Raw genomic sequence first — 72,089 nt, forward strand, 5'->3', positions numbered from 1 at the left:
CCATGTGCCAGAGGAGCACTGGTTGCCCATACATCATCCCCTCTATCAAGTGACCCCAACAACCACTGGATCTTCCTCCCAAGTCACTGCACTTGTCCTCCAATGCTGCCCACCCACATTTAATGGACAACTAAACTCTACTTGGCTCTATACCTAGATCACAACAGAGGGGAGTTACAGCACAGAAAACCATGAGGTCAGTACTAAGGGGCAGACTAAATGGGTTGGGTGTGGGTGAAGAGAATCATAGGAGGAAAAGAAGAAGGAGGAGGAGGAGGAGGAGGAGGAGGAGGAGGAGGAGGAGGAGGAGGAGAAAAGGCAGGATACTGAGTTTGCGTTGTGTACACTATTTAGGGCTCCAGAACCAAGACCTGATCCACAGGAAGCCAGGAGGATAAAGACTGGTCAATCTGGGTGAAAGCGCAGCTGTCAGATTAGACTTACAAAGAGGGGCAGACAAGGAAGGAAACCTACCAGAGAAGAGGTGAGCATGGAACGAGGAGTGGAGTCCAGTAGGAGGAATCTGGACTCCTCTGCATGATGCAAACATCTTTGGTGAGTGTGTAGTGTGTATTGAGCTTCAGAATGGAGCAACTAGACATCCAGGTTACCTGCACCAGCTCTGCACCTGAGGTCAGAGGTCAGAATCTCAGATCTTACACTGGCAGCACACAGGGGCACAACAGCTGGACTCACAGCAGCAGGGCTTGCAGCAGCTGGACTGACAGCAGCAGGGTTTGCAGCAGCTGGACTGACAGCAGCAGGGCTTGCAGCAGCTGGACTCACAGCAGCAGGGCTTGCAGCAGCTGGACTCACAGCAGCAGGGTTTGCAGCAGCTGGACTCACAGCAGCAGGGCTTGCAGCAGCTGGACTGACAGCAGCAGGGCTTGCAGCAGCTGGACTCACAGCAGCAGGGCTTGCAGCAGCTGGACTGACAGCAGCAGGGTTCACAGCCCCCAAAGGAACCACAGCCTCCCTTGCAGCCCCCACAGCTGGAGCAGGAACAGGCAGGCACACAGCAGCACACAGGCTTGCGGCAGCTGGAGCCACAGCTTCCACAGCTGGACCCACAGCCTCCTGAACAGCCACAGCAGCTCATGGTTCTGGTGTTTGGTTGAGGATGGAGTAGGTTAGAGGAGCAAATAGAGAGGAGGTGTGCAGGTGTGGAGCCTCCTGAGCCTGGGCCCTTTATATCCCTGTCCAGGGTCAAGTGTGAGGTTGCACGTGGTCACTTCCTGGTTCCTGTCTGTGTCATAGTCTCTTCTGCATGGTGTTACCTATTACCTCTGCTGTCCGTGTGCCTTTCCCAAACAGACAGCCATGTCCCCCAAAAGAATGTTGCTCCTCAGTAAACATAAACAAGAGCCCAGGAGGTGTCCCCTTTCTTTGGGGCTGTGGCAAAGCACAGAGAACAGGAATGAATGACTCAGGTACATTGGAATTGCAGGTTTCCTTGAGCACAGCTTCTGTATTGTTCTTCCCAAGGCCACTTTTTAACATTTTCTGTAGAGACACGGTTTCTCTACATAGGTAGCTCAGGCTGGCCATGCTCCCAATATGTAGCTCAGGCTGACCTGGAACTACAGCTCTCCTCTCACCTCAGCCCCTCTAGAGCTGATATTACAGGTGTGCTCCACATGCCTGGCCCAGCATTGCCTTTTAATGCCATGTTTCTTGCTGAAGCAGAACCAGAGCACTGTGGTCCTGGCCTTTAGAAATCCAACCTAGGGACTGATTCTTCAGATCTGGGGCCTGGGCTCAGCTCTGATGTCTGCTGGGCTCCTGTCTTCTCAAGACATCATGGAAAGCTTTGACTGTAGACTGAAACACTATCAAAGTCTTGACCCCAGAGCTCAGTTCCACTCCACATAGTGAGTATTTCTATCTATAAAAGACACAGTCTAGTCCTTTCAGACTATTGCCCAGTGGTAGACAGATGTAGGGAGTATAAAAGCTGTCCAACGACACTTTAATGCAATTTTGTGTAAATATGTCTAGACTGCCTAGGGTCTGAGAAGGGGGAAGAGGCTCCATGCTATTCCCCTTGAAGCCACACGGTGGCACTGTGAGAGGCCTGCTGTCCTGCTCCCTCACATTCTCCAGAGGTTCCTCCAGCTCCTGTTTGAGAAGGAGCAGCTGCATCCAGATGCAGGTGCAAAGATGCCAAAGAAAACTCTGGGCAGCCGAAGCACATCCAGGAGCACCCAGTCCATCCAGGTCCTCATCCAGTCCCTGGAGCCCTGCTTCATTTTCTACTCAGATCCAAGTGCTTGAATAATTTACCAAATTCTGTCACAGATCCTCTAACTATACTTGGCCAGGCTCTCTCTGGGGGCAGAGGGGATCTCACTCCCACAGGCCCTTCTTCTTCAGACTCCATTTATTGTCTTTAGGATTTTAGCTCTAACAGTAAAGGGGCAAATTATAAGCCATCCCCACTGAACCGTTAACATGGAACAACACACCAGGAATCTCCTATTTTGATAGTTACCATCCCTAAATGGGTTTTGAGCCCTGTTCTCCAGTGTGCTTACATGATGTAGCCATACTTCTAAGTGTCCATTACTTATTGTGAATATACAAATTTGATCTTTTTAGACTTAAAATACTAGTGTATTTTAGCACCATCCTGGTTTTTGTTGGGGTGTGGGGGCATTTCCTGCAGATTAAACTCCTTCAGAAAGGAGTTTAAAGACCTCGAAAGACAACAGACTACATCTAGGCATGGTGGTGCAAACCTGAGGCAGGAGAATTGCCACAAGTTCCAAGCATGGCTATAGAGCAAGACCCTGGCAAAAAGTTTAAACATACACTTACGACTGTTTAAAAAACAATTTGATAAAAGCAGAAACAACTTTTATTAGTGGATTTGAAAACTTGAAGTAAAAGACATATTTCTGGGAAAGTATGAATTGCCAAATTCATAGGAAGTAATTTTGAAAAGCTGGAGAAAACAATAAAAACTTGAAAGGCAATGATGATCCTCAGATTTAATCCATAGACCCATAAGTGCAGCATTTGTGGGATGGGAGAAAGGCTCGATTTTGTCTCTTTACAGCTCAAAGGAAGGGGTCTGAGCATCAGATACTTGTCAGTGTTTAATTGGGAGCATTATTTCCTGGGAGATGTGGCAGTCTGTTGGGAAAAGGCACAAGGATATAGAGATAATAAGTAAGACCATGCAGAAGAGAGTCCTAGACTATGACACAGACAGGAACCAGGAAGTGACCACGTGCAACCTCACACCTGACCCTGGAAGGGATATAAAGGGCCCAAGCTCAGGAGGCTCCACATCTGCACACTTCCTCTCTATCTGTGCCTCTAACCTACTCCATCCTCAACCAAACACCAGAACCATGAGCTGCTGTGGCTGTTCAGGAGGCTGTGGCTCCAGCTGTGGTGGCTGTGGCTCCAGCTGCTGTAAGCCTGTGTGCTGCTGCAAGCCTGTGTGCTGCTGTGTGCCTGCCTGTTCCTGCTCCAGCTGTGGGGGCTGCAAGCCCTGCTGCTCTTCAGGCTGCGGGTCTTCTTGTTGCCAGTCCAGCTGCTGCAAGCCCTGCTGTTGCCAGTCCAGCTGTTGCAAGCCCTGCTGCAGTCAATCCAGCTGCTGCAAGCCCTGTTGCTCTTCAGGCTGTGGGTCTTCTTGTTGTCAGTCCAGCTGTTGCAAGCCCTGCTGCTGTCAGTCCAGCTGCTGCACACCCTGCTGCTGTCAGTCCAGCTGCTGCAAACCCTGCTGCTGTCAGTCCATCTGTTGCAAACCCTGCTGCTGTCAGTCCAGCTGCTGCAAGCCCTGCTGCTGTCAGTCCAGCTGCTGCAAGCCCTGCTGCTGTCAGTCCAGCTGTTGCAAACCCTGCTGCTGTCAGTCCAGCTGTTGCACACCCTGCTGCTGTCAGTCCAGCTGCTGCAAGCCCTGCTGCTGTCAGTCCAGCTGTTGCAAACCCTGCTGCTGTCAGTCCAGCTGCTGCACACCCTGCTGCTGTCAGTCTAGCTGCTGCAAGCCCTGCTGCTGTGAGTCCAGCTGCTGTAAGCCCTGCTGCTCTTCAGGCTGTGGGTCTTCCTGCTGTTAGTCCTGCTGCTGAAGCCATCATGCTGTGTCCCCATGTGCTGCCAGTGCAAGATCTCACGCTCTCAACTTGACATTGTCTTTCTGAAGGAGCTTCCTCAGCTGTGTCCTTCAGTTTATCACCAGGTCTCAGACTATAATGCATGTTCCCTTAGTACCCCTGTTTCCCACAGGACCAAACCAATAGTGGCTTCCAGTTCCCAAGAAGAGGTCATCTTCTCATCAACCTTCTCCTAACAAATTCGGTTCTGGAGTCATACTACCTACAGTGTCCTCACTATAGCCCGCCCACTTAGCCATCTGAGCTCATGAGACCTTTCCTGACATGTCTTTTTATCTTAGCAGGAGCCATCCCTTGGTGTTGCCACAATAAGGTGAGTATAAAGACTTTCTTGGACAAGTATGTGGAGAAACAGCAACCCGTGCTTTCTCTCAAAATGAATAACACAAAACAATAAAAAATATCACATGGACCAACTGTAACCACGTCTCATTCATTCTTTCACTGGCTCATCAATCCATGGTTTCTACTTTGTCTTGTTTTGTGTGGGATTCCACCAGCCTGATGGTGGTGCTGAAGGCAGTTAGGATCTCTCCCGCCTCCCATCTCCTTCTACCTCTCTCCTCTCCCTTTCTTGGGACCCTGCTCCATTCATGCCTTACTAGATTTGGTAGGAGAGACACCAGACTGCTAGGCCAAAAGAGGCTCTGAAGCTGTGACAGCTCCTGGCCAGGTCAGACCCACTCCTCTGACAACTCCCTTTGGAAGGCTCTGACTTTCTCAGTGGACATTTAAGTGGCCTGAGGATCTCTGAGAGCACCCACATGCCTAGCCTCACCAAGCCCTTCTCTCTGGATATTTTCATCTGGCTTCCAGCAGGTGGTATTCTTTCCGAACATGGAGCTGTCTGTTAAGGAGACCTAACTATCATGTCCTTCAGCAGAGGAGGGCTGTACACCCAGCCTTCCCTCTAAAAGCTCTCCAAAGCCCCCTGAGCTATGAGAAGTGGAGATATTAATTCATGAGCAGCCTGTGTCCTATGTAAAGGAGAGCACCAAAAGTAAAGGTCTGGTCCTGCTGTTCAGGACCTGTGTAGGGTGGCAGTGAAAATGTTGTCGCTCGAGGACAGCAAACACATGACCAGGTTGATAAAGGGAACTAGGAACTGGGGATGCATGGCTGGAGAGAGCAAAGCTCTACTTCTTGAATTAGGCACTTCAGTATGAAACCTAGATGTGTTTTCTTTAATTTAATTGATTATTATTTAACAATATAGACATGTGCACACATGCATACACACATACACACATTTCAGGAGAAGGTTTTCTCCTTTCTCTTGGATTCTGGGACTCACACTCGGGTTATCAGGCTTACACTGAAAACACTTTTACCCATGAGGACATCTTGACAGTCTTCCTTCTGTCTTTAAAATATAGTCTCTAAGCTGGACATGGAAACTCACACCTATAATCCTAGCACTCAGGAGGCTGAGCCAGAAGGATTCTCAAGTGTCATAGTTTGCTTCAGCTGTCAACTTGACACCAACCTAGAGTCACTTGGGAAGAAGGAACCTTCACTAAAGAATTGCCCAGATCAGATTGGCCTGTGGGAATGTCTTGGGGCATTTTCTTGATTAATGATTGATGTGGAAATGCCCAGGCCACTGTGGGCACTGCCCCCCTGGGAAGACGGTCTTGCATTGTATGAAAAAGCAAATAGAACAAGCCATGGGGAACAACCCAGTAAGCAGTTCTCCTCCATGGCCTCTGCTTCAGCTCCTTTTCCAAACTCCTGCTCTGACTTTCCTTCCTTTCCTCCCAAAGTCGCTTTTGGTCATGGTTTTCATCACAGCAGAAAGCCGAATAAGACACACTGTTGTGTGACCTCCCGGAGATCAGGGGGCGCTGGTCTGGATGGCATAATTGAGTCAATCTTGGTTAATCCAGAAACCTCATTACAGGAATTGTGGCCTTAGTTTATTGGCTGGGTGGTGAGTGAGGTGGGAGGTTTTAGTCTCTTACCTCTGGGGTGAAATTGGGAAAACACCCTGTCCCCTTCATGCTGGCTGCTGTAGCAGCAGTTAGTGAAGGACTGGGATACATGAACTTACGCAGAAAAAAAGATGTAGAAAATGAATGGAAATTTATAAAATCTACAGAGTCTCCTAAATTATATTTAAGATAAAATGAACACAATTTACTTTATTTTATTTTAATGTGTGTAACTAAATGGTTTCTATTGTTATGATGAAACACCATGACCAAAGCAACTTGGAGAGGAAGGGATTTATGGGGCTTACACTTCCATATCACTGTTCATCACTGAAGGACAGGAACTCAAGCAGGGCAGGAACTTGGAGGCAGGAGCTGATGCGGAGGCTGTGGAGGGTGCTGCTTACTAGATTGCTTCCCATGTTTAGTTAGGCTTGTTTCTTCTACCTGCCCAGTGTCGGCACCACCCACAATGGACTGGGCCTTCTCCCAACATTAAAAGAAAATGCTATACAGGCTTGCTCACAACCGCACCATATGGAGGCATTCTCTTAAATGATGTTTCCTCCTCTCAGATGACATTAGCTTGTGTTAAGTTGACATAAAACTAGCCAACACAATGTGTGAGCACATGTGTGGAGACCAGAGAACAACTTCAGGTCTCACTATCGGGAACTTTGTTCACCTCCTTTGAAGCAGTGTCTCTCACGAGCCTGTGGCTTGCTGACTGACTAGGGTGGCTGGCCAGTGATCCCCAGGGACTCTGCTATCGCTGTCTTCCTTGAACTGAGACTCTACCTGGCATTTCACATGGGTTCTGGGGATGAAATGAGGGTCTTTGTACTTGCAAAGTGCATGACAAGTGCTTTACAAAAGGAGCTGTCCTGCCTGTTCTGAAGGAACCCATTTTAAATGTTGTCTTCCATGCTGTAAAAGGCTGAGCAACACACACACACACACACACACACACACACACACACACACACACACACCACAGAATACAATAGATGCTTCTTCCTAGATGGTAGGGTGGGACCTGCTGAGGAACCAGTAGTTCAGGAATGAGCACTCCCTATATTTGATAGCAGTTCTTGTAGGTATCTGTCTTGCTGATGGGAAGTAGTTCTTCCTTGGAAGAGGAGGAGCCTATAGACCAGAAAACCTTGAAGCCTACAGTCCAAGATCAGGCCAACCAACACCACAATTGGCAAGGAAAAGCCTGCTGCTACTGTGGGTCCATTGAAAATAGAATGAACCAAGATTCTGCTTGAAAGGGTTATTATGGGTGGAGGGAGAGAAAGGAAGGGTGCTGGTTAGTTACCTGGGAAGAGTCTCAATGAGGGATTCTCTACATTGAGTTGACTTGTGTGGGATTGTCTTGATTAAGTTCATTGATGTGGGCAGCACCATTCCCTAGGCAGAGTCCTGAATTGTATGAGCGTTGAGAAATGGAGCTGAACACAAGCAAGCAAGTAAACATACATGCATTCACTGCTCTAAGCTCTTGACTGCACAGATGTTTTAACTAGCTGTCTAAAGTTTCTTACAATGAGTGTCCATAATTGTAAGCTGAAATAAACCTTGTTTTCCTATAACTGTCCTTTTGCCAGGGTATTTTATTGCAGCAACAGAAGGAAATTAAAACAGGAAGAAAGAAAAGAAAACCAAAATCCTTTCGCTGCATTGCGGTCATGGTTCTGTGGCTGCAGCTGTCTCAGGTACATATCCTTTGCTAGTATTCCATACAAACTGAAGCAGCTCTAGCTCAAGGGGAAGCTGCACATCCCACAAAACACAGAGGAGCCATGACACTATGAAAGTGACCAAAGAACAGTGGCTGAACACTGCCAAAGCCAGAGACAGTGAACTCCAGCACTTAGAACAGGAAACAGGTCCTGGTTGACAAGTGTAGGGGCTCTAGAGTGGGTTGAGTATAGACAATGGTGGATGTGATAAAAGTGGGCTCCACCACCTTTTTTTTTTTTTTTGGTATGGGAATCCTTCTCTGCAGAATGATTGACTCTCTGGTAGTGAGAGGAGGATCTCCATACCAAAACTTTCATTGACATCATGGAATCCTCTGTGTTTTGTGGTTTGTGTGTGTGTGTGTGTATGTGTGTGTGTGTGTGTGTGTGTGTGTGTGTATCTGTGAGTACACCCTTGTGCATATCTGTAAAGATAATTGTTGTTGGTTAGTGGATGAGCCAGAGAGCTGCATTATTCCAGACATGTGTGTTAATTTTTTCAAGTCTGCATGATATCCTGATTGGGAACTTGAATAATCCAAACTGAGGGAGAATCCCAGGATGTCTGCTGTAAGGTCAGAGAAAAACTGTCCTGAAGTGAATGGATGATGATTGCTCGGGCCTGAAGAATTTTTCTTGAGTCCCAGGAGCCTCATCTCCTGGGCTCCTTCTAGACTATCTGTCTGGAGACATGTTTGGAAGGATAGACCATGTGACAATGACTAGCAGGCACTAACTAAGGCCTTATCATAGTTAGGGTTTACTATTGCTGTGAAGAGATGCCTTAACCACGGCAACTCTTTTTTTTTGTTTGTTTTGGTTTTTGTTTTTTGAGACAGCATTTCTCTGTGTAGCTTGGGAGCCTGTCCTGGTTCAGTTTCAGAGGTTCAGTCCATTATGATCATGAAGGGGAGCATGGTGATGTGCAGACAGAGGTGGTGTTTGCTATGTCCTGCAGGCAAAAGGAAGTTGATTGACTGTCACACTCAGTGAAGTTTGAGAAAAACACATCTCAAGGCCCACCCATACAGTGACATACTTCCTCCAACAAGACCACACCTACTCCAACAAAGCCACACCTCCTAATAGTGCCACACCTTTGAGGGCCATTTTCTTTCAAACCACCACAGGCCTGTGAGAGTGAAGTCCAGACAGAAAGCTGAGGTTACAGGGGAAGAAAGAAGGATGCACAGGTGAACCTGGTGCAGGAGACCAGTCAGTGGGGCCACCAATAGCCCCCTGAGTGCTTTGGAATGAGCCCCTTCCAGGCCTGTTCCATCATGGTAATAATGGGTGGCCCCATTCCCCCAGTACTCAGACCAACCTCCTTAGTATCACTGCCCACTTCCAATCAGAGGCAACCCCAATTAATTAATTATAAACTTCAACCCAATCCAGCAATCAGAAACTCTTCTGAGCTGCCCACTCCTTTCTTAGAGATTTAATGGTTCATTTTTGGGTAGCTGTGGGTTCATGTATAGTATCTACAGAGCATAAAGAGGACCCAAGGTACCTGTCCCAGCTTTCACATGGCACTGTGGTGGTATTGTGTTTCCCAAAATATTGTGTACCTTGGCCGGGCAGTGGTGGCGCACGCCTTTAATCCCAGCACTCGGGAGGCAGAGCCAGGCGGATCTGTGAGTTCGAGGCCAGCCTGGGCTACCAAGTGAGTTCCAGGAAAGGCGCAAAGCTACACAGAGAAACTCTGTCTTGAAAAACCAAAAAAAAAAAAAATATTGTGTATCTTAATAAACTTATCTGGGGTCAGAGAACAGAAAGCCACAAGATACTTAGGCTAAAAAATGTTAGCACACGCCTTTAATCCTAGCATTCCAGAGACAGAAATCTCTCTGGATCTCTGTGAGTTCAAGGCCACATCGGAAAGGCCAGGCATGGTGACACATGCCTTTAATCCCAGAAAGCCAGCCTTTAATCCCAGGGAGTGATGGCAAGAACAGAAAGATATATAAGGTGTGGCGACCAGAAACTAGAAGCATTTGGCTGGTTAAGCATTTTGGCTGGTTAAGCATTTGGCCTGGTTAAGCATTCAGGCTTTTTAGCAGCAATTCAGCTAAGACCCATTCTGGATGAGGACTCAGAGGCCTCTGGTCTGAGGAGACAAGACCAGCTGAGGATCCGGTAAGGTGAGATATCTGTGGCTTGTTCTGTCTCTCTGATCTACCAGCATTGACCCCAATAACTGGCCTCGGGTTTGATTTTTATTATAAGAACTCTTTAAGACTCATGCTACATGGCACTGTCCTAAAAATATAATAGTGTCACCCCAGGATGCTGGTACTAATACAGTAGAGACACGGTGGATACAATTAAAATACATTATACACATGTATAAAACACTCTAAAATTAAATAAAAGTAAATATCATATTTAAAATGATCTAAATGAATAGCATTTTTCAAAAAAGAAAGAAAAGCCTGGAGAGATGGCTCAGCAGTTAAGAGCACTGAGTGCTCCTCCAGAAGACCCAGGGTTCATTTCTAAGCACCCCTAGGGCAGCTCACAATTATCTGTAATTCCAGTTCCAGTGGGATCTGACACCCTCTACTGGCCTCCTCAGGCACTGCATGCATGTAGTGCACATACATACATGCAGGCAAAACACCCACACACATAAAATAAATAAATAAATCTTTAAAAATAAGAAAGGAAAAGAAACTACCCTGACAGTTGACTGAAACATCCCATAGGCCTTGGTCTAGAGTGAATAAGGAGAGAGGGAGCATCCATCTCTCTGTTCCTGCTGCCATGCCTGCCTGACCATGGTGGACTGTACTCTCAAACTGTGAGCCACATAGCATTCATACACATAAGATAAATAAACCTCAAAAATTAATAAAAGATAAGTACAGATTGCCAGGAATTACACTAAGAAAATCAACATCCTTATTATAAGAGAAATGAAAAATCCAAACTATACTGGGTTCTACCTCATCCCAGTCAAAACAGTTCCCATTAAAACCAAATAACACAGCAAGTGGTGGCCACACCTCTAATCCCAGCACTCAGGAGACAGAGGCAGGTGGAGCTCTGGGAGTCTGAGGCCAGCCTGGGCTACAGAGCAATTTCCAGGATGAAAAGGGCTACGCAGAGAAACCCTGTCTTGAAAAAACAAACACAAAATAAATAAAAAAGAAAGAAATAGAGAGGAAGAAAGAAAGATAAAAGCAAGCAAGAAAGAAAGAAGAGTGAAAAAAATTAAGTAGAAAGGAAGAGAAACATGTAAGTAAAATGGCCTGGCCATGCACCTGCTCAGGAGACCACAGTGGAGACAGTACTCAGAAGCCACCTCAGGTGGAAGCCATTTTTACACTTCTCTTATATTCTTTAGTTTCTCACAGTATACAGTCTGTAAAACAACCAGTGCTTCGTCATGCTGGACATTGCTACACTGAGGTCCTGAAGAAGATGGTTCCGAAGCCACGCCTTCCTGTTCTCCAGGCCCTGAGGCGGCAGGGTTTTCTCAGCAGTTAATCTTTCTTGGTGCTGCTGTGGTCTCTGCTACAAATGGACACAGAGGTGTGGGCATCCTTGGGAAAGTCAAAGGCCGAGTGCAGCACCATTTCTCTGTTTTACACACACACACACACACACACACACACACACACCACATACCACACACATACACACCACACACATACACACCACCACACATACACACTGCACACCCTCACCCATCACACACACAATACATACACACCACACACCCACATGACACATCCACACACCCTCACCATACCACACACACACACACACACCACACCGCACACACCTACACATCACACACATAGTACACACACACCACACACATACCACACACCACATACACCACACACAACACACACATACACACTACACACATACACACCACACATACACACTGCACACCCTCACTACATCACACACACCACATACACACCACACACCCACACCACACATCCACACACCCTCACCACACCACACACACACCACACCGCACACACCTACACACCACACACATACCACACACCACATACACAACACACACCACGCACATAAACACCACACACATACACACCACATACACACTGCACACCCTCACCACATCACACCCACACCACACATTCACACACCCTTACCACACCTCACACACACACACACCACGCCACACACACCTACACACCACACACATAGTACACACACACCACACTCACACCACACACCACATACACCGCACATACCATACACATACACACCACACCACATACACACCACACACCCACACCACACATCCACACAACCTCACCACACCACACACACACCACACACACAGTACACACACACACCACACACACATACACTACACAAACACCACACCACACATACACACAACACACATACACCATACACACACACATACACCACACACACCATACACCCACACAGATATCACAAACACACTGCACACATACACACTACACAAACACCACACACACACACACAAACACCACACACACACACAGACACCACACACACTGCACACATACACATACACACTACACAAACACCACACACACACACACACACACACACACACACACACACACACACACAGATGAGGAAGTCAGAGATTGACCTCAGGTGTCATTCCTCAGGTGCCATCCAACCTGTTCTTCCTGACAGGATTTCTCACTAGAAGTGGGGATCACCAATTAGGCTGGACTGACTGGCCAGTGAGCCTCAGAGACCTCCTGTCTTTGCTTCCTCACTGCTGTGATAGACACGTGACACTGTACCCAGCTTTTCACATGGGTCCAGGGGATTGATGCTGAGATGAAAAGCCCTTACTGACCCAGACATCTCCACAGCCCCTGTTGTTGGGTTTGTTTGACTAGTATACCTTTGTTGTACAAAGCAATGGGGTTCGCATGACATTTTAATTAAAGATATCAGCCACTTGGACTACTGTTGGCCCCCACTACCCTCCCCTGACTCCCCTCACATTCATACGTGTCAGGTCCCATTCATCTCCTCAAACAGTGGGACTCCAGCCAGCTGGGCAGCCAGGCCTTGCCCTGCAGCCTATGGACACAGCTGCAGGCTCAGGCAGGGCTGCATTCTCTAGTGCATGCTGGGAGTCATTCCCTGCATTGTTTGCTACTGGAAAATTCAAGTTCTGTGTCTTCCCAGAGTGGGGGCTACATCTCCAGCGGAAAGATGGCCAGCTGCAAGGCTGCAGTTTAAACACCTCAAATCATGATGCCAGAGCACTCCCAAACCTGACAGAGTCTGTTACTGAACTCATGGCACCATTTGAACCAGGATTTTATGGGCAGATCTGTCCAGATTGCCAAAGCCAACACACTCTCCAGGACATGGTGTTGAGATCTGGCTATTCCCTGATCTAAGTTACTCTATGCCTTGCCCTGGGTGACTCCATTTCACAAAGTGAAATTTGGCTCCACTGTGAGTGCAAATATAGAGTCAGGATGATTCTACACTTCCCTGTGCAAGTAGACACCATCACCTGCCCAGCACCATCCAGGAAGCACAGACTGACAACCTATCTCTAAAAGTCACAAGGTGCCATGCCACAAACTTAGCAGAGCAGACTGGGACCACGTGAGCACAGGAGCATAGCAAGAATATTTTCAGGAAAGCTGGGGTCAGGGACAACAACAGGGTGCAATACTCTCATCTGGAATCCATAAAGAGGAAGACACCTAACATGTCGATGGCAGCAGCCCACCCACCTGTAATCTGACCACTCAGCATCAAGGAACCAAAAGAGAACTCCCAACTGTCTCAGGAGCTTCAGCTCAGCTTACCCCCACTGCTGACACAGTACTTAAATAGCCACCTCTCCATCCACCTATTTATCCATCGACCCACCCTCCTATCCATTTACCCATCCATCTATCCATCCATCTAACTATCCCACAATCCAACCATTCACCTATTCACCCATTATATGTCCATCTACCAATCCATCTATCTATCCATCCTTCCATCCATTCATCTATCTACTCATCCATCTAACTATCTCCCAATCCATCCATCCATCTATTCACCCATCTATCTGTCCAGCCAACTACCCTCCATCTCTCCATCCATCCATCCACCCATCCATCCATCCATTCACCCATCCATTAATCTGCCCATCTATTCACCCACCCATTCATCTATCCAACCATCCACCCTTCCAAATCTAGTTTTCCATCTAATCTCTGCAACTCTACTCCACTTTGAGGTTTGGTGTGTCCTCCCCAACAGAGTTTCTTATCTGATCACCTCCATCCCCCTGCTCCCCATCTCTATCAGTTCTCTGCTTCTGCTTTCAGTTAGGCCTCTCTGAACTCCTTGAATTCTGTGGTGGCCTTTTAGCTCTTTATTGCCATTTGAATATTGATATATAAAGCAATAATTACCCTGTGGAAGTATAATGTATGATCTGAGAGTTGATTCTGATATTAAACACCATATTTGCAGGTATGTGTGTAAGCCATGGTTCTTCTTGTAGATGGTGTAGTGTAATGGTGAATTTTGTGCTGAAAAATGATTTTATTTGTATGTTAATAAATAAAGTTGCCTGGGGGTCAGAGCTAATAGCAAGCCATAGCAGAAGCTGGGCGGTGGTGGTACACACATTTAATCCGATCACATGACAGGCACATCTCTGTGTGTTCAAGGATACAGCCAACATGGAGACACACACCTTTAATCTCAATACCAACCATAGAGACCTAGAGGTCTGTATAGACAGGCAGTGACGAGGAGGTCATGTGGTTGGGTTTACAACCAATAAGAAGGCAGAACAGAAACTCAATAAAAAGATAGACACACAAGAAGTAGGCCTCTTTCTGAGGGGAAAGTAAGAAGGTGGTTTTAAGTCTCAGCTCTTAGCTATTGCTCTGACTTCTTGGGCTTTTAACTCTGCATTTGGCTCTGTGTTTCTTATTTAATAAGACTGTTACATTTACATAGTGTTTGTGTGGATATCACTCAATCCTCTTGGTTTTGATTTTGTTTTGTTTTGCATTATTATTTTTTGAGACAAAGTCTTGCCATGTCTTAGTAGTTAAGAAAGGAATAACTTTGTCAACAGTAAGGTATTGTGGGAAATGGAAACCACTTGGCAGATTATAGCCAATGAAACCAATGTACCTTGTGTACTTATTGTATTTAATCCACAGCAACACAGTGGAGTCCATCTCTGTTTTGGAAATGCTCACAACAGACACCTCTGGGTGTCTTGCAAGCCACTGCCAAGGGACAGTTTCCAATTGACAAAGATCAATTCAGGTTTTGTGTGGAAACAGCAGGATGCTATCATGTTTTCCTCCCTTCTTTTTTTTCTTTTTTGTTGAATCATAAGAATGTGTGCTGTGTACCACTTAAAACCCACCCATGCATGAACCACAGTGTTAGAGGTTCAGAGAAAATCTGAGGCTTTGCTCCCACCCTGCTCTCACCAACCCAGATACCTCCCACCCCCTACTATAATTGCAGGTCTCTTTTGCAATGGCCACAAAAGGCAGCTGCTTGCTGCCTGTTAAGAAACAGGAGGAGGAAGATGGGGATTGAGGGGAGGGAACGGTAAGGAAGAGGAGAAGGGGAGGAGGAGGAGGAGGAGGAGGAGGAGAAAAAGAGGGCAGAGGAGGAGAAGGGGGAAGGAAAGGAGGAGGGGGAGGAGGAGGGGATGAGGAGGAAGAGAGAGATGAGGAGGGTGAAGAGGAGGGAAAGTAAGAGGAGGGGGATGAGGAAGAGAAGAGGGAGGAGTCGGAGGGGAAGGAAGAGGGGGAGGAAAAGGAGGGGGAGAAGGGGGAAAGAGAGGAGGAGGAAAGGGAAAGAGAGAAAAACAGCCTGAAAAACCCAGACACCATGTTATTTCCATTTCAAAAAATATTTTCCAAAGAGAAAAGACCTCACCAGTGTTAACTAGCATAGCCCATTTGTACTAAGATGCCTGAGACATGGTTCCCATGACGAGTGAGCATCACTAGACCATAACCAGAAATATTGCCTTCCCTCAGCATCCATAGGGAAATGGTCCCTAGAGTATCTGGAACTTCAGAACACTGAAATTCTGTTCTTTAGGCTGAGGAGATGGTACGTGTATGAATTTTTTTCTATCTTATTATTCTATTCTACTCTACTTTAGAAGTGGGGTCTTACCTGCAGCATCCGAGAGAGTGCCCCCTGCACCTCACCTGGGCAACAACAATAGAGCTGGCCCTGATGGTGTAGGTGTGGGAGAGCCAACCCTGAGGGCCATGAAAGCAGGAGAACTGACCCTGCCTGCCCCTTGCTCATGCTACAAGGGCTGAACTAGCCAGGGCAACACAGGAGAGCTCCCCCTGGTGGTGAAGACAAGGGAGAGCTGGCAGGCAGAGCAACCCTGCAACTACCCAGGCCTAGAACCAGGGTTATGAGTTGGCCTACCTCAACATCCACCCAATCTATGATCTGCTGGAGCATGTGAAGGAGCCGGTCCTGAAAACCCAAAGCTGCAGGATCTCCATGGCACAAGGCAACAACAGGATATCCAAGAGGAGACCCAGTGAGGGCCCAGCATTGATAGTGTAGCCCAGACCAGAGGCCTCGAACCAGACTAGTGACTCTTTGCAATGAACACTTGCAGGTAAAGATATATGGATAAAAGGGTTTACTGTGGTGATATTGTGTTCCCCAAAATATTGTGCTCACTAATAAACTTATCTGGGGTCAGAGAACAGAACAGCCACAATATTAAACATAGAGTTTAGGCAGTGGTAGCACACGCCTTTAATCCTATCACTTGGGAGGCAGAGATCTCTGTGAGTTTAAAGCCACACTGGAAACAGCCAGGCATGGTGACTCACACCTTTAATCCCAAGAAGTGAGCCTTTAATCCCAGGAAGTGACAGCAGGAAGCAGAAAGGTATTTAAGACATGAGAACAAGAAACTAGAGCCTGGTTAAGCTTTTAGGCTTTTGAGCAACAGTTCAGCTGAGATCTATTTGGATGAGGACTCAGAGGCTTCCTGTCTGAGGAAACAGGATCAGAAGAGGAATTGGCGAGGTGAGGAAGCTGTGGCTTGTTCTGCTTCTCTGACCTTTCAGCATTCACCCCAATACCTGGCTCCAGGTTTGTTTTTATTAATAAGACCTTCTAAGATTCCTGCTACACTTTACTGTGTGACTCACTGTGACACACTACAGCTTCCATGACAAGATTGATTTTTCCTTTTTTTTAATTCTTAAATTTTATTATATTTTGGGAGGGGGTTGAAAGGGCAGAGAGTGGATACGAAGGGATGAGGAAATGAGTGGGATACAGATGCTTGATGTGAAAGACACAAAGAATAAATGAAGAAAAAGTTTAAAAAAAGTAGTGGGGTCTTGCTTTGGGATTATAGGTGGTATGGATGCACTCCCACGCTCACTGTGAACATTAAACATGCTTGACCTTTCTGGAAACCTGGCAGTGTCGACACCATTGATCAGCTGCTATTCTATGTTGCCAAGGGCACAACTTCAAGTCCAAGTCATGGACACATAAGGGGAACAGGTGCAAGACACTCGACCTGGTCACCTATTCTGAAACCTACCCCTTACTGTAAAGAAAATTATAAAATGTGATTTAAGGTTCTCAGAATGGGAAGAAGAAATGCCTGGATAAGGTTCTACCAGACTGAGCAACCAATTCAAACTGCTGTGGCTGTGGAGAGTTGGGGTGCTGTAGAAGAGGGGGTCTTAGTCTCTTCATCAACCATTCATTGCAAACCTCCATTTCTGAACTAACAAACTTAACATCCTTAACCATGAGGTAAAACCCTTCAGAATACACAAATAGACCCCTATCTCCCCAAAGCTGAGGATGCCCCCAGGTAACACCTGAGGCCTACAGCAGAGGTGCCCTGCTTGGCTATAACTATCCTATCTGATGTTTCTACCACAGAATTTGGGAAGTGTTATGGTTTATGGTTTTCTTCAGAACATGCAATTTGTGGTAACATGAATCTTTGTCTTGGAACATGGTCATTTATACTTGGCTCCAGCATAAACTTGGGTTCATGTACTGGCAAAAATTATTATCAACACACACACACACACCAAATGCAACCACATAAACACAATCAAACATAGAAACACATACACAAAACACATTTCAGTATGACTTAAATGATTTGTTTGAACATTTCAAAGTAGAGTTTAAAGATCATCATTTTGATATGATTGATACATTTGTAATGCTTAACACTCCTAGTAGCATCTACAAAATGTAACAGTTTGAGTGGAGGACCTGGAGATGAGGCATCCAGAGATACAGCTGAATTTCAACCAGTATCTGAATGGAGGATAAGAAAATGGAGCTCCAAATGCCCACAGAGGACAAGGCTACACCAAGGTGGCATGTGTGAAAAGTATTCAGCTTCACAACAGAACAACTAGACAGCCAGAGTACCTGCATCAGCTCTGCACCTGAGGGCAGAGGTCAGAGTCTCAGATCTTACACTGGCAGCACACAGGGGCACAGCAGCTGGACTGACAGCAGCATGGCTTGCAGCAGCTGGACTGACAGCAGCAGGGATTGCAGCAGCTGGACTGACAACAGCAGGGCTTGCAGCAGCTGGACTGACAACAGCAGGGCTTGCAGCAGCTGGACTGACAGCAGCAGCAGGGCTTGCAGCAGCTGGACTGACAGCAGCAGCAGGGCTTACAGCAGCTGGACTGACAGCAGCAGGGCTTGCAGCAGCTGGACTGACAGCAGCAGGGCTTGCAGCAGCTGGACTGACAACAGCAGGGCTTGCAGCAGCTGGACTGACAGCAGCAGCAGGGCTTGCAGCAGCTGGACTGACAGCAGCAGGGCTTGCAGCAGCTGGACTGACAGCAGCAGCAGGGCTTGCAGCAGCTGGACTGACAGCAGCAGGGCTTACAGCCCCCACAGGTGCCACAGCCTCCCTTGCAACACCCACAGCTGGAACAGGAACAGGCTGGCACACAGCAGCACACAGGCTTGCAGCAGCTGGAGCCACAACCCCCACAGCTGGAGACACAACCCCCACAGCTGGAGCCACAGCCTCCACAACTGGAGCCACAGCCTCCTGAACAGCCACAGCAGCTCATGGTTCTGGTGTTTGGTTGAGGATGGAGGAGGTTAGAGGAGAAGACAGAGAGAGAAGTGTGTGGGTGTGGAGCCTCCTGAGGCTAGCACCTTTATATCCCTGCCCAGGTCAAGTGTGAGGTTGCACGTGGTCACTTCCTGGTTCCTGTCTGTGTCATAGTCTCTTCTGCATGGTGTTATCTATTACTTCTGCTTTCCTTGTGCCTTTCCCAAACAGTCAGCCATGTCGCCCAAAGAATGTTGCTCCTCAGTAAACATTAACAAGAGTCCAGTATGTGTTCCCTCTCTTTGGGGCTGAAGCAAAGCACAGAGAACAGGAATGAATGACTCAGGTACATTAGACTTAACTAGTTTACTTGAGCACAGCTTCTGTATTGTTCTTCCCAAGGTCACTTTTTAAATTCTTCTGTAAAGACAGAGTTTCTCTACATAGGTAGCTCAGGCAGGCCATGCACCCAATATGTAGCTCAGGCTGACCTGGAACTACAGCTCTCTTCTCTGCCTCAGCCCCTCTAGAGCTGGTTTTACAGGTGTGCTCCACATGCCTGGCCCAGCATTGCCTTCTAATGCCATGTTTCTTACTGAAGCAGAACCAGAGCACTGTGGTCCTGGCCTTTAGAAATCCAACCTAGGGACTGATTCTTCAGATCTGGGGCCTGGGCTCAGCTCTGATGTCTGCTGGGCTCCTGTCTGCTCAAGACATCATGGGAAGCTTTGAGTGTAGACTGAAACACCATCAAAAGTCTTGACCCCAGAGCTCAGTTCCACTCCACATAGTGAGTATTTCTATCTATAAAAGACACAGTCTAGTCCTTTCAGACTATTGCCCAGTGGTAGACAGGTGTAGGGAGTATAACAGCTGTCCAACGACACTTTAATGCAATTTGGTGTAAATATGTCTAGACTTTTGCCTAGGGTCTGAGAAGGGGGAAGATGCTCCATGCTATTCCCCTCGAAGCCACACGGTGGCACTGTGAGAGGCCTGCTGTCCTGCTCCCTCACACTCTCCAGAGGTTCCTCCAGCTTCTGGTCCTGTTTGAGAAGGAGCAGCTGCATCTGGATGCAGGTGCAAAGATGCCAAAGAAAACTCTGGGCAGCTGAAGCACATCCAGAAGCACCCAGTCCATCCAGGTCCTCATCCAGTCCCTGGAGCCCTGCTTCATTTTCTACTCAGATCCAAGTGCTTGAATAATTTACCAAATTCTGTCACAGATCCTCTAACTATACTTGGCCAGGCTCTCTCTGGGGGCACAGGGGATCTCACTCCCACAGGCCCTTCTTCTTCAGACTCCATTTATTGTCTTTAGGATTTTAGCTCTAACAGTAAAGGGCAAATTATAAGCCATCCCCACTGAACCATTAACATGGAACAACACACCAGGAATCTCCTGTTTTGATAGTTGCCATCCCTAAATGGGTTTTGAGCCCTGTTCTCCAGTGTGCTTAAATGATGTAGCCATACTTCTCTCTAAATGTCCATTACTTATTGTGAATATACAAATTTGATCTTTTTAGACTTAAAATACTAGTGTATTTTAGCATCATCCTGGTTTTTGTTGGAGTGTGGGGGCATCTCCTGCAGATTAAACTCCTTCAGAAAGGAGTTTAAAGATCTCTAAAGACAACAGACTAAATCTGGGCATGGTGGTGCACACCTGAGGCTGGAGAATTGCCACAAGTTCCAAGCATGGCTATAGAGAAAGACCCTGCCAAAAAGTTTAAACATACAGCTACAAGTGTTTAAAAAGCAATTTGATAAAAGCAGAAACAACTTTTATTAGTGGATTTGAAAACTTGAAGTAAAAGACATATTTCTGGGAAAGTATGAATTGCCAAATTCATAGGAAATAATTTTGAAAAGCTGGACAAAACAATAAAATCTTGAAAGGTACTGAAATGATCGTCAGATTTAAGTCCGTACACGCATAAGTGCAGCATTTGTGGGATGGGAGAAAGGCTCGATTTTGTCTCTTTACAGCTCAAAGGAAGGGGTCTGAGCATCAGATATTTGTCAGTGTTTAATTGGGAGCATTAATTCCCGGGAGATGTGGCAGTCTGTTGGGAAAAAGCACCAGGATATAGAGATAATAAGTAAGACCATGCAGAAGAGAGTCCTAGACTATGACACAGACAGGAACCAGGAAGTGACCACGTGCAACCTCACACTTGACCCTGAGTAGGAATATAAAGGGCCCAGGCTCAGGAAGCTCCACATCTGCACACTTCCTCTCTATCTGCGCCTCTAACCTCCTCCATCCTCAGCCAAACACCAGAACCATGAGCTGCTGTGGTTGTTCAGGAGGCTGTGGCTCCAGCTGTGGAGGCTGTGGCTCCAGCTGCTGCAAGCCTGTGTGCTGCTGCAAGCCTGTGTGCTGCTGTGTGCCTGCCTGTTCCTGCTCCAGCTGTGGGGGCTGCAAGCCCTGCTGCTCTTCAGGCTGCGGGTCTTCTTGTTGCCAGTCTAGCTGCTGCAAGCCCTGCTGTTGCCAGTCCAGCTGTTGCAAGCCCTGCTGCTGTCAATCCAGCTGCTGCAAGCCCTGTTGCCCTTCAGGCTGTGGGTCTTCTTGTTGCCAGTCCAGCTGCTGCAAGCCCTGCTGCTGTCAGTCCAGCTGCTGCAAGCCCTGCTGTTGCCAGTCCAGCTGTTGCAAGCCCTGCTGCTGTCAATCCAGCTGCTGCAAGCCCTGTTGCCCTTCAGGCTGTGGGTCTTCTTGTTGCCAGTCCAGCTGCTGCAAGCCCTGCTGCTGTCAGTCCAGCTGCTGCACACCCTGCTGCTGTCAGTCCAGCTGTTGCAAACCCTGCTGCTGTCAGTCCATCTGCTGCAAGCCCTGCTGCTGTCAATCCAGCTGCTGCATGCCCTGCTGCTGTGAGTCCAGCTGTTGCAAGCCTTGCTGCTGTCAGTCCAGCTGCTGCTGCAAGCCCTGCTGCTCTTCAGGCTGTGGGTCTTCCTGCTATTAGTCCAGCTGCTGAAGCCATCATGCTGTGTCCCCATGTGCTGCCAGTGTAAGATCTGAGGCTCTCAACTTGACATTGCCCTTCTGAACGAGCTTCCTCAGCTGTGTCCTTCAGTTTATCACCAGGTCTCAGACTATAATGCATGTTCCCTTAGTACCCCTGTTTCCCACAGGACCAAACCAATAGTGTGGCTTCCAGTTCCCAAGAAGAGGTCATCTTCTCATCAACCTTCTCCTAACAAATTCGGTTCTGGAGTCATACTACCTACAGTGTCCTTACCATAGCCCCACCCACTTAGCCATCTGAGATCATGAGACCTTTCCTGACATGTCTTTTTATCTTAGCAGGAGCCAACCCTTGGTGTTGCCGCAATAAAGTGAGTATAAAGACTTTCTTGGACTAGTATGAGGAGAAACAGCAACCCCTGCTTTCTCTCAAAATGAATAACACAAAACAATAAAAAATATCACATGGACCAACTGTAACCATGTCTCATTCATTCTGTCATTCGCTCATCATTTCATGGTTTCCACTTTGTCTTGTTTTGTGTGGGATTCCACCAGCCTGATGGTGGTGCTGAAGGCAGTTAGGGTCTCTCCTGCCTCCCATCTCCTTCTACTTCTCTCCTCCCTTTCTTAGGACCCTGCTCCATTCATGCCTTACTAGATTTGGTAGGAGAGACACCAGACTGCTAGGCCAAAAGAGGCTCTGAAGCTGTGACAGCTCCTGGCCGGGTCAGACCCACTCCTCTGACAACTCCCTTTGGAAGGCTCTGACTTTCTCAGTGGACATTTAAGTGGCCTGAGGATCTCTGAGAGCACCCACATGCCTAGCCTCACCAAGCCCTTCTCTCTGGATATTTTCACCTGGCTTCCAGTAGGTGGCATTCTTTCCTAACATGGAGCTGTCTGTAAAGGAGACCTAACTATCATGTCCTTCAGCAGAGGAGGGCTGTACACCCAGCCTTCCCTCTAAAAGCTCTCTAAAGCCCCCTGAGCTATGAGAAGTGGAGACATTAATTCATGAGCAGCCTGTGTCCTATGTAAAGGAGAGCACCAAAAGTAAAGGTCTGGTCCTGCTGTTCAGGATCTGTGTAGGGTGGCAGTGAAAATGTTGTCACTGGAGGACTGCAAACACATGACCAGGTTGATAAAGGGAACTAGGAACTGGGGATGCATGGCTGGAGAGAACAAAGCTCTACTTCTTGAATTATACACTGCAGTATGAACCCTAGATGTGTTTTCTGTAATTAATTGAATTGATTATTATTTAGAAAAATAGAGATGTGCACACATGCATACACACACACACACACATACATTTCAGGACTAGGTTCTCTCCTTTCTCTTAGATTCTGGGACTCAAACTCGGGTTATCAGGCTTACACTGAAAACACTTTTACCCCTGGGGACATCTTGACAGTCTTCCTTCTGTCTTTAAAATATAGTCTCTAAGCTGGACATGGACACTTACACCTGTAATCCTAGAACTCAGGAGGCTGAGCCAGAAGGATTCTCACGTGTCATAGTTTGCTTCAGCTGTCAACTTGCACACACCTAGAGTCACTTGGGAAGAGCGAACCTTCACTGAAGAATTGCCCAGATCAGATTGGCCAGTTGGAATGTTTTGGGGCATTTTCTTGATTAATGATTGATGTGGAAATGCCCAGGCCACTGTGGGCACTGCCCCCCTGGGAAGATGGTCTTGCATTGTATGAAAAAGTAAATAGAACAAGCTATGGGGAACAACCCAGTAAAGAGTGCTCCTCCATGGCCTCTGCTTCAGCTCCTTTTCCAAACTCCTGCTCTGACTTTCCTTCCTTTCCTCCCAAAGTCACTTTTGGTCATGGTTTTCATCACAGCAGAAAGCCAAATAAGACACACTGTTGTGTAACCTCCTGGAGAGCAGGGGGCGCTGTTCTGGATGGCATAATTGGGTCCATCTGGGTTGACCCAGAAACCTCATTACAGAAATTGTGGCCTTAGTTTATTGGCTGGGTGGTGAGTGAGGTGGGAGGTTTTAGCCTCTTACCTCTGGGGTGAAATTGGGAAAATACCCTGTCCCCTTCATGCTGGCTGCTGTAGCAGCAGTTAGTAAAGGATTGGGATATATGAACTTAAGGGAGTATCTCATGTGCAGAAGAAAAGATGTAGAAAATGAATGGAAATTTATAAAATCTACAGAGTCTCCTAAATTAAATTTAAGATTAAATGAACCCAATTTACTTTATTATTTTCATGTGTGTAACTAAATGGTTTCTATTGTTATGATAAAACACCATGACCAAAACAACTTGGAGAGGAAGGAATTCATGGGGCTTACACTTCCATATCACTGTCCATCTCTGAAGGACAGGAACTCAAGCAGGGCAGGAACCTGGAGGCAGGAGCTGAGGCAGAGACGATTGAGGGTGCTGCTTACTAGATCGCTCCCCATGTTTTACTGGGCTTGTTTCTTCTACATCCCGGGAACACAAGCCCAGGGTCGGCACCACCCACAATTGACTGGGTCTCTCCCAACATTAAAAGAAAATGCTTTACTGGCTTGCTCACAACTGCATCATATGGAGGCGTTCTCTTAATTGAGGTTTCCTCCTCTCAGATGACATTAGCTTGTGTTAAGTTGACATAAAACTAGCCAGGACAATGTGTGAACACATGTGTGGAGACCAGAGAACAACTTCAGGTCTCACTATCAGGAACTTTGTCCGCCTCCTTTGAAGCAGGGTCTCTCACGAGCCTGTGGCTTGCTGACTAAATAGGCTGGCTGGCGAGTGATCCCTAGGGACTCTGCTATCTCTGTCTTCCTTGAGCTGAGACTCTACCTGGCATTTCACATGGGTCCTGGGGAAGAAACGGGGTCTTTGTACTTGCAAAGTGCATGACAAGTGCTTTACCAAAGGAGCTGACCTGCCAGTTCTGAAGGAACCCATTGTAAATGTCCTCTTCCATGCTGCACAAGTCTGAGCAACACACACACACACACATACACACAACACACACACACACACCACAGAATACAATAGATGCGTCTTCCTAGATGGTAGGGTGGGACCTGCTGAGGAACCAGTAGTTCCAGGAATGAGCACTGCTCACCTTTGACAGGTTTTTAGTTATCGGTCTTGCTGATGGGAATTTGTTCTTCCATGGAAGAGGAGGAGCTTATAGCCCAGAAAACCTTGAAGCCTACAGTCCAAGATCAGGCCAACCAACACCACAATTGGCAGAGAAAGGCCTGCTGCTACTGTGGGATCATTGAAAATGGAATGGGCCATGATTTCGCATGAAAGGGTTGTGGGTGAAGGGAGATAAGGGAAGGGTGCTGGTTAGTCACCTGGGAAGAGTCTCAATGAGGGATTCTCTACATTGAGTTGACTTGTGTGGGATTGTCTTGATTAAGTTCCCTGATGTGGGCAGCACCATTCCCTAGGCAGAGTCCTGAATTGTATGAGAGTTGAGAAATGGAGCTGAGCACAAGCAAGCCTGTAAACACACATGCATTTACTTCTCTAAGCTCTTGACTGCACAGATGTTGTCACTAGCTGTCTGAAGTTCCTGCCTTGACTTCCTTACAATGAGTGTCCATAATTGTAAGCTGAAATAAACCTTGATTTCCCATAACTGTCCTTTTGCCAGGGTATTTTATTGCAGCAACAGAAGGAAATTAGAACAGGAAGAAAGGAAAGAAAACCAAAATCCTTTCGCTGCATTGCGGTCATGCCTCTGTGGCTGCAGCTGTCTTAGGTTCATATCCTTTGCTAGCATTCCACACAAACTGAAGCAACTCTAGCTCAAGGGAAGCTGCACATCCCACAAAACACAGAGGATCCATGACACTATGAAAGTGACCAAAGAATCGTGGCTGAACACTGCCAAAGCCAGAGACAATGAACTCCAGCATTTAGAACAGGAAACAAGTCCTGGTTGACAAGTGTAGGGGCTCTAGGTTGGGTTGAGCACAGACAGAGGCTCCTGGGAGTCAAGAAGAATTCTTCAGGCCTGAGATGTCACCATCCATTCAATTCAGGACAGTTTCTGTTTGACCTTACAGCAGACATCCTGTGATTCATCCTGAGTTTGGAATATTCAAGTTCCCAATCAGGAAATAAATCATGCAGACCCGAAAAAATTAACACACACACATTGATAATGTCTGGAATAATGCAGCTCTGTTGCTCATCCACTAACCAGTAGCAATTATCTTTACAGATATGCACAAGTGTGTACTCACAGATGGATACACACATACACACACACACACACACACACACACACACACACACACAAGCAAGCATGTATGCATGCATGCATGCGTGCCCGCACGCATGTACCACAAAACACACAGGATTTCATGATGTCAATGAAAGTGGGCTCCACCATTTTAGTATGGAGATCCTCTTCTCACAACCAGACAGTCAATCGTTCTGCAGAGGAGGATTCCCATATCAAAAAAGAAAAAAAAAATAGTGAAGCCCACTTTCATCACATCCACCTCTGTCTATGCTCAACCTACTTTGAGGCTTGGTGTGTCCTCCCCAACAGAGTTTCTTATCTGATCACCTCCATCCCCCTGCTCCCCATCTCTATCAGTTCTCTGCTTCTGCCTTCATTTAGGCCTCTCTGAACTCCTTGAATTCTGTGGTGGCCTTTTAGCTCTGTATTGTCATCTAAATATTGATATATATAGCAATTAATTACCCTGTGAAGTATAATGTATTATCTGAAAGTTGATTCTTTTATTAAACACCATATTTGCAGGTATGTGTGTAAGCCTTGATCCTTCTTGTAGATGGTGTAGTGTTATGGTGATATTTGTGCTGAAAAATGATTTTATTTGTATGTTAATAAATAAAGTTGCCTGGGAGTAAGAGCTATTAGCAAGCCATAGCAGAAGCCGGGTGTGCTGGCACACACCTTTAAACTGATCACATGACAGGCAGGTCTCTGTATGTTCAAGGATACAGCCAGCATGGAGACACACACCCTTAATCTCAATATCAACCATAGAGACCTAGAGGTCTGTATAGACAGGCAGTGACAAGGAGGTCATGTGGTTGGGTTTACAACCAATAAGAAGGCAGAACAGAAAGTCAATAAAAAGACAGACACACAGGAAGTAGGTCTCTTTCTGAGGGGAAGGACTGTAGTGGCAGGAAGGGTAAGAAGGTGGTTTTAAGTCTCAGCTCTTAGCTACTGCTCTGACCTCTTGGGCTTTTAACTCTGCATTTGGCTCTGTGTTTCTTATTTAATATGACTGTTACATTTACATAGTGTTTGTGTGGATATCACTCAATCCTCTTGGTTTTGATTTTTATTTTGTTTTGTTTTGCATAATTATTTTTTGAGACTGAGTCTTGCCATGTCTTAGTAGTTAAGATAGAAATAACTTTGCCAACAGTAAGGTATTGTGGGAAATGGAAACCACTTGGTGGATTATAGACAATGAAACTAATGTGCCTTGTGTACTTATTGTATTTAATCCACAGCAACACTGTAGAGTCCATCTCTGAAATGCTCACAACAGACACCTCTGGGTGTCTTGTAAGCCACTGCCAAGGGACAGTCACCCACTGACAAAGGACAGTTCTGGTTTGTGTGGGAACAGCAGGACACTACCATGTTTTCCTCCCTTCTTTTTTTTTTCTTTTTTTGTTGAAACATAAGAATGTGTGCTGTGTACCACTTAAAACCCACCCATGCATGAACCACTGTGTTAGAGGTTCAGAGAAAAACTGAGGCTTTGCTCCCACCCTGCTCTAACCAACCCCCGATACCTCTCACCCCCTACTATAATTGCAGGTCTCTTTTGCAATGGCCACAAAAGGCAGTGCTTGCTGCCTGTTAAGAAACAGGAGGAGGAAGAAGGGGATTGAGGGGGGGAGGGTAAGGAGGAGGAGAAGGGGAGGAGGAGGAGAAAAAGGGTGCAGAGGAGGAAAGGGGAAGGGGGAGGAGGAGAAGTGGTGGAGAAAGATGATGAGGAGAAAGAGGGAGATCAGAAGGGTGAGGAGGAGGGATGAAGAAGAGAAGAGGGAGGAGTCAGTGAGGAAGGAAGAGGGGGAGGAAAAGGAGGGGGAAAAGAAGGGAGAAGAAGAGGAGGAGGAAAAGGGAAAGAGAGAAAAACAGCATGAAAATCCCAGACTCCGTGTTACTTCCATTTCAAAAAATATTTTCAAAGATACATCCAAGCATGATAACAAACTCCTTTAATCCCAGAAAGTGAGCCTTTAATCCCAGGGAGTGATGGTAGAAGGCAGAAAGATACATAAGGTGTGAAGACCAGGAACTAGAAGCATTTGGCTGGTTATGCTTTCAGGCTTCTAGCAGCAATTCAGCTGAGATTCATTCTGGATGAGGTCTCAGCAGCTTCCAGTCTGAGGAAACAGGACCAGCTGAGGAACTGGGAAGGTGAGGTAGCTGTGACTTGTTCTGCTTCTCTGATCTTCCAGCATTCACCCCAACAACTAGCTTCAGGTTAGATTTTATTAATAAGAACTTTTAAGATTCCTGCTACAATTTTCCAAAGAGAAAAGACCTCACCAGTGTTAACTAGCATAGCCCATTTTTACTAAGATGCCTGAGACATGGTTCCCATGAGGAGTGAGCATCACTAGACCATAACCAGAAATATTGTCTTCCCTCAGCATCCATAGGGAAATGGTCCCTAGAGTATCTGGAACTTCAGAACACTGAAATTCTGTTCTTTAGGCTGAGGAGATGGTACGTGTATGAATTTTTTTCTATCTTATTATTCTATTCTACTCTACTTTAGAAGTGGGGTCTTACCTGCAGCATCCGAGAGAGTGCCCCCTGCACCTCACCTGGGCAACAACAATAGAGCTGGCCCTGATGGTGTAGGTGTGGGAGAGCCAACCCTGAGGGCCATGAAAGCAGGAGAACTGACCCTGCCTGCCCCTTGCTCATGCTACAAGGGCTGAACTAGCCAGGGCAACACAGGAGAGCTCCCCCTGGTGGTGAAGACAAGGGAGAGCTGGCAGGCTGAGCAGCCCTGAAACTACCCAGGCCTAGAACCAGGGTTATGTGTTGGCCCACCACAACCTCCACCCAATCTATGATCTCCTGGAGCATGTGAAGGAGCCGGTCCTGAAAACCCAAAGCTGCAGGATCTCCATGGCACAAGGCAACAACAGGATATCCAAGAGGAGTCCCAGTGAGGGCTCAGCATCAACAGTGTAGCCCAGACCAGAGGCCTTGAACCAGACTAATGACTCTTTGCAATGAAAACATGCAAGTAAAGATATATGGATAAAAGGGTTTACTGTGGTGATATTGTGTTCCCCAAAATATTGTGCTCACTAATAAACTTATCTGGGGTCAGAGAACAGAACAGCCACAATATTAAACATAGAGTTTAGGCAGTGGTAGCACATGCCTTTAATCCTATCACTTGGGAGGCAGAGATCTCTGTGAGTTTAAAGCCACACTGGAAACAGCCAGGCATGGTGACTCATGCCTTTAATCCCAAGAAGTGAGCCTTTAATCCCAGGAAGTGACAGCAGGAAGCAGAAAGGTATTTAAGACAAGAGAACAAGAAACTAGAGCCTGGTTAAGCTTTTAGGCTTTTGAGCAACAGTTCAGCTGAGATCTATTTGGATGAGAACTCAGAGGCTTCCTGTCTGAGGAAACAGGATCAGAAGAGGAATTGGCGAGGTGAGGAAGCTGTGGCTTGTTCTGCTTCTCTGACCTTTCAGCATTCACCCCAATACCTGGCTGCAGGTTTGTTTTTATTAATAAGACCTTCTAAGATTCCTGCTACACTTTACTGTGTGACTCACTGTGACACACTACAGCTTCCATGACAAGATTGATTTTTCCTTTTTTTTAATTCTTAAATTTTATTATATTTTGGGAGGGGGTTGAAAGGGCAGAGAGTGGATACGAAGGGATGAGGAAATGAGTGGGATGCAGATGCATGATGTGAAAGACACAAAGAATAAATGAAGAAAAAGTTAAAAAAAGGTAGTGGGGTCTTGCTTTGGGATTATAGGTGGTACGGATGCACTCCCACGCTCACTGTGAACATTAAACATGCTTGACCTTTCTGGAAACCTAGCAGTGTCGACACCATTGATCAGCTGCTATTCTATATTGCCAAGGGCACAACTTCAAGTCCAAGTCATGGACACATAAGGGGAACAGGTGCAAGACACTCGACCTGGTCACCTACTCTGAAACCTACCCCTTACTGTAAAGAAAACTATAAAATGTGATTTAAGGTTCTCAGAATGGAAAGAAGAAATGCCTGGATAAGGTTCTACCAGGATGAGCAACCAATTCAAACTGCTGTGGCTGTGGAGAGTTGGGGTGCTGTAGAAGAGGGGGTCTTAGGCTCTTCATCAACCATTCATTGCAAACCTCCATTTCTGAACTAACAAACTTAACATCCTTAACCATGAGGTAAAACCCTTCAGAATACACAAATAGACCCCTATCTCCCCAAAGCTGAGGATGCCCCCAGGTAACACCCGAGGCCTACAGCAGAGGTGCTCTGCTTGGCTATAACTATTCTATCTAATGTTTCCACCAAAGAATTTGGGAAGTGTCATGATTTATGGTTTTCTTCAGAACATGGAATTTGTGGTAACATGAATCTTTGTCTTGGAACATGGCCATTTATACTTGGCTCCAGCATAAACTTGGGTTCATGTACTGGCAAAAATTATTATCAACACACACACACACACACACACACACACACACACACACACACACACCAAATGCAACCACATAAACACAATCAAACATAGAAACACATACACAAAACACATTTCAGTATGACTTAAATGATTTGTTTGAACATTTCAAAGTAGAGTTTAAAGATCATCATTTTGATATGATTGATACATTTGTAATGCTTAACACTCCTAGTAGCATCTACAAAATGTAACAGTTTGAGTGGAGGACCTGGAGATGAGGCATCCAGAGATACAGCTGAATTTCAACCAGTGTCTGAATGGAGGATAAGAAAATGGAGCTCCAAATGCCCACAGAGGACAAGGCTACACCAAGGTGGCATGTGTGAAAAGTATTCAGCTTCACAACAGAACAACTAGACAGCCAGAGTACCTGCATCAGCTCTGCACCTGAGGGCAGAGGTCAGAGTCTCAGATCTTACACTGGCAGCACACAGGGGCACAGCAGCTGGACTGACAGCAGCATGGCTTGCAGCAGCTGGACTGACAGCAGCAGGGCTTGCAGCAGCTGGACTGACAACAGCAGGGCTTGCAGCAGCTGGACTGACAACAGCAGGGCTTGCAGCAGCTGGACTGACAGCAGCAGCAGGGCTTGCAGCAGCTGGACTGACAGCAGCAGCAGGGCTTGCAGCAGCTGGACTGACAGCAGCAGGGCTTACAGCCCCCACAGGTGCCACAGCCTCCCTTGCAACACCCACAGCTGGAACAGGAACAGGCTGGCACACAGCAGCACACAGGCTTGCAGCAGCTGGAGCCACAACCCCCACAGCTGGAGACACAACCCCCACAGCTGGAGCCACAGCCTCCACAGCTGGAGCCACAGCCTCCACAACTGGAGCCACAGCCTCCTGAACAGCCACAGCAGCTCATGGTTCTGGTGTTTGGTTGAGGATGGAGGAGGTTAGAGGAGAAGACAGAGAGAGAAGTGTGTGGGTGTGGAGCCTCCTGAGGCTAGCACCTTTATATCCCTGCCCAGGTCAAGTGTGAGGTTGCACGTGGTCACTTCCTGGTTCCTGTCTGTGTCATAGTCTCTTCTGCATGGTGTTATCTATTACTTCTGCTTTCCTTGTGCCTTTCCCAAACAGTCAGCCATGTCGCCCAAAGAATGTTGCTCCTCAGTAAACATTAACAAGAGTCCAGTATGTGTTCCCTCTCTTTGGGGCTGAAGCAAAGCACAGAGAACAGGAATGAATGACTCAGGTACATTAGACTTAACTAGTTTACTTGAGCACAGCTTCTGTATTGTTCTTCCCAAGGTCACTTTTTAAATTTTTCTGTAAAGACAGAGTTTCTCTACATAGGTAGCTCAGGCTGGCCATGCTCCCAATATGTAGCTCAGGCTGACCTGGAACTACAGCTCTCTTCTCTGCCTCAGCCCCTCTAGAGCTGGTTTTACAGGTGTGCTCCACATGCCTGGCCCAGCATTGCCTTTTAATGCCATGTTTCTTGCTGAAGCAGAACCAGAGCACTGTGGTCCTGGCCTTTAGAAATCCAACCTAGGGACTGATTCTTCAGATCTGGGGCCTGGGCTCAGCTCTGATGTCTGCTGGGCTCCTGTCTGCTCAAGACATCATGGGAAGCTTTGAGTGTAGACTGAAACACCATCAAAAGTCTTGACCCCAGAGCTCAGTTCCACTCCACATAGTGAGTATTTCTATCTATAAAAGACACAGTCTAGTCCTTTCAGACTATTGCCCAGTGGTAGACAGGTGTAGGGAGTATAACAGCTGTCCAACGACACTTTAATGCAATTTGGTGTAAATATGTCTAGACTTTTGCCTAGGGTCTGAGAAGGGGGAAGATGCTCCATGCTATTCCCCTCGAAGCCACACGGTGGCACTGTGAGAGGCCTGCTGTCCTGCTCCCTCACATTCTCCAGAGGTTCCTCCAGCTCCTGTTTGAGAAGGAGCAGCTGCATCCAGATGCAGGTGCAAAGATGCCAAAGAAAACTCTGGGCAGCCGAAGCACATCCAGGAGCACCCAGTCCATCCAGGTCCTCATCCAGTCCCTGGAGCCCTGCTTCATTTTCTACTCAGATCCAAGTGCTTGAATAATTTACCAAATTCTGTCACAGATCCTCTAACTATACTTGGCCAGGCTCTCTCTGGGGGCACAGGGGATCTCACTCCCACAGGCCCTTCTTCTTCAGACTCCATTTATTGTCTTTAGGATTTTAGCTCTAACAGTAAAGGGCAAATTATAAGCCATTCCCACTGAACCATTAACATGGAACAACACACCAGGAATCTCCTGTTTTGATAGTTGCCATCCCTAAATGGGTTTTGAGCCCTATTCTCCAGTGTGCTTAAATGATGTAGCCATACTTCTCTCTAAATGTCCATTACTTATTGTGAATATGCAAATTTGATCTTTTTAGACTTAAAATACTAGTGTATTTTAGCATCATCCTAGTTTTTGTTGGGGTATGGGGGCATCTCCTGCAGATTAAACTCCTTCAGAAAGGAGTTTAAAGATCTCTAAAGACAACAGACTAAATCTGGGCATGGTGGTGCACACCTGAGGCAGGAGAATTGCCACAAGTTCCAAGCATGGCTATAGAGCAAGACCCTGGCAAAAAGTTTAAACATACAGCTACAAGTGTTTAAAAAATAATTTGATAAAAGCAGAAACAACTTTTGTTAGTGGATTTGAAAACTTGAAGTAAAAGACATATTTCTGGGAAAGTATGAATTGCCAAATTCATAGGAAATAATTTTGAAAAGCTGGACAAAACAATAAAATCTTGAAAGGTACTGAAATGATCCTCAGATTTAAGTCCAAACACCCATAAGTGCAGCATTTGTGGGATGGGAGAAAGGCTCGATTTTGTCTCTTTACAGCTCAAAGGAAGGGGTCTGAGCATCAAATACTTGTCAGTGTTTAATTGGGAGCATTATTTCCTGGGAGATGTGGCTGTCTGTTGGGAAAAGGCACAAGGATATAGAGATAATAAGTAAGACCATGCAGAAGAGAGTCCTAGACTATGACACAGACAGGAACCAGGAAGTGATCACGTGCAACCTCACACTTGACCCTGAGTAGGAATATAAAGGGCCCAGGCTCAGGAAGCTCCACATCTGCACACTTACTCTCTATCTGTGCCTCTAACCTCCTCCATCCTCAGCCAAACACCAGAACCATGAGCTGCTGTGGTTGTTCAGGAGGCTGTGGCTCCAGCTGTGGAGGCTGTGGCTCCAGCTGCTGCAAGCTTGTGTGCTGCTGTGTGCCTGCCTGTTCCTGCTCCAGCTGTGGAGGCTGCAAGCCCTGCTGCTCTTCAGACTGCAGATCTTCTTGTTGCCAGTCCAGCTGCTGCAAGCCCTGCTGCTGTCAGTCCAGCTGCTGCAAGCCCTGCTGCTGTCAGTCCAGCTGCTGCAAGCCCTGCTGCTGTCAGTCCAGCTGCTGTACACCCTGCTGCTGTCAGTCCAGCTGCTGCAAGCCCTGCTGCTGTCAGTCTAGCTGCTGCAAGCCCTGCTGCTGTCCGTCCAGCTGCTGCAAGCCCTGCTGCTGTCAGTCCAGCTGTTGCAAACCCTGCTGCTGTCAGTCCAGCTGCTGCAAGCCCTGCTGCTGTCAGTCCAGCTGCTGCAAGCCCTGCTGCTGTGAGTCAAGCTGCTGTAAGCCCTGCTGCTGTCAGTCCAGCTGCTGCTGTAAGCCCTGCTGCTGTCAGTCCAGCTGCTGCAAGCCCTGCTGCTGTGAGTCAAGCTGCTGCTGTAAGCCCTGCTGCTCTTCAGGCTGTGTGTCTTCCTGCTGTTAGTCCAGCTGCTGAAGCCATCATGCTGTGTCCCCATGTGCTGCCAGTGCAAGATCTGACACTCTCAACTTGTCGTTTTCCTTCTGAACGAGCTTCCTCAGCTGTATCCTTCAGTTTATCACCGGGTCTCAGACTATAATGCGTGTTCCCTTAGTACCCCTGCCTCCCACAGGACCAAACCAATAGTGGCTTCCAGTTCCCAAGAAAAGGTCATCATCTCATCAACTGTCTCCTAACAAATTCTGTTCTGGAGTCATACTACCTACAGTGTCCTCACCATAGCCCACCCACTTAGCCATCTGAGCTCATGAGACCTTTCCTGACATGTCTTTTTATCTTAGCAGCAGCTAACCCTTGGTGTTGCTGCAATAAGGTGAGTATAAAGACTTTCTTGGACAAGTATGTGGAGAAAGACCAACCCCTGCTTTCTCTCAAATTGAATAACACAAAACAATAAAAAATATCACATGGACCAACTGTAACCACGTCTCATTCATTCTGTCACTGGCTCATCAATTCATGGTTTCCACTTTGTCTTGTTTTGTGTGGGATTCCACCAGCCTGATGGTGGTGCTGAAGGCAGTTAGGGTCTCTCCTGCCTCCCATCTCCTTCTACCTCTCTCCTCCCTTTCTTAGGACCCTGCTCCATTCATGCCTTACTAGATTTGGTAGGAGAGACACCAGACTGCTAGGCCAAAAGAGGCTCTGAAGCTGTGACAGCTCCTGGCCGGGTCAGACCCACTCCTCTGACAACTCCCTTTGGAAGGCTCTGACTTTCTCAGTGGACATTTAAGTGGACCAAGGATCTCTGAGAGCACCCACATGCCTAGCCTCACCAAGCCCTTCTCTCTGGATATTTTCATCTAGCTTCCAGCAGGTGGTATTCTTTCCTAGCATGGAGCTGTCTGTAAAGGAGACCTAACTATCATGTCCTTCAGCAGAGGAGGGCTGTACACCCAGCCTTCCCTTAAAAGCTCTCCAAAGCCCTTTGAGCGATGAGAAGTGGAGATACTAATTCACGAGCAGCCTGTGTCCTATGTAAAGGAGAACACCAAAAGTAAAGGTCTGGTCCTGCTGTTCAGGACCTGTGTAGGGTGGCAGTGAAAATGTTGTCACTCGAGGGCAGCAAACACATGACCAGGTTGATAAAGGGAACTAGGAACTGGGGATGCATGGCTGGAGAGAACAAAGCTCTACTTCTTGAATTAGGCACTTCAGTATGAAACCTAGATGTGTTTTCTGTAATTAATTTAATTGATTATTATTTAACAATATAGACATGTGCACACACACACACATTTCAGGAGAAGGTTCACTCTTTCTCTTGGATTCTGGGACTCAAACTCGGGTTATCAGGCTTTCACTGAAAACACTTTTACCCATGGGGACATCTTGACATTCTTACTTCTTTCTTTAAAATATACTCTCTAAGCTGGACATGGAGACTCACACCTATAATCCAAGCACTCAGGAGGCTGAGGCAGAAGGATTCTCAAGTGTCATAGTTTGCTTCAGCTGTCAACTTGACACAAACCTAGAGTCACTTGGGAAGAGGGAACCTTCACTGAAGAATTGCGCAGATCAGATTGGCCTGTGGGAATGTCTTGGGACATTTTCTTGATTAATGATTAATGTGGAAATGCCCAGGCCACTGTTGGCAGTGCTCCCCCCCCACCCCGGGCAGGTGGTCTTGCATTGTATGAAAAAGCAAATAGAACAAGCCACGGGGAGCAACCCAGTAAGCAGTGCTTCTCCATGGCCTCTGCTTCAGCTCCTCTCCAAACTCCTGACTTCCCTTCCTTTCCTCCCAAAGTTGCTTTTGGTCTGGTTTTCATCACAGCAGAAGGCTAAATGAGACACACTGTTGTGTAACCTCCCGGAGAGCAGGGGGCGCTGGTCTGGATGGCATAATTGGGTCCATCTGGGTTGACCCAGAAACCTCATTACAGAAATTGTGGCCTTAGTTTATTGGCTGGGTGGTGAGTGAGATGGGAGTTTTTAGCCTCTTACCTCTGGGGTGAAATTGGGAAAACACCCTGTCCCCTTCATGCTGGCTGCTGTAGCAGCAGTTAGTGAAGGATTGGGATACATGAACTTAAGGGAGTATCTTATGTGCAGAAGAAAGGATGTAGAAAATGAGTGGAAATTTATAAAATCTACAGACTTTCCTAAATTAAATTTAAGATAAAATGAACCCAATTTACTTTATTTTATTTTAATGTGTGTAACTAAATGGTTTCTATTGTTATAATGAAACACCATGACCAAAACAACTTGGAGAGGAAGGGATTTATGTGGCTTACCCTTCCATATCACTGTCCATCACTGAAGGACAGGAACTCAAGCAGGGCAGGAACCTGGAGGCAGGAGCTGAGGCAGAGACGATTGAGGGTGCTGCTTACTAGATTGCTCCCCATGTTTTACTGGGCTTGTTTCTTCTACAGCCCAGGACCACCTGCCCAGGGTCGGCACTACCCACAATGGACTGGGCTCTCCCAACATTAAAGAAAATGCTATACAGGCTTGCTCACAACTGCATCATATGGAGGCGTTCTCTTAATTGAGGTTTCCTCCTCTCAGATGACATTAGCTTGTGTTACGTTGACATAAAACTAACCAACACAATGTGTGAACACACGTGTGGAGCCCAGAGAGCAACTTCAGGTCTCATTATCAGGAACTTTGTCTACCTCCTTTGAAGCAGGGTCTCTCACGTGCTTGCGGCTTGCTGACTGACTAGGCTGGCTGGCGAGTGATCCCCAGGGACTCTGCTATCTCTGTCTTCCTTGAGCTGAGGCTCTACCTGGCATTTCACATGGGTCCTGGGGAAGAAACCGGGTCTTTGTACTTGCAAAGTGTATGACAAGTGCTTTATCAAAGGAGCTGTCCTGCCTGTTCTGAAGGAACCCATTGTAAATGTCCTCTTCCATGCTGCACAAGGCTGAGCAACACACACACACACACACACACACACACACACACACACACACACACACCACACAGAATACAATAGATGTGTCTTCCTAGATGGTAGGGTGGGACCTGCTGAGGAACCAGTAGTTCCAGGAATGAGCACTGCTCACCTTTGATAGCAGTTCTTGTAGGTATCTGTCTTGCTGATGGGAAGTAGTTCTTCCTTTGAAGAGGACGAGCCTATAGCCCAGAAAACCTTGAAGCCTACAGTCCAAGATCAGACCAACCAACACCACAATTGGCGGAGAAAGGCCTGCTGCTACTCTTGGTCCATTGAAAATGGAACGGGCCAAGATTCTGCATGAAATGTTTATTATGGGTGGAGGGAGAGAAGGGAAGGGTGCTGGTTAGTTACCTGGGAAGAGTCTCAATGAGGGAGTCTCTACATTGAGTTGACTTGTATAGTTTTGTCTTGCTTAATTTCATTGATGTGGGCAGCACCATTCCCTAGGCAGAGTCCTGAATTGTATGAGATTTGAGAAATGGAGGTGAGCACAAGCAGGCAAGCAGACACACATGCATTTACTTCTCTAAGCTCTTGACTGCACAGATGTTGTCACTAGCTGTCTAAAGTTTCTTACAGTGAGTGTCCATAATTGTAAGCTGAAATAAACCTTGATTTCCCATAACTGTCCTTTTGCCAGGGTATTTTATTGCAGCAACAGAAGGAAATTAGAACAGGAAGAAAGGAAAGAAAACCAAAATCCTTTCGCTGCATTGCGGTCATGCCTCTGTGGCTGCAGCTGTCTCAGGTACATATCCTCTGCTAGCATTCCATACAAACTGAAGCAGCTAGAGCTCAAGGGAGGCTGCATATCCCACAAAATACAGAGGATCCATGACACTATGAAAGTGACCAAAGAATCGTGGCTGAACACTGCCAAAGCCAGAGACAGTAAACTCCAGCACTTAGAACAGGAAACAGGTCCTGGTTGACAAGTGTAGGGGATCTAGGGTGGGTTGAGCACAGACAGAGGTGGATGTGATAAAAGTGGGCTCCACCACCTTTTTTTTTTTTTTTTTTGGTATGGGAATCCTCCTCTTCAGAATGATTGACTGTCTGGTAATGAGAGGAGGATCTTCATACCAAAACGGTGGAGCCCACTTTCATTTACATCATGGAATCCTCTGTGTTTTGTGGTGTGTATGTGTGTGTGTGTGTGTGTGTGTGCACTTGTGCACATGTGTGTGCATGCACATGTGCATGTGTGTGTGTATGTCCATCTGTGAGTACACACTTGTGCATATCTGTAAAGATAATTGCTATTGGTTAGTGGATGAACCAGAGAGCTGCATTATTCCAAACATGAGCAATGTGTGTGTGTTAATTATTTCAAGTCTGTATGATATCCTGATTGGGAACTTGAATAATCCAAACTGAAGGAGAATTCCAGAATGTCTCTGTAAGGTCCGAGAAAAACTGTCCTGAAGTGAATGGATGATGATACCTCGGGCCTGAAGAACTTTTCTTGATTCCCAGGAGACTCATCACCTGGGCTCCTTCTAGACTATCTGTCTGGAGACATGTTTGGAAGGATAGACCATGTGACAATGACTAGCAGGCACTAACTAAGGCCTTATCATAGTTAGGGTTTACTATTGCTGTGAAGAGACGCCTTAACCACGGCAACTCTTTTTGTTTGTTTGTTTGTTTGTTTGTTTGTTTGTTTGTTTTGGTTTTTGTTTTTTGAGACAGTGTTTCTCTGTGTAGCTTGGGAGCCTGTCCTGGTTCAGTTTCAGAGGTTCAGTCCATTATGATCATGAAGGGCAGCATGGCGATGTGAAGACAGAGGTGGTGTTGTCTACATCTTGCATGCAAAAGGAAATTGATTGATTGTCACACTCAGTGAAGTTTGAGAAAAACACATCTCAAGGCCCACCCACACAGTGACATACTTCCTCCAACAAGACCACACCTACTCCAACAAAGCCACACCTCCTAATAATGTCATTCCCTTTGAAGGCCATTTTCTTTCAAACCACCACAGGCCTGTGAGAGTGAAGTCCAGACAGAAAGCTGAGGTTACAGGGGAAGAAAGAAGGATGCACAGGTGAACCTGGTGCAGGAGACCAGTCAGTGGGGCCACCAATAGCCCCCTGAGTGCCCTGGAACCAGCCCCTTCCAGGCCTCTTCCATCATGGTAATAATGAGTGGCCCCATTCCCCCAGTACTCAGACCAACCTCCTTAGTATCACCGCCCACTTCCAATCAGAGGCAACCCCAATTAATTAATTATAAACTTCAACCCAATCCAGCAATCAGAAACTCTTCTGAGCTGCCCACTCCTTTCTTAGAGATTTAATGGTTCATTTTTGGATAGCTGTGGGTTCATGTATAGTATCTACAGAGCATAAAGAGGACCCAAGGTACCTATCCCAGCTTTCACATGGCACTGTCCTAAAAATATAATAGTGTCACCCCAGGATGCTGGTACTAATACAGTAGAGACACGGTGGATACAATTAAAGTACATTATACACATGTATAAAACACTGTAAAATTAAATAAAAGTAAATATCATATTTAAAATGATCTAAATGAATAGTATTTTTCAAAAAAGAAAGAAAAGCCTGGAGAGATGGCTCAGCAGTTAAGAGCACTGAGTGCTCCTCCAGAGGACCCAGGATTCATTTCCAAGCACCCCTAGGGCAGCTCACAATTATCTGTAATTCTAGTTCCAGGAGCATCTGACACCCTCTACTGGCCTCCTCAGGCACTGCATGCATGTAGTGCACATACATACATGCAGGCAAAACACCCACACACATAAAATTAATAAATAAATCTTTAAAAATAAGAAAGAAAAAGAAACTACCCTGACAACTGACTGAAACATCCCATAGGCCTTGGTCTAGAGTGAATAAGGAGAGAGGGAGCATCCATCTCTGTGTTCCTGCTGCCATGCCTGCCTGACCATGGTGGACTGTACTCTCAAACTGTGAGCCACATAGCATTCATACACATAAGATAAATAAACCTCAAAAATTAATAAAAGATAAGTACAGATTGCCAGGAATTACACTAAGAAAATCAACATCCTTATTATAAGAGAAATGAAAAATCCAAACTATACTGGGTTCTACCTCATCCCAGTCAAAATGGTTCCCATTAAAAATGAATAACACAGCAAGTGGTGGCCACACCTCTAATCCCAGCGCTCAGGAGACAGAGGCAGATGGAGCTCTGGGAGTTTGAGGCCAGCCTGGGCTACAGAGCAATTTCCAGGATGAACAGGGCTACACAGAGAAACCCTGTCTTGAAAAAACAAACAAAAAATAAATAAAAAAGAAAGAAATAGAGAGGAAGAAAGAAAGAAAGATAAAAGAAAAAAAGAAAGAAACAAAGAAGAGTGAAAAATATTAAGTAGAAAGGAAGAGAAATGTGTAAGTAAAATGCCCTGGTCACACACCTGCTCACGAGACCACAGTGGAGACAGTACTCAGAAGCCACCTCAGGTGGAAGCCATTTTTACACTTCTCTTATATTCTTTAGTTTCTCACAGTATACAGTCTGTAAAACAACCAGTGCTTTCTCACACTGGACAATGCTACACTAAGGTCCTGAAGAAGATGGTTCCGAAGCCACGCCTTCTTGTTCTCCAGGCCCTGAGGCGGCAGGGTTTTCTCACCAGTTAATCTTTCCTGGTGCTGCTGTGGTCACTGCTACAAATGGACACAGAGGTGTGGGCATCCTTGGGAAAGTCAAGGCCGAGTGCAGCACCATTTCTCTGTTTTACACACACACACACACACACACACACACACACACCACACACCACACACCACACACATACACACCACCACACATACACACTGCACACCCTCACCACATCACACACACAATCCATACACACCACACACCCACACAACACATCCACACACCCTCAACACACCACACACACACACACACACACACCACATCACACACATAGTACACACACACCACACACATACCACACACCACATACACCACACACACATACACACTACACACATACACACCACACATACACACCACATACACACCGCACACCCTCACCACATCACACACACCACATACACACCACACACCCACACCACACATCCACACACCCTCACCACACCACACACACACACACACCACACTGCACACACCTACATACCACACACATACCATACACCACATACACAACACACAACACGCACATAAACACCACACACACACACACACCACACACCCTCACCACATCACACCCATACCACATACACACTACACACCCACACCACACATTCACACACCCTTACCACACCTCACACACACACACACCACGCCGCACACACCTACACACCACACACATAGTACACACACACCACACTCACACCACACACCACATACACCGCACACACCACACACATACACACCACATACACATACATACCACACTCCCTCACCACAGCACACACACACCACATACACACCACACACCCATACCACACATCCATACAACCTCACCACACCACACACACACACACACACACACACCACACATACATACCATATACACACCATACACCCTCACCACACCACATGCACACACACACACACACCACACCACACACACCTACACACCACACACATAGTACATACACATACCACACACACACACCACACCACATACACCACACACAAACACCACACACACAGTGCACACATATACCACATACACACCACACATACTACATACTACACACACAGTGCACAAACACCACACACACCACACATACACAGTGCACACACACAGTGCACACACCACACACACATACATACCACCCATACAACCCACACCATACACACACACACACCCCACTTACATACACACCACACACAAACACTCACACACACATACACACTACACACATCACACACCACACAAACACGTGCTGTGGGATAATGCTTTTGTACACTGGTTTAATAAAACACTGATTAGCCAGTAGCCAGGCAGGAAGTATTTGTGGGGCAAGCAGACTAGGAGAATTCTGGGGAGAAGGCTGAGTCAGGAATCAACAACCAGACACAGAGGAAGCAAGATGTGAAGGCAGAACTGAGAAAAGGTACCAAGACACATGGCTAAACTTAAATAAGAATTATGGGTTAATTTAAGTGTAAGAGCTAGTCAGTAATAAGCCTGAGCTAAGACCTTACAGTTCATAAATAATATAAGCAGCGGGACCAGTGGGTGAGAGAGGTTTTTCCTGACCATGAGCCAGGCAGAACACAGGAAAACTTCAGTTACAAACACATACACACAACATACACGGCATACATACACACTGCACACACATACACTCACACACACACCACAAACACATACACACACCACACAGCCATATATCACACACACGACACACATACATACATACCACACAAATACCACATACCACACACACCACAAACACACATCGCACACGACGCACATACTACACCACACACTCAGACACACCATACACCATACACGCACATACATACTATACACACAACAAACACACACATACACCCACAACCACACACCACACACCCAAACACCCACACACCACACACCACACCACACACACAAACACACACACAGATGAGAAAGTCAGAGATAGACCTCAGGTGTCATTCCTCAGGTGCCATCCAACCTGTTCTTCCTGACAGGATTTCTCACTAGAAGTGAGCCTCAGAGACCTCCTGTCTTTGCTTCCTTACTGCTGTGATAGACATGTGACACTGTACCCAGCTTTTCACATGGGTGCAGGGGACTGATGTTTAGATGAAAAGCCCTTACTGATCCAGCCATCTCTGCAGCCCATGTTGTTGGGCTTGTTTGTTTGACTAGTATACCTTTGTTGTACAAAGCAATGGGGTTTGCATGACATTTTAATTAAAGATATCAGCCACTTGGACTATTGTTGGCCCCCACTACCCTCCCCTGACTCCCCTCACATTCAGGTCCCATTCATCTCCTCAAACAGTGGGACTCCAGCCAGCTGGGCAGCCAGGCCTTGCCCTGCAGCCTATGGACACAGCTGCAGGCTCAGGCAGGGCTGCATTCTCTAGTGCATGCTGGGAGTCATTCCCTGCATTGTTTGCTACTGGAAAATTCAAGTTCTGTGTCTTCCCAGAGTGGGGGCTACATCTCCAGCGGAAAGATGGCCAGCTGCAAGGCTGCAGTTTAAACACCCCAAATCATGATGCCAGAGCACTCCCAAACCTGACAGAGTCTGTTACTGAACTCATGGCACCATTTGAACCAGGATTTTATGGGCAGATCTGTCCAGATTGCCAAAGCCAACACACTCTCCAGGACATGGTGTTGAGATCTGGCTATTCCCTGATCTAAGTTACTCTATATCGTGTAAATAGTGGTTTTCAGGCTATGCCTTGCCCTGGGTGACTCCATTTCACAAAGTGAAATTTGGCTCCATTTTGAGTGCAAATATAGAGTCAGAATGATTCTACACTTCCCTGTGCAAGTAGACACCATCACCTGTCCAGCACCAGCCAGGAAGCACAGACTGACAATCTATTTCTAAAAGTCACAAGGTGCCATGCCACAAACTTAGCAAAGCAGACTGGGACCATGTGAGCACAGGAGCATAGCAAGAATATTTTCAGGAAAGCTGGGGTCAAGAACTTACTGAACACTCCAGACTGACAACAGGGTGAAATACTCTCATCTAGAATCCATAAAGAGGAAGACACCTAACATGTTGATGGCAGCAGCCCACCCACCTGTAATCTGACCACTTAGCATCAAGGAACCAAAAGAGAACTCCCATCTGTCCCAGAACCTTCAGCTCAGCTTACCCCCACTGCTGACACAGCCTACTCAAATAGCCACCTCTCCATCCACCCATCTATCCATCTACCCATCTATCCACCCACCCACCCATCCATTCATCTACCCATTCATCTATCCATCCACCCACCTATCCATCCACCCATCTATCTATCCACCCACCCATCCATTCATCTACCCATTCATCTATCCATCCATCCACCTACCCCCAACCCATCCATCCATCTATCCACACATCCATCTATCCATCCATCTAGCTATCCCCCAAACCATCCATCCATCTATGCACCCATCTATCTGTCCATCCACCTATCCATCCATCTATCCACCCACCCATCCATCCATTTATTCACCCACCCATTCATCTATCCATCCAAATCGTTTTCCATCTAATCTCAGCAACTCCACTCAACTTTGAGGCTTGGTGTGTCCTCACCAACAGGGTTTCTTATCTGACCACCTCCATCCCCCTGCTCCACATGTCCAGAAAGTTCTCAGCTTCTGCCTTCAGTTAGACCTCTCTGAAATCCTTGAATTCTGTAGTGGCCTTTTAGCTCTTTATTGTCAGTCTGTAGTAGCCTGAATATTTAATATATAAAGCAATTAATGACTATGTGAAGTATAATGTATGATCTGAGAGTTGATACTGGTATTAAACACCATATTTGCAGGTATATGTGTAAGCCTTGGTCCTTCTTGTAGATGTGTAGTGTTTGTGTGGATATCACTCAATCCTCTTGGTTTTGATTTTTATTTTGTTTTGTTTTGTTTTGTAATATTATTTTTTGAGGCAGAGTCTTGCCATGTCTTAGTAGTTAAGATAGGAATAACTTTGCCAACAGTAAGGTATTGTGGGAAATTGAAACCACTTGGCAAATTATAGCCAATGAAACCAATGTACCTTGTGTACTTATTGTATTTAACCCACAACAACACTGTGGAGTCCATCTCTGTTTCTGACATGCTCACAAAAGACACCTCTGGATGTCTTGTAAGCCACTGCCAAGGGACAGTCTCCCACTGACAAAGGACAGTTCTGGTTTTGTGTGGGAACAGCAGGACACTACCATGTTTTCCTCCCTTCTTTTTTTTTCTTTTTTGTTGAATCATAAGAATGTGTGCTGTGTACCACTTGAAACCCACTGATGCAAGAACCACTGTGTTAGGGGTTAAGAGAAAATCTGGGGCTTTGCTCCCATCCTGCTCTCACCAACCCCCAGATACCTCCCACCGCCTACTCCAACTGCAGGTCACTTTTGCAATGGCCACAAAAGGCAGCTGCTTCCTGCCTGTTAAGAAGGGGGAGGAGGGGGAAAAAGAAGGAGGAGGAAGAGGGGAGAGGGAGGGGGAAGGGGGAGGAGGGGGAAAAAGAAGGAGGAAGAAGAGGGGAGAGGGAGGGGGAGAAGGGGGAGGAGGAGGGAGGAGGAGGAGAAGAAGAAGAAGAGTGAGGAGAAGGAGGAGAAGGAGAAGGGTGAGGAGGAGGAGAAGGGGGAGAAGGGGGAGGAGGAGGAAGAAGGATGAAGAGGATTGGGAGGGGAAGAAAAGGAGGGGAGGAGGAGGAGGGGAGGAAAGCAGAGAGGAGTAAGGGAGGGGAAGGAGAAGAGGAGGGAAGAGGAGGAGGAGGAGGAGAAGGGAGAGAAAAACAGCCTGAAAAACCCAGATTCCATGTTATTTCCATTTCAAAAAACTACTTTCACAAGAGAAAGGCCTCATCAGTGCTCACTAGCATAGCCTATTTTTACAAAGATGCCTGAGACATGGTTCCCATGAGGAGTGAACATCACTAGACCATAGCCAGAAATACTGTCTTCCCTCAGCAACCACAGGGGAATAGTCCCTTGAGTCCCCAGAACTCCAGAACATTAAATGTTCAATTTCTTAGGCTGAGGAGATGGTACGCATATGAAAAATTTTTTTTTCTATCTTATTATTCTACTCTACTCTACTTTAGAAGTGGGGTCTTAGCTGCAGCACCCGGGAGAGAAACCCAGGCACCTCACCTGGGCAACAACAGTAGAGCTGGCCCTGATGGTGTAGGTGTGGGAGAGTCAACCCTGAGGGCCATGAAAGCAGAACTGACCCTGCCTGCCCCTTGCTCATGCTACAAAGGCTGAACTAGTCAGGGTTACACAGGAGAGCTCCCCCTGGTGGTGAAGACAGGAGAAAGCTGGCAGGCTGAGCAACCCTGTAACTACCCAGGCCTAGAACCAGGGTTATGAGTTGGCCTCAACATCCACCCAATCTATGATCTGCTGGAGCATGTGAAGGAGCCGGTCCTGAAAACCCAAAGCTGCAGGATCTTCGTGACACAAGGCAACAACAGGATATCCAAGAGGAGTCCCAGTGAGGACCCAGCATCAACAGTGTAGCAGAGACCAGAGGCCTCAAACCAGACTAATGACTCTTTGCAATGAACACTTGCAAGTAAAGATATATGGATAAAAGAGTTTACTGTGTGACTCACTGTGACACACTACAGCTTCCATGACAAGATTGATATTTCCCTTAAATTTTATTTTATTTTGGAAGGGAGATGTAAGGGCAGAGGGTGGATACAAGGGATGAGGAAATGAGTGGGATGCAGATGCATGATGAAAGACACAAAGAATAAATAAAAAAAAGATGGGGTCTTGCTTTGGCATTATAGGGGGTACGGATGCACTCCCATGCTCACAGTGAACTTTAACCCATGCCCAATTTTTCTGGAAACCTAGCAGTGTCAGCACCATTGATCAGCTGCTATTCTATGTTGCCAAGGGCACAACTTCAAGTCCAAGTCATGGACACATAAGGGGAACAGGTGCAAGACACTCGACCTGGTCACCTACTCTGAAACCTACCCCTTACTGTAAAGAAAATTATAAAATGTGATTTAAGGTTCTCAGAATGGAAAGAAGAAATGCCTGGATAAGGTTCTACCTGGCTGAGCAACCAATTCAAACTGCTGTGGCTGTGGAGAGTTGGGGTGCTGTAGAAGAGGGGGTCTTAGGCTCTTCATCAGCCATTCATTGCAAACGTCCATTTCTGAAATAACAAACTTAACATCCTTAACCATGAGGTAAAACCCTTCAGAATACACAAATAGACCCCTATCTCCCCAAAGCTGAGGATGCCCCCAGGTAACACCCGAGGCCTACAGCAGAGGTGCCCTGCTTGGCTATAACTATCCTATCTGATGTTTCTACCACAGAATTTGGGAAGTGTTATGGTTTATGGTTTTCTTCAGAACATGGAATTTGGGGTAACACAAATCTGTGTTCTGGATCATGGTCATTCATACTTGGCTCCAGCATAAACTTGTGTTTATGCACTGGCAAAATGATTATTTTGAACACAGGAAATGTTATCAACACACACACAATGAATGTCCATCACACACATACATACAAACACACACACACACACATATAAACAAAACACATTTTATTATGAGTTAAAATTATTTGAACATTTCGAAGTAGAGTTCAAAGATCATCTTGATATGACTGACATATTTATACTGTTTTAAACTCCTTGTAGCATCTACAAAATGTAACAGTTTGAGGGGAGGACCTGGAGATGAGGCATCCAGAGATACAGCTGAACCTCTACCTATGTCTGAATGGAGAAGAAAATGGAGTTCCCAATGCCCACACAGGACACAGCCACACCAGGCTGCCCAGCAGACAGCCAGAGAAGCTGTTGCATCCACTCCCTGGCATGTGTGTGTTGAGGCCTAAGATCAACCTTGAATGTTGTTCTTCCGGTGTTCATCCTGTTTTTGAGGCAGGGTCTGTCACTGATCTAGAAACTATGGCTAGGCTCCCAGGCGAGCAAGCAGGCCAGAGAGACAGGATTCCTTATCGCTGCCTTCCAGGGGTTAGGATTATCAGTGCACACCACAGCACCCAATGTTTTCACTTGAATTCTGGGGAATGAACTTGGGTCCTCTTGCTTGGAAGGCAGCCACTTTATGAGTAAAGCCATCTCCCCAGCCCTGCATACACCTTTAAAATCATCCTATGAGTGTAAGCAGAGGCAGCCTGGGATTTGGATTACCATAAGTTTGAGACCTTTCTAGTCTACATATCAAGTTCCAGGATAGCCAGTGCTACATAGTGAGAGCCTGTCTCAAAGAGACAAAAAAACAAACAGACGGCCGGGCAGTGATGGCACACAACTTTAATCCCAGCACTCAGGAGGCAGAGGCAGGCAGATCTCTGTGAGTTCAAGGCCAGCCTGGTCTACAATGTGAGTTCCAGGAAAGGCACAAAGCTACACAGAGAAACCCTGTCTCGAAAAACCAAAAAAACAAAACAACAACAGCAAAAAAAAAAAAAAAAAAAAAAAAAAAAAAAAAAAACAGACAACAAAAGCATGGGTACACATTTGGTTTTCATCAGGTCTTTGTTTGGTTTCAGAACGAGGTCACTTTTTACATGGGCATGTGATGGGGTTTGGTCCTATCCTCTCCATCATTTCTTAATCCCCTCTCCTTTCCACTTCTGCAAACTCCATCATCCCCTTTCACATTCATATCCATTTAAAAAAAAAAAGCAAACACATACTTGTAATGATATAATTATAATCTTTTATACAATTGTTTATGAAACACCATTAATTTTTTTTATTTGTTTGCAGTGCTGGGGAGAGAGCCACAGCCTTGGTCAGCTAGGCAAGGGCTCTACCACTGAGCTACACTCTATGCTCCCTGCCCTAAACCCCATTCATCTGCCTGTAGGTCTTGTTTCTAGCCATCTAGTTACATTGGCTTATTAGTTCAAGAAACTGTTTGAATCTCATACATAAAAACACATTGTTTATGATTTGTAGCATTTTTTTCTCTCAATATTAGCTTTTCTTGCCTGATTGAAGTGATCACCGTCACATGACACCCTCCTCTGTGTGCCTGTCTGTGCCCTTAGGTTCCTTCTGAGTGGTAGATCCCACTCAGTATTTGACAGGATTGTCTCTTGTAAAAATCTAGTCTGAGCAAGATTCTCCACGGAGGACCAGGCTGTTGAGCTTCATTAGGTGAAGAATGACTTGTCATTTGTCTTAGTTGAGGTTTCTATTGCTTGGACAAAATACCATGATCAAAAGGCAAGTTGTGTTGCCCTGGAGGAGATGGGAATGGGGGGCGGGCTGGGGGGAAGTTGAGGGGGGAGGGAGGGGGGAGAACAAGGGAATCCGTGGCTGATATGTAGAACTGAATTGTATTGCAAAATAAAAATTAAAAAAAAAAAGGCAAGTTGTGGAGGACAGGGTTTATTTGCCTTACATTTGCAGATCATAGTCCAACATTGGAGGAAGTCCAGACAGGAACTCAAACAGGGCAGGATCCTGGAGGCAGGAGCTGATGCAGAGGCCATGGAGGAGAGCTGATTACTGGCTTCTTCCCCATGGCTTGCTCAGCCTGTTTTCTTATAGAAACCAGGACCACCAGCCCAGGGATGGCACCACATTCTATTGGCTGGGCCCTCCCTCATTGACTACTAATTGAGAAAATGCCTTACAGCTGGATCTCACGGAGGCGTTTCCTCAACTGAGGCTCTACCTCTCTGATGATTCTTCGTTGTGTCACATTGACACAAAACCAGCCTGTGCATCATCCCTGTCCAGCATGCAGAGGGGACTTGTTAAACCAGTCTTCCTGGAGTGTCTTGGGACAAAACTTAACAACTGCAACCCCTCTAGGTAAGGCTTCCTCCAGATACCAGGCCTCTGAGACACCATGTGACAGAGGAGCAGTGGTGGCCCATACATCATCCCCTCCATCAAGTGACCCCAACAACCACCGGTTCTTTCCACCACAGTAACTGCACCTGTCCTCCAATGCTGCCCACCCACATTCAAAGGACAACTAAACTCTAATTGGCTGTGTACCTAGATCACAACAGAGGGGAGGTACAGCACAGAAAACCATGAGGTCAGTACTAAGGGGCAGGCTAAATGGGTTGGGTGTTGTGAAGAGAATTAGAGGAGGAGGAGGAGGAGGAGGAGGAGGAGGAGGAGGAGGAGGAGGAGAAGAAGAAGAAGAAGGCAGGAGACTGAGTTTGTGTTGTGAATACTGTTTATTTAGGGCTCGAACCAGGACCTGATCCACAGGAAGCCAGGAGGATAAAGACTGGTCAATCTGGGTGAAAGGGCAGCTGTCAGATTAGACTTGCAAAAAGGGGCAGACAAGGAAATAACCTACCAGAGAAGAGGTGAGCATGGAGCCAGGAGTGGAGTCCAGTAGGAGGAATCCTGGACTCCTGTGCATGATGCAAACATCTTTGGTGAGCTGTAGTGTGAAAAGTATTGAGCTTCAGAACGGAGCAACTAGACAGACAGGTTACCTGCACCAGCTCTGCCACCTGAGGTCAGAGGTCAGAGTCTCAGATCTTACACTGGCAGCACACAGGGGCACAGCAGCTGGACTGACAGCAGCAGGGCTTGCAGCAGCTGGACTGACAGCAGCAGGGCTTGCAGCAACTGGACTGACAGCAGCAGGGCTTGCAACAGCTGGACTGACAGCAGCAGGGCTTGCAACAGCTGCACTCACAGCAGCAGGGCTTGCAACAGGTGCACTCACAGCAGCAGGGCTTGCAACAGCTGGATTGGCAGCAGCAGGGTTCACAGGCCCCACAGGAACCACAGCCTCCCTTGCAGCCCCCACAGGAACCACAGCCTCCCTTGCAGCCCCCACAGGAACCACAGCTTCCCTTGCAGCCCCCACAGGAGCTGCAGACTCCCTTGCAGCCTCCACAGGAGCCACAGCCTCCCTTGCAGCCCCCACAGGAGCTGCAGCCTCCCTTGCAGCCCCCACAGGAACCACAGCCTCCCTTGCAGCCTCCACAGGAGCCACAGCCTCCCTTGCAGCCCCCACAGGAACCACAGCCTCCCTTGCAGCCTCCACAGGAGCCACAACCTCCCTTGCAGCCTCCACAGGAGCCACAGCCTCCCTTGCAGCCTCCACAGGAACCACAGCCTCCCTTGCAGCCCCCACAGGAACCACAGACTCCCTTGCAGCCCCCACAGCTGGAGCAGGAACAGGCAGGCACACAGCAGCACACAGGCTTGCAGCAGCACACAGGCTTGCAGCAGCAGGAGCCACAGCCCCCACAGCTGGAGCCACAGCCTCCACAGCTGGAGCCACAGCCTCCTGAACAGCCACAGCAGCTCATGGTTCTGGTGTTTGGTTGAGGATGTAGTAGGTTAGAGGAGCAGATAGAGAGGGAAGTGTGCAAGTGTGGAGCCTCCTGAGCCTGGGCCTTTTATATCCCTGCCCAGGGTCAAGTGTGAGGTTGCACATGGTCACTTCCTGGTTCCTGTCTGTGCCATAGTCTAGGACTCTCTTCTGCATGGTGTTACCTATTACCTCTGCTTTCCTTGTGCCTTTCCCAAACAGACGGCCATGTCCCCCAAAGAATGTTGCTCCTCAGTAAACATCAACAAGAGTCCAGGAGGTTTCCCCTTTCTTTGGGGCTATAGCAAAGCACAGAGAACAGGAATGAATGACTGAGGTACATTGGACTTGCAGGTTTCCTTGAGCACAGCTTCTGTATTGATCTTCCCATGCCACTTTTTAACATTTTCTGTAGAGACACGGTTTCTCTACATAGGTAGCTCAGGCTGACCTGGAACTACAGCTCTCCTCTCACCTCAGCCCCTCTAGAGCTGGTTTTACAGGTGTGCTCCACATGCCTGGCCCAGCATTGCCTTCTAATGCCATGTTTCTTGCTGAAGCAGAACCAGAGCACTGTGGTCCTGGCCTTTAGAAATCCAACCTAGGGACTAATTCTTCAGATCTGGGGCCTGGGCTCAGCTCTGATGTCTGCTGGGCTCCTGTCTGCTCAAGGCATCATGGGAAGATTTGAGTGTAGACTGAAACACCATCAAAAGTCTTGACCCCAGAGCTCAGTTCCACTCCACATAGTGAGTATTTATATCTACAAAAGACACAGTCTAGTCCTTTCAGACTATTGCCCAGTGGTAGACAGGTGTAGGGAGTATACCAGCTGTCCAATGCAATTTAATGCAATTTTGTGTAAATATGTCTAGACTTCTGCCTAGGGTCTGAGAAGGGGGAAGATGCTCCATGCTATTCCCCTTGAAGCCACACAGTGGCACTGTGAGAGGCCTGCTGTCCTGCTCCCTCACACTCTCCAGAGGTTCCTCCAGCTGAAGGGTCCTCTTGCTGCCTTTCCAGTTCCTCCTTCCTCACTTCCTGTCTTGTTTGAGAAGAAGCAGCTGCATCAGATGCAGGTGCAAAGATGTCAAAGAAAACTCTGGGCAACCAAAGCACATCCAGGAGCACCCAGTCCATCCAGGTCCTATCCAGTTCCTGGAGCCGTGCTTCATTTTCTACTCAGATCCAAGTGCTTGAATAATTTACCAAATTCTGTCAGAGATCCTCTAACTATACTTGGGCAGGCTCTCTCTGGGAGCACAGGGGATCTCACTCCCACAGGCCCTTGTTCTTCAGACTCCATTTATTGTCTTTAGGATTTTAGCTCTAACAGTAAAGGGGCAAATTATAAGCCAACCCCACTGAACCATTAACATGGAACAACACACCAGGAATCTCCTGTTTTGATAGTTGCCATCCCTAAATGGGTTTTGAGCCCTGTTCTCCAGTGTGCTTACATGATGTAGCCATACTTCTCTCTAAATGTCCATTACTTATTGGGAATATACAAATTTGATCTTTTTAGACTTAAAATACTAGTGTATTTTAGCATCCTGTTTTTTGTTGGTGTGTGGGGGCATTGCCTGCAGATTAAACTCCTTCAGAAAGGAGTTTAAAGATCTCTTAAAACAACAGACAAAATCTGGGCATGGTGGTGCACACCTGAGGCAGGAGAATTGCCACAAGTTCCAAGCATGGCTATAGAGAAAGACCCTGGCAAAAAGTTTAAACATACAGCTACAAGTGTTTAAAAAGCAATTTGATAAAAGCAGAAACAACTTTTGTTAGTGGATTTGAAAACTTGAAGTAAAAGACATATTTCTGGGAAAGTATGAAATTGCCAAATTCATAGGAAATAATTCTGAAAAGCTGGACAAAACAATAAAACCTTGAAAGGCACTGAAATGATCCTCAGATTTAAGTCCAAACACCCATAAGTGCAGCATTTGTGGGATGGGAGAAAGGCTCGATGTTGTCTCTTTACAGCTCAAAGGAAGGGGTCTGAGTATCAGATACTTGTCAGTGTTTAATTGGGAGCATTATTTCCTGGGAGATGTGGCAGTCTGTCGGGAAAAGGAACAAGGATATAGAGATAATAAGTAACACCATGCAGAAGAGACCTAGACTATGACACAGACAGGAACCAGGAAGTGACCACGTGCAACCTCACACTTGACCCTGGGTAGGAATATAAAGGGCCCAGGCTCAGGAGGCTCCACATCTGCACACTTCCTCTATATCTGCTTCTCTATCTACTGCGAACTGAACCAAACACCAGAACCATGAGCTGCTGTGGCTGTTCAGGAGGCTGTGGCTCCAGCTGTGGAGGCTGTGGCTCCAGCTGCTGCAAGCCCGTGTGCTGTTGTGTGCCTGCCTGTTCCTGCTCCAGTTGTGGGGGCTGCAAGCCCTGCTGCTCTTCAGGCTGCGGGTCTTCCTGCTGTCAATCCAGTTGCTGCAAGCCTTGCTGCTGTCAGTCCAGCTGTTGCAAGCCCTGCTGCTCTGATTCAAGCTGCTGCAAGCCTTGCTGCTGCCAGTCCAGCTGTTGCAAGCCCTGCTGCTGTCAGTCCAGCTGTTGCAAGCCCTGCTGCTCTTCAGGTTGTGGTTCATCTTGTTGCCAGTCCAGCTGCTGCAATCCCTGCTGCTGTCAGTCCAGCTGCTGCAAGCCCTGCTGCTGTCAGTCCAGCTGCTGTAAGCCCTGCTGCTGTCAGTCCAGCTGCTGTAAGCCCTGCTGCTGTCAGTCCAGCTGCTGTAAGCCCTGCTGCTGTCAGTCCAGCAACTGTAAGCCCTGCTGCTGTCAGTCCTGCTGCTGTAAGCCCTGCTGCTGTCAATCCAGCTGCTGCAAGCCCTGCTGCTGCCAGTCCAGCTGCTGCAAGCCCTGCTGCTCTTCAGGCTGTGGGTCTTCCTGCTGTTAGTCCAGCTGCTAAAGACATCATGCTGTGTCCCCATGTGCTGCCAGTGCAAGATCTGACACTCTCAACTTGTCATTGTCTTTCTGAACCAGCTTCCTCAGCTGTGTCCTTCAGTTTATCACCGGGTCTCAGACTATAATGCATGTTCCCTTAGTACCCCTGTTTCCCACAGGACCAAACCAATATTGGCTTCCAGTTCCCAAGAAGAGGTCATCATCTCATCAACTGTCTCCTAACAAATTCTGTTCTGGAGTCGTACTACCTATAGTGTCCTCACCATAGCCTGCCCACTTAGGCATCTGAGATCATGAGACCTTTCCTGACATGTCTTTTTATCTTAGCAGGAGCCAACCCTTGGTGTTGCTGCAATAAGGTGAGTATAAAGACTTTCTTGGACTAGTATGAGGAGAAACAGCAACCCCTGCTTTCTCTCAAAATGAATAACACAAACCAATAAAAAATATCACATGGACCAACTGTAACCACGTCTCATTCATTCTGTCACTGGCTCATCAATCCATGGTTTCCACTTTGTCTTGTTTTGTGTGGGATTCCACCAGTCTGATGGTGGTGCTGAAGGCAGTTAGGGTCTCTCCTGCCTCCCATCTCCTTCTACCTCTCTCCTCTCTCTCTTGGGACCCTGCTCCATTCATGCCTTACTAGATTTGGTAGGAGAGACACCAGACTGCTAGGCCAAAAGAGGCTCTGAAGCTGTGACAGCTCCTGGCCGGGTCAGACCCACTCCTCTGACAACTCCCTTTGGAAGGCTCTGACTTTCTCAGTGGGCATTTAAGTGGCCTGAGGATCTCTGAGAGCACCCACATGCCTAGCCTCACCAAGCCCTTCTCTCTGGATATTTTCATCTGGCTTCCACCAGGTGACATTCTTTCCTAATATGGAGCTGTCTGTTAAGGAGACCTATCATGTCCTTCAGCAGAGGAGGGCTGTACACCCAGCCTTCCCTCTAAAAGCTCTCCAAAGCCCCCTGAGCTATGAGAAGTGGAGACATTAATTCATGAGCAGCCTGTGTCCTATGTAAAGAAGAGCACCAAAAGTAAAGTTCTGGTCCTGCTATTCAGGACCTGTGTAGGGTGGCAGTGAAAATGTTGTCACTCGAGGACAGCAAACACATGACCAGGTTGATAAAGGGAACTAGGAACTGGGGATGCATGGCTGGAGAGAACAAAGCTCTACTTCTTGAATTAGGCACTTCAGTATGAAACCTAGATGTCTTTTCTTTAATTAATTTAATTGATTATTATTTAACAATATAGACATGTGCATACATGCATACACACATACACACACACATACATTTCAGGAGAAGGTTCACTCTTTCTCTTGGATTCTGGGACTCAAACTCGGGTTATCAGGCTTTCACTGAAAACACTTTTACCCATGGGGACATCTTGACAGTCTTCCTTCTGTCTTTAAAATATAGTCTCTAAGCTGGACATGGAGACTCACACCTATAATCCTAGCACTCAGGAGGCTGAGGTAGAAGGATTCTCAAGTGTCATAGTTTGCTTCAGCTGTCAACTTGACACAAACCTAGAGTCACTTGGGAAGAAGGAACCTTCACTGAAGAATTGCCCAGATCAGATTGGCCTGTGGGAATGTCCTGGGGCATTTTCTTGATTAATGATTGATGTGGAAATGCCCAGGCCACTGAGGGCAGTGCCCCCCTGGGCAGGTGGTCTTACATTGTATGAAAAAGCAAATAAAACAAGCCATGGGGAGCAACCCAGTAAGCAGTTCTCCTCCATGGCTTCTGCTTCAGCTCCTTCCTCCAAACTCCTGCTCTGACTTCCCTTCCTTTCCTCCCAAAGTCACTTTTGGTCATGGTGCTCATCACAGCAGAAGGCCAACTATGTGTTGTGTAACTTCCCAGAGAGCAGGGGGCGCTGCTCTGGATGGCATAATTGGGTCCATCTGGGTTGACCCAGAAGCCTCATGAGAGGAATAATGTCCTTAGATTATTGGCTGGGTGGTGAGTGAGATAGGAGGTTTTAGCCTCTTACCTCTGGGGTGAATTTGGAAAAACACCCTGTCCCCTTCATGCTGGCTGCTGTAGCAGCAGTAAATGAAGGATTGGGATAATTGAACTTAAAGGATTATCTCACGTGCAGAAGAAAAGATTTAGAAAATGTATGGAAATTTAGGAAATGCCCATTCTCCTAAATTAAATTTAAGATAAAATGAACCCAGTGCTGTGGATGACTGATCGATAAATAAAACACTTCTTGACCAGTAGCCAGGCAGGAAGTATAGGCGGAACTTAAAGAGAGGAGAATTGAGAGAACAGGAAGACAGAGAAGGAGACACTGACAGCCGCCACCATGACAAGGAAGATATATAGTACCGGTAAGCCACAAGCCACGAGGCAAAGTATAGATTAATAGAAATGGGTTAATTTAAGATGTAAGAACAGTTAACAAGAAGCCTGAGCCATTAGACCAAACAGTTTAAATAATATAAGTGTCTGTGTGCTTATTTTATAAGTGGGCTGTTGGGTTGCCACGCCTGGCAGGACACGGAGAGAAAACTCTCTAGCTACAACCTAATTTACTTTATTTTATTTTAATGTGTGTAACTAAATGGTTTCTATTGTTATGATAAAACACCATGACCAAAGCAATTTGGAGAGGAAGGAATTTATGGGGCTTACACTTCCATATCACTGTTCATCACTGAAGGACAGGAACTCAAGCAGGGCAGGAACCTGGAGGCAGGAGCTGATGCAGAGACGATTGAGGGTGCTGCTTACTAGATTGCTCCCCATGTTTAGTTAGGCTTGTTTCTTCTACAGCCCCAGACCACCTGGCCAGAGTCGGCACCACCCACAATGGACTGGGTCCTCTTCCATCAATCAAAAGATAATGCTTTACTGGCTTACTTATAACCACATCATATGGAGGAATTCCCTTAATTGAGGTTCCCTCCTCTCAGATGACATTAGCTTGTGTTAAGTTGACATAAAACTAGCCAGGACAATGTGTGAACACATGTGTGGAGACCAGAGAACAACTTCAGGTCTCACTATCGGGAACTTTGTCCACCTCCTTTGAAGCAGGGTCTCTCACGAGGCTGTGGCTTGCTGACTGACTAGGCTGGCTGGCGAGTGATCCCCAGGGACTCTGCTATCTCTGTCTTCCTTGAGCTGAGGCTCTACCTGGCATTTCACATGGGTTCTGGGGATGAAATGAGGGTCTTTGTACTTGCAAAGTGCATGACAAGTGCTTTACCAAAGGAGCTGACCTGCTAGTTCTGAAGGAACCCATTGTAAATGTCCTCTTCTATGCTACACAAGGATGAACAACACACACACACACACACACACACACACACACACACACACACACACACACAGAATACAATAGATGCTTCTTTCTAGATGGTAGGGTGGGATCTGCTGAGGAACCAGTAGTTCCAGGAATGAGCACTGCTCACCTTTGACAGCAGTTCTTGTAGGTATCTGTCTTGCTGATGGGAAGTATTTCTTCCTTAGAAGAGGAGGAGCCTAGAGCCCAGAAAACCTTGAAGCCTACAATCCAAGATCAGAACAACCAACACCACAATTGGCAGAGAAAGGCCTGCTGCTACTGTGGGTCCAGGAGGTGTCCCCTTTCTTTGGGGCTGTAGCAAAGCACAGAGAACAGGAATGAATGACTGAGGTACATTGGACTTCAGGTATACTTGAGCACAGCTTCTGTATTGTTCTTCCCAAGGCCACTTTTTAACATTTTCTGTAGAGACACGGTTTCTCTACATAGGTAGCTCAGGCTGGCCATGCTCCCATTATGTAGCTCCGGCTGACCTGGAAATACAGCTCTCCTCTCTGCCTCAGCCCCTCTAGTGATGATATTACAGGTGTGCTCCACATGCCTGGCCCAGCATTGCCTTCTAATGCCATGTTTCTTGCTGAAGCTGAACCAGAGCACTGTGGTCCTGGCCTTTAGAAATCCAACCTAGGGACTGATTCTTCAGATCTGGGGCCTGGGCTCAGCTCTGATGTCTGCTGGGCTCCTGTCTGCTCAAGACATCTTGGGAAGCTTTGAGTGTAGACTGAAACACCATGAAAATTCTTGATCCCAGAGCTCAGCTCCACTCCACATAGTGAGTATTTCTATCTATAAAAGACACATTCTAGTTTTTACAGACTATCGCCCAGTGGTAGACAGGTGTAGGGAGTATACCAGCTGTCCAATGCAATTTAATGCAATTTTGTGTAAATATGTCTAGACTCCTGCCTGGGGTCTGAGAAAGGGGAAGATGCTCCATGCTGTTCCCCCTAGAAGCCACACGGTGGCACTGTGAGAGGCCTGCTGTCCTGCTCCCTCACACTCTCCAGAGGTTCCTCCAGCTGAAGGGTCCTCTTGCTGCCTTTCCAGTTCCTCCTTCCTCACTTCCTGTCTTGTTTGAGAAGCAGCAGCTGCATCAGATGCAGGTGCAAAGATGTCAAAGAAAACTCTGGGCAGCAGAAGCACATCCAGGAGCACCTAGTCCATCCAGGTCCTATCCAGTTCCTGGAGCCCTGCTTCATTTTCTACTCAGATCCAAGTGCTTGAATAATTTACCAAATTCTGTCAGAGATCCTCTAACTATACTTGGGCAGGCTCTCTCTGGGAGCACAGGGGACCTCACTCCCACAGGCCCTTGTTCTTCAGACTCCATTTATTGTCTTTAGGATTTTAGCTCTTACAGTAAAGGGGCAAATTATCAGCCATCCCCACTGAACCATTAACATGGAACAACACACCAGGAATCTCCTGTTTTGATAGTTGCCATCCCTAAATGGGTTTTGAGCCCTGTTCTCCAGTGTGCTTACATGATGTAGGCAGGCTTCTATCTAAGTGTCCATTATTTATTGTGAATATACAAATTTGATCTTTTTAGGCTTAAAATACTAGTGTATTTTAGCATCACCCTGGTTTTTGTTGGGGTGTGGGGGCATCTCCTGCAGATTAAAGTCCTTCAGAAAGGAGTTTAAAGAGCTCTAAAGACAACAGACTAAATCTGGGCATGGTGGTGCACACCTGAGGCAGGAGAATTGCCACAAGTTCCAAGCATTGCTATAAAGCAAGACCTTGCTGAAAACAACAAAACCTGACAAAATGTTTAAACATACAGCTACGACTGTTTAAAAAGCAATTTGATAAAAGCAGAAACAACTTTTATTAGTGGACTTGAAAACTTGAAGTAAAAGACATATTTCTGGGAAAGTATGAATTGCCAAATTCATAGGAAATAATTTTGAAAAGCTGGACAAAACAATAAAACCTTGAAAGGCACTGAAATGATCCTCAGATTTAAGTCCAAACACCCATAAGTGCAGCATTTGTGGGATGGGAGAAAGGCTCGATGTTGTCTCTTTACAGCTCAAAGGAAGGGGTCTAAGTATCAGATACTTGTCAGTGTTTACTGGGGAGCATTATTTTCTGGGAAATGGGGCAGTCTGTCAGGAAAAGGTACAAGGATATAGAGATAATAAGTAACACCATGCAGAAGAGACCTAGACTATGACACAGACAGGAACCAGGAAGTGACCACGTGCAACCTCACACTTGACCCTGGGTAGGAATATAAAGGGCTCAGGCTCAGGAAGCTCCACATCTGCACACTTCCTCTCTATCTGCTCTTCTAACCTACTGCGAACTGAACCAAACACCAGAACCATGAGCTGCTGTGGCTGTTCAGGAGGCTGTGGCTCCAGCTGTGGAGGCTGTGGCTCCAGCTGTGGAGGCTGTGGCTCTAGCTGCTGCAAGCCTGTGTGCTGTTGCAAGCCTGTGTGCTGCTGTGTGCCTGCCTGTTCCTGCTCCAGCTGTGGGGGCTGCAAGCCCTGCTGCTCTTTAGGCTGCGGGTCTTCCTGCTGTCAGTCCAGCTGTTGCAAGCCCTGCTGCTGTGATTCAAGCTGCTGCAAGCCCTGCTGCTCTTCAGACTGCGGGTCTTCTTGTTGCCAGTCCCTCTGCTGCAAGCCCTGTTGCTGTCAATCCAGCTGTTGCAAGCCTTGCTGCTGCCAGTCCAGCTGTTGCAAACCCTGCTGCTGTCAGTCTAGCTGCTGCAAGCCCTGCTGCTGTCAATCTAGCTGCTGCAAGCCCTGCTGCTCTTCAGACTGCGGGTCTTCCTGCTGTCAGTCCAGCTGCTGCAAACCCTGCTGCTGCCAGTCCAGCTGTTGCAAGCCCTCCTGCTGTCAATCCACCTGCTGCAAGCCCTCCTGCTGTCAATCCAGCTGCTGCAAGCCCTGCTGCTGTCAATCCAGCTGCTGCAAGCCTTGCTGCTGTCAGTCCAGCTGCTGTAAGCCCTGCTGCTGTCAGTCCAGCTGCTGTAAGCCCTGCTGCTGTCAGTCCAGCTGCTGCTTTAAGCCCTGCTGCTCTTCAGGTTGTGGGTCTTCCTGCTGTTAGTCCAGCTGCTGAAGACATCATGCTGTGTCCCCATGTGCTGCCAGTGTAAGATCTGAGGCTCTCAACTTGTCATTGTCTTTCTGAATGAGCTTCCTCAGCTGTGTCCTTCAGTTTATCACCGGGTCTCAGACTATGATGCGTGTTCTCTTACTACCCCTGCTTCCCACAGGACCAAACCAATGTTGACTTCCAGTTCCCAAGAAGAGGTCATCATCTTATCAACTATCTCCTAACAAATTCTGTTCTGGAGTCATACTACCTACAGTGTCCTCACCATAGCCCCACCCACTTAGCCATCTGAGATCATGAGACCTTTCCTGACATGTCTTTTTATCTTAGCAGGAGCCAACCCTTGGTGTTGCCACAATAAGGTGAGTATAAAGAGTTTCTTGGACTAGTATGAGGAGAAACAGCAACCCCTGCTTTCTCTCAAATTGAATAACACAAACCAATAAAAAATATCACATGGACCAACTGTAACCACGTCTCATTCATTCTGTCACACGTTCATCACTCCATGGTTTCCACTTTGTCTTGTTTTGTGTGGGATTCCACCAGCCTGATGGTGGTGCTGAAGGCAGTTAGGGTCTCTCCTGCCTCCCATCTCCTTCTACCTCTCTCATCCCTCTCTTGGGACCCTGTTCCATTCATGCCTTACTAGATTTGGTAGGAGAGACACCAGACTGCTAGGCCAAAAGAGGCTCTGAAGCTGTGACAGCTCCTGGCCGGGTCAGACCCACTCCTCTGACAACTCCCTTTGGAAGGCTCTGACTTTCTCAGTGGGCATTTAAGTGGCCTGAAGATCTCTGAGAGCACCCACATGCCTAGCTTCACCAAGCCCTTCTCTCTGGATATTTTCATCTAGCTTCCACCAGGGGGCATTCTTTCCTAACATGGAGCTGTCTGTTAAGGAGACCTAACTATCATGTCCTTCAGCAGAGGAGGGCTGTACACCCAGCCTTCCCTCTAAAAGCTCTCTAAAGCTCCCTGAGCTACGAGAAGTGGAGACATTAATTCATGAGCAGCCTGTGTCCTATATAAAGGAGAACACCAAAAGTAAAGTTCTGGTCCTGCTGTTCAGGACCTGTGTAGGGTGGCAGTGAAAATGTTGTCACTCGAGGACAGCAAACACATGACCAGGTTGATAAAGGGAACTAGGAACTGGGGATGCATGGCTGGAGAGAACAAAGCTCTATTTCTTGAATTAGGCACTTCAGTATGAAACCTAGATGTCTTTTCTTTAATTAATTTAATTGATTATTATTTAACAATATAGACATGTGCACACATGCATACACACATACACACATTTCAGGAGAAGGTTTTCTCCTTTCTCTTGGATTCTGGGACTCAAACTCGGGTTATCAGGCTTTCACTGAAAACACTTTTACCCATGGGGACATCTTGACAGTCTTCCTTCTGTCTTTAAAATATAGTCTCTAAGCTGGACATGGAGACTCACACCTATAATCCTAGCACTCAGGAGGCTGAGGTAGAAGGATTCTCAAGTGTCATAGTTTGCTTCAGCTGTCAACTTGACACAAACCTAGAGTCACTTGGGAAGAAGGAACCTTCACTGAAGAATTGCCCAGATCAGATTGCCCGGTTGGAATGTCTTGGGCGCATTTTCTTGATTAATGATTGATGTGGAAATGCCCAGGCCACTGTGGGCAGTGCCCCCCCCCCCGGGAAGATGGTCTTGCATTGTATGAAAAAGCAAATAGAACAAGCCATGGGGAACAACCCAGTAAGCAGTTCTCCTCCATGGCTTCTGCTTCAGCTCCTTCCTCCAAACTCCTGCTCTGACTTCCCTTCCTTTCCTACCAAAGTCGCTTTTGGTCATGGTTTTCATCACAGCAGAAAGCCGAATAAGACACACTGTTGTGTGACCTCCCGGAGAGCAGGGGGCGCTGGTCTGGATGGCATAATTGGGTCCATCTTGGTTGACCCAGAAACCTCATTACAGGAATTGTGGCCTTAGTTTATTGGCTGGTTGGTGAATGAGGTGGGAGGTTTTAGCCTCTTACCTCTGGGGTGAAATTGGGAAAACACCCTGTCCCCTTCATGCTGGCTTCTGTAGCAGCAGTTAATGAAGGATTGGGATAATTGAACTTAAAGGATTATCTCATGTGCAGAAGAAAAGATTTAGAAAATGTATGGAAATTTAGGAAATGCCCATTCTCCTAAATTAAATTTAAGATAAAATGAACCCAATTTACTTTATTTTATTTTAATGTGTGTAACTAAATGGTTTCTGTTATTACGATGAAACACCATGACCAAAGCAACTTGGAGAGGAAGGGATTTATGGGGCTCTCACTTCCATATCACTGTTCATCACTGAAGGACAGGAACTCAAGCAGGGCAGGAACCTGGAGGCAGGAGATGATGTGGAGGCTGTGGAGGGTGCTGCTTACTAGATTGCTCCCCATGTTTAGTTAGGCTTGTTTCTTCTACAGCCCGCGACCACCTGCCCAGGGTCAGCACCACCCACAATGGACTGGACCCTCTCCCAAAATTAAATGAAAATGCTACACAGGCTTGCTCACAACCGCATCATGTGGAGGCATTCTCTTAATTGAGGTTCCCTCCTCTCAGATGACATTAGCTTGTGTTAAGTTGACATAAAACTAGCCAGGACAATGTGTGAACACATGTGTGGAGACCAGAGAACAACTTCAGGTCTCACTATCAGGAACTTTGTCCACCTCCTTTGAAGCAGGGTCTCTCACGAGGCTGTGGCTTGCTGACTGACTAGGCTGGCTGGACAGTGATCCTCAGAGACTCTGCTATCTCTGTCTTCCTTGAGCTGAGACTCTACCTGGCATTTCACATGGGTCCTGGGGATGAAATGAGGGTCTTTGTACTTGCAAAGTGCATGACAAGTGCTTTACCAAAGGAGCTGATCTGCCAGTTCTGAAGGAACCCATTGTAAATGTCCTCTTCTATGCTGCACAAGTATGAACAATACACACACACACACACACACACACACACACACACACACCAAAGAATACAATAGATGCTTCTTCCTAGATGGTAGGGTGGGACCTGCTGAGGAACCAGTAGTTCCAGGAATGAGCACTCCCCATCTTTGATAGCACTTCTTGTAGGTATCTGTCTTGCTCATGGAAAGTAGTTCTTCCTTGGAAGAGGAGGAGCCTATAGCCCAGAAAACCTTGAAACCTACAATCCAAGATCAGACCAACCAACACCACAATTGGCAGAGAAAGGCCTGCTGCTGCTGTGGGTCCATTGAAAATAGTTGGGCCATGATTCTGCATGAAAGGGTTATTATGGATGGAGGGAGAGAAGGAAAGGGTGCTGGTTAGTTACCTGGGAAGAGTCTCAATGAGGGATTCTCTACATTGAGTTGACTTGTGTGGGATTGTCTTGATTAAGTTCACTGATGTGGGCAGCACCATTCCCTAGGCAGAGTCCTGAATTGTATGAGAGTTGAGAAATAGAGCTGAGCACAAGCAAGCAAGCAGACACACATGCATTTACTTCTCTAAGCTCTTGACTGCACAGATGTTGTGACTAGCTGTCTGAAGTTCCTGCCTTGACTTCCTTACAATGAGTGTCCATAACTGTAAGCTGAAATAAACCTTGATTTCCCATAACTGTCCTTTTGACAGGGTATTTTATTGCAGCAACAGAAGGAAATTAGAACAGGAAGAAAGGAAAGAAAACCAAAATCCTTTCAGTGCATTGCGGTCATGCCTCTGTGGCTGTAGCTGTCTTAGGTTCATATCCTCTGCTAGTATTCCACACAAACTGAAGCAGCTCTAGCTCAAGGGAAGCTGCACATCCCACAAAACACAGAGGATCCATGACACTATGAAAGTGACCAAAGAATCGTGGCTGAACACTGCCAAAGCCAGAGACAGTAAACTCCAGCACTTAGAACAGGAAACAGGTCCTGGTTGACAAGTGTAGGAGTTCTAGAGCGGGTTGAGCATAGACAGAGGTGGATGTGATAAAAGTGGCCTCCACCACCTTTTTTTTTTTTTGGTATGGGAATCCTCCTCTGTAGAATGATTGGCTGTCTGGTAATGAGAGGAGGATCTCCATACCAAAACGGTGGAGCCCACTTTCATTGACATCATGGAATCCTCTCTGTTTTGTGGTGTATGTGTCTCCATCCGTGAGTGCACACATATGTGTATATGTAAAGATAACTGCTATTGGTAAGTGGATGAGCTGCTGAGTGCTGCACTATTCCAGACATGATCAATGTGTTAATGTTCTCAAGACAGAATGACTTTTTTCCTGTTTGGGAACTTGAATAATCTGAACTGAGGGAGAATCCCAGCATGTTTCCACTGTAAGATCAAAGACAAACTGTCCTGAAGTAAATGGATGGTGACAGCTCGGGCCTGAAGAATTCTTCTTGACTCCCAGGAGCCTCATCTCCTGGGCTCCTTCCAGACTATCTGTCTGGAGATATGTTTGGAAGGATAGACCATGTGACAATGACTAGCATGCACTAACTAGGGCCATGTCTTAGTTAGGTTTACTATTGCTGTGAAGAGACACCTTGTCTATGGCAACTCTTAGAAAACATTTAATTGGGCTGGCTCACTTACAGTTTCAGAGGTTCAGTCCATTATGATCATGAAGGGGAGCATGGCAATGTGTAGGCAGAGGTGTTGTTGGCTACATCTTGCAGGCAAAAGTTGATTGACTGTCACACCCAGTGAAGCTTGAGAAAAAAACACCTCAAGGCCCACCCAAACAGTGACCTACTTCCTCCAACAAGACCACATCTACTCCAACAAAGCCACACCTCCTAATAGTGCCACTCCCTTTGAGGGCCATTTTCTTTCAAACCACCACAGGCCTGTGAGGGTGAAGTCCAGACAGAAAGCTGAGGTTACAGGGGAAGAGAGAGGATGCCCGGGTGAGCCTTGTACAGGAGACCAGTCAATGGGGCCCCCAATAGCCCCCTGATCTGCTTTGGAACCAGCCCCTTCCAGGCCTGTTCCATCATGGTAACAATGAGTGGCCCCACTCTTCCAGTACTCAGACCAACCTCCTTAGTGTCACCACCCACTTCCAAACAGAGGCAACCCCCAGTAATTGAACCCTTCAAATACACTTAGGATTTAATTTACCAATTGCTACCTGGTAATTTACTTAACTGCTACCTCTGCTGCCACACCCAATCTCAATAGCACTTGCTAACTGCCACTTACCACTGTCATGCAAATTATAAACATCAATTCACACCAGCAGTTAGAAACTCTTCTGAGCTGTCCACTCCTTTCTTAGAGATTTAATGGTTCATTTTTGGATAGCTGTGGGTTCATGTATAGTCACAACAGAACATAAAGAGGACCCAAGGTACCTGTGCCAGCTTTCACATGGCACCATCCTAAAAATATAATAATGTCACCCCAGGATGCTTGTATTGATATAGTAGAGACAGGATGGATATGATCAAAATACATTGTATACATGTATAAAACTCTCAAAAATTAAATCAAAGTAAGTATCATATTTAAGCATGAACTAATGAATAGCATTTTTCCAAAAAGAAAGAAAAGCCTGGAGAGATGGCTCAGCAGTTAAGAGCACTGAGTGCTCCTCCAGAGGACCCAGGGTTCAATTCCCAGCACCCATAGGGCAACTCACAATTATCTGTAATTCCAGTTCCAGGAGCATCTGACACCCTCTACTGGCCTCCTCAGGCACTGCATGCATGTAGTGTACATACATACATGCAGGCAAAACACCCACACACATAAAATAAATAAATAAATAAATAAATAAATCTTTAAAAATAAGAAAGGAAAAGAAACTACCCTGACAGTTGACTGAAACATCCCATAGGCCTTGGTCTAGAGTGAATAAGGAGAGAGGGAGCATCCATCTCTCTGTTTCTGCTGCCATGTCTGGCTGACCACAGTGGACTGTACTCTCAAACTGTGAACCACATAACATTCATACACATAAAATAAAATAAAATAAAATAAAATAAAATAAAATAAAATAAAATAAAATAAAATAAACCTAAGAAATTAATAAAAGATAAAGTACAAGTTGCCAGGAATTACACTAAGAAAATCAACATCCTTATTATAAGAGAAATGAAAAATCCAAACTATACTGGGTTCTGCCTCATCCCAGTCAAAATGGTTATCATTAAAAACAAATAACAATGTCGAGTAGTGGTGGTGCATGCCTTTAATCCCAGCACTCAGGAGATAGAGTCAGTTCGATCTCCTGAGTCAAGTCCAGCTTGGTCTACAGCGCATGTTCTGGGACATCCAAAAAAGCCCTGTTTTGAAAACAAACAAACAAATTAACACAAAAACTAATAACAAACAAAATGCAGAGAAATCCTTAAACACTGCTAGTTGGAAAACTGCTGTAGCCACTATGGAAACCAGTACAGAGGTTCCTGAAAAACTAAGAGTAGAATTACCATGAGTCCCCGCATGTTCCTCCTGGGAAGACAGTCAAGAGACCCAAGCCAACACTTCTGAGTGTCCTTCAAACCCACACTCCACACAACAGCCAGGCTATGGGGTCAGCTGAGATGTCCATCCACAGACCAATGGATAAAGAAAATGTGGTTTACACACACAATGGAGCTTTTGGCATAGGAATAAAATGATGTCATGCTCAGGGAAGTGGATGTTACTGGGAAACATTGTATTAAGTAAGCAATCCCCACACATGTGTATATGTGTAATGGCATGATAGCAGAAGAGGGACTATTTGTGGTAGAGGAAGACACTATTTGGAATGAAGAAAGAGAACAGGAAGGGTAAGGGGGTGAATATGGTCAACACACAATACACTTGAATGGATGCACAGAATGTTATCCTAAAACCCCTTACTTCAGAGAACAAATATACCCTTATAAAAATAGTTTGTTTTATTTCACTTTGTTCTGCCTTGTATTTTGAGACAGCTTCTCACCATGTTGCTGGGCTGGCCTAGAACTTGCTATATAGACCAAGCAGGCCTCAAACTCACAGAGATCCATCTGCCTCTACTCCATGCCCCAGTGCTGGTATTAAGGTATTTACTATCACACACAGCTTAAAAAAAAATTGTTTTTAAGGAAATAATCAAGGACAGCATTGAGAATCCATGACAAGACCATGTAAACCATAAAGTAAATAAAAATAACTAACTAGAAAAGTCATCTGGCAGAAAAGAGGCAAGGAGTATATACAGAAGAAGGGAGGCAAGAACCTGGAGCTGCAGTCTCCTCCTGTGGGCCGGCTCTACTGGTTTGCTTTCTACGGCTGTGATAACCGCTGTGACCAAAAGCAGCTTGTGAAGAGGAGTTTATTTCATCTTCCAGCTTCCAGTCCAACATGAAGGGAAGTCAGAGCAGGAACATGGAGGAAGGAGCAGATGCAGAGACTGTGGAAGGAAAATACTCACTGGCTTGTTTTCCATGGCTTGCTCAGCCTGCTTTCTTATAGAACCCAGGACTACCTGCCCAGGGATAGAACTGACCCCAGGAGGCTGAGCCCTCCCACATCAATCATCAATCAAGAAAATGCCTGCAGCTGGGCAGTGGTGGCACAAGCCTTTAATCCCTGCACACTCTGGAGGCAGAGGCAGGTGGATCTTTGTGAGTTTGAGGCCAGCCTGATCTACAAAGCAAGTCCCAAGACAGCCAGGACTATTACACAGAGAAACCCTGTCTCAAACAAAACAAAACAAAACAAAAGAAGGAAGGAAGGAAAGAAAATACCTCCCACAGACTTACTCACATGCCAATCTGATGGAGGCATTTTCTCAATTGAGGTTCTCTCTTCCCAGATGACTCTAGCGTGTGCCAAGTTGATATAAAAACTAAACAGGGGGTGCTAGAGAGATGGCTCAGTGAGTGGTTAAGAGCACGGGCTGTTCTTCCAGAGGACCTGGGTTCAATTCCCAGCACCAACACAGCAGCTCACAACTGTCTGTAACTCCAGTTCCAGTGGATCTGACACCCCCACACAGATATACATGCAGGCAAAACACCATAAAAAGAAATGAAAATAAAAACAAGCAAGCAAACAAACAAAAACCTAATCAGGGCAGCCTACGGTGGAGCAGATTGGAAGGTGGAGGACTTCCCACAGTCAGATATCAGCTCCAGCCTCCAGTCTTCCTGGCTGGCTGCCCTCTTCATATTCCCCTCCATTAAACGCCAGCTCACGTGTTAGAAATGGCTTTGCCTTTGTGCTGGACTTATGCTGGAGACAGGAGGATTTTGTCAATGGATATTGCAATCTTAGGACTGGTCCTCAGGAACAGGTGTCTGACCCTCCTTTGACACGACCAGTCACGGTCCTGATGCCACACTTGGCACTGAAGCATGGGTGCTGAGCCTTTCCCATTCCTAGGCCCCAAGAGGATTTTCACTTCCCATTCCTCTTCTACAGCCATGCGAGCCTTCACCTGTGGCCATCAGAGAGCATAAAGCAACCCCATGGAACTTCTAGAGATAAAAACCACTGTCTGGAGTAAAATATGATGGATAGACCTAATGGCATATTGGAAATTACTAAAAGAAAAACAGGCAAAGTTTGAAGACAGGACTAGAAACCACTTGGAAGGAAAACAGAACATTTTGAAATGTGTGACAAGATTGACACCTTCTTTCTCTCCCTCTGTCCTTACCTTTCTTATTCCTCCTTCCTTTCTTTATTCCTTCCTTCCTCCCTTCCTGTTTTCCTTCCTTGAACTAACAGTAGTTCATTGGACTGCAGAGATTAAAAATAAGTCTTGTTTACATGTAAGCAAAAAAGAAGTGATCACGAGCTGAGTGCAAACACCTGGACAGGGATATAAAGGGCCCAGGCTCAGCAGGCTCCACATCTGCACACCTCCCTCTCCATTCGCTCTTCTAACCTACTCCATCCTCAACCAAACACCAGAACCATGAGCTGCTGTGGCTGTTCAGGAGGCTGTGGCTCCAGCTGTGGAGGCTGTGGCTCCTGCTGCTGCAAGCCTGTGTGCTGCTGCAAGCCTGTGTGCTGCTGTGTGCCTGCCTGTTCCTGCTCCAGCTGTGGGGGCTGCAAGGGAGGCTGTGGCTCCTGTGGGGGCTGCAAGGGAGGCTGTGGTTCCTGTGGGGGCTGCAAAGGAGGCTGTGGTTCCTGTGGGGGCTGCAAGGGAGGCTGTGGTTCCTGTGGGGGCTGCAAGGGAGGCTGTAGTTCCTGTGGGGGCTGTAAGTCCTGCTGCTGTGAGTCCAGCTGCTGCAAACCCTGTTGCTGTCAGTCCAGCTGCTGCAAGCCCTGCTGCTGTCAGTCCAGCTGCTGCAAGCCCTGCTGCTGTCAGTCCAGCTGCTGCAAGCCCTGCTGCTGTGAGTGCAGCTGCTGCAAGCCTTGCTGCTGTCAATCCAGCTGCTGCAAGCCCTGCTGCTGTCAGTCCAGCTGCTGCAAGCCCTGCTGCTGTCAATCCAGCTGCTGCAAGCCCTGCTGCTGTCAGTCCAGCTGCTGCAAGCCCTGCTGCTGTCAGTCCAGCTGCTGCAAGCCCTGCTGCTGTCAGTCCAGCTGTTGTGCCCCTGTGTGCTGCCAGTGTAAGATCTGAGGTTCTGTCTACATACCTCAGCTGGGTCCTGAAAATCTTGTCCTCAAAGATCAATGGAAACTGCATTTTGACATCCTGAAAAAACTTGCATCTATTCTTTGGATTATGGCAGGCTGGGGTGCCAATATCAGCACCCAGCCTGCAACGTTGAGATTATGGAGCATACCATGTCCTCAATCCTGCCCAAACTCCTAAATCCTGTGTCTTTCCTGGATTCACTACTCCACCTTCCCAGAATTCCAAGGCTGCAGTTCACTTGCTGGGAACATTCTGAGACTGGATGTCCTCAGAACAGAGGCCCTCACTGGCCCCTCGCACCCTAGCCCTCAGCCTCATGCCCCTCCCAGTTGCCTGAGCCCTATTTCCTTTGGAGTTCAATCTCTAGGACATGGTGACACTGGAGACCTCCAAGTTACATCATGAGGGAAGGGATTCTTCCATTTCTCCCCTGCTTCTGTGGCTGTGACTCACCCCTGTGTTAAATGCTGTGCCTGAATTATTAAATAAATTTTTTGCATACCTCTCAAGAGCTTTTACCATCATCTTGTGTTTTCAGTCTGTAATTAGGAGCCTGTGCGGATTAGCTGTTTTAGCTGTTACCCTTGTTCCTTGCTCCCCATGGCCTCACTTTGCTAGGGTTCCATCACAGAGTTCTACAGAGCAGGTGATTTAAATGAAGAAATCAACACAAAGGTCTCATGGCGATGTGGCTCAGTGTAGGCAATAGTGTAGCATAAGGGAGACCCTAGACTCTATCCCGGAGTCACAAAAAAAAAAAAAAAAAAAAAAAAACCAGAAAACAAAAACAATAACAGGGAAAAAAGAAATAGGATTGTGAAGGCCAGATGTCTGAAACTGAGGTGTCACAGAGCAGTAGCTGTGGCCTCTGTCCTCCTATGCCCTCTGCTGTTGGCTTGCTGTTCTGTCTTGTGCATGTGCTCTTCTCCTGTGTGTCTGTCGTGGTCCTGTTTCTTGTAGTACAGTTGTGTGTAACGAGGTCTCCACAGTCTGTTATGGACCCATTGTAGCTTATTACATTTGTAAAGACCCTTTTCCCAGACAAAGTAGTCTCTGAGGTGCTTTGAGACAGGGTCAGGGTTCAGCTGAGGCACCCTTCCAGGATCAGGGAATCATGCCTTCCTACCTTCCACAATGAAGAACTTCTGGGCATCTTTGAGCCCTCTGTCTTACCTGTTACCAAACCCTATAATCTTTCCCAAACATGTCATTCAGCACCTCCTTTTGCCTCAGCCTCCATCTCCCTGCTGGGCCCCATATCTACCCCTTACCTATGATATTTACTGTTAACCTTGAGCCACAGAAACAAAAACAACAACAAAAAACCCATCACATTGTGGCTTACGTGGCGCTCATGATATGTCATAGGCATGGTCTTCTCTGGGCTTTGCAGCAGAAGGCAGCATCAAGGGCTGGCAGGTTGAGGCTCTGGCAAGGTCTCGTTGCAGCCAGTAGATATTACCTTCCCACAGGTCCTTATGATACTGGGCAAATGAGGAGATAAATATGAATAACTAAGGAAAACTGTAGCTGTGTACTACAGACTCTGTCTCCATGCTTATGGTGGACCTTTTGTGGTTAAACCGCCTTAAAATTTAAGATAGGTTAATCCTGTTATATCAGGATTGAAAGCTTCTGGGCATCCAGACTTATGCACTGATGAAGGGTCTGCATCCTCAAAAGATGTAAGGTCATAATAACATCCTCTGCATAATGGTTTACACACACACACACACACACACACACACACACACACACAAACACCTTTTGTGGAGATCATGGGAAGAAAGATCTGGTCCACCATGATTTGGAAGAGGAAAGGGATCACCTAATTCAATGAACATTACCCGCTTCATAAATATTCATGAACCCTTCTTTGAAACCCAGAGTCCAGAAGCCACCAGGCTGATCACTGCCTTGGGGTAGACCACTTCAAACTTTATTTGGAATGTGTGCTTTGCTAAATA

At 46.7% G+C, this 72,089-nt stretch overlaps 4 protein-coding genes across 4 annotated transcripts; all 4 read left to right on the forward strand.

Moving 5' to 3' along the window:
• Positions 1–2,160: 2,160 nt before the first annotated feature.
• LOC131903690 (keratin-associated protein 5-5-like) lies at positions 2,161–3,983 on the forward strand (the record flags this gene model as incomplete). The annotated part of the gene is made up of 2 exons (XM_059254454.1): positions 2,161–2,266; positions 3,514–3,983. Coding segments are annotated over exons 1-2 (576 nt in total), but the record flags the coding sequence as incomplete, so codon positions are not given.
• Positions 3,984–19,123: 15,140 nt separating this feature from the next.
• Positions 19,124–21,852, forward strand: LOC131903764 (keratin-associated protein 5-5-like). The gene is made up of 3 exons (XM_059254552.1): positions 19,124–19,171; positions 19,912–19,966; positions 21,335–21,852. The coding sequence occupies exons 1-3, from the start codon at positions 19,124–19,126 to the stop codon at positions 21,850–21,852; spliced, it is 621 nt and encodes a 206-aa protein (XP_059110535.1).
• Positions 21,853–33,782: 11,930 nt separating this feature from the next.
• Positions 33,783–34,366, forward strand: LOC131903841 (keratin-associated protein 5-5-like; the record flags this gene model as incomplete). The annotated part of the gene is made up of 2 exons (XM_059254673.1): positions 33,783–34,266; positions 34,311–34,366. Coding segments are annotated over 2 exons (540 nt in total), but the record flags the coding sequence as incomplete, so codon positions are not given.
• A 15,334-nt stretch (positions 34,367–49,700) lies between these two features.
• On the forward strand, positions 49,701–60,492 carry LOC131903905 (keratin-associated protein 5-4-like; the record flags this gene model as incomplete). Its single annotated transcript, XM_059254795.1, has 3 exons — positions 49,701–49,774; positions 53,641–53,988; positions 60,300–60,492. Coding segments are annotated over exons 1-3 (615 nt in total), but the record flags the coding sequence as incomplete, so codon positions are not given.
• Between the last annotated feature and the right edge of the window lie 11,597 nt (positions 60,493–72,089).

This window comes from Peromyscus eremicus, chromosome 1 (genome assembly GCF_949786415.1).
Source record: "Peromyscus eremicus chromosome 1, PerEre_H2_v1, whole genome shotgun sequence".
NCBI classification, from domain to species: Eukaryota; Metazoa; Chordata; class Mammalia; order Rodentia; family Cricetidae; genus Peromyscus; species Peromyscus eremicus.

What these genes read in the sequence shown, in the direction of transcription:
- LOC131903764 (XM_059254552.1), top strand. Translation starts at nt 19,124, where the DNA reads ATGTCGCCCAAAGAATGTTGCTCCTCAGTAAACATTAACAAGAGTCCA. An exon ending in TAAACATTAACAAGAGTCCA is followed by an intron (nt 19,172 to 19,911) that starts GTATGTGTTCCC and finishes CACACTCTCCAG; the next exon opens with AGGTTCCTCCAGCTTCTGGT. An exon ending in GCAGCTGCATCTGGATGCAG is followed by an intron (nt 19,967 to 21,334) that starts GTGCAAAGATGC and finishes GCTGCTCTTCAG; the next exon opens with GCTGCGGGTCTTCTTGTTGC.